Genomic DNA, 72,089 nt, shown 5'->3' on the forward strand with positions numbered 1-72,089 from the left:
GATCTTTATCCACGCTTTCCTGCCACATCCAGCTCCTTCCTATCCAGTTAGATCAGCTCAGCCCCACTCACTGCTTATCTGCCGATCATTTGCCTATAAAGGCATTAATTATATCTCATTGCTTACATACCGCTTTGTAATGATATTTTATTGATTTAAATTGTCCCTGAGAGTGTGCAGCGAATTGGGGTAGCTTTATTTAAAGGTACAACACCATTTCCATGTACGGTGCTTAATTTTCTCAGGCATTTAAAAAAACTCCAATTCACTGTTGGGGGAAAATACAAGCTTCATATTTTGTTGCCCTTATTTAATGTAGTGAATACTAAAAATCAACTGGATTCCAGCACACAGTATAGAGATACGTAAAGGGACCTGCAGCATCTCCTGGGCAATCAGTTGAATCCGGAACACCGATTCCACAAATATCGGCTAACTTTGTATTTTATGGTTTATTAGAAAGCAAAAGAAACCTTCTGAGTTGTGTTACTTTCTACTCAAAGGTAAACTGAGAGTAACTCAGTGAAGTCTGGAGAGAGGACAGGAGACATTTGGAGAGGAGGAGAAGGCTGCTAATGCAAAAACATTCCCTAGCAGCAGTCAGAGACTGGTAGAGATTTGGGAAATGGTGTGTAGGTTGTCAGCACATGGTTTGATTATGAATTGTGCCCTTTAGCCCAACAAGAACATTAGTGTGCATATGTAGCAGCAGATTACAGAGCCAGAACCTGATCATTTGACTCCTATGATGCTAATATTTCAGGGATGAGGAGAATAGTAATATCTGTAGAAGAAAGTTGCTTTTATCACATCAAAGCAAAGCAGTGGCTGTGGGGGAAGCACCACTCTTCCTCAGTCACGCTACCATACACTGACACCTTCCAAGGGGTTTGGAAGGACTCGGGCTGAGTTCAAGTCAAACAAAACCCAATTACACTTGGTTAGCTGGAAATGTGGAGGCGCCTTGTCACATTTTCAGCACAGGAGGAAACTGAGTAAGAATTGCCACAGAGTTTGGGGACAGCAGCTTTAACTCCTAATTGTTTTTGTTAATGCTCAAGAATAATGCAAAAAAGAATACACCCTTACCGCAAAATAAATGCCGCCCTAAGCCTCTGTGTCTAAAAGTAGAAGGGAAACAGGAGAACAGCCAAGGCCGTGCTCCCTTGTTCTGAATGACATGAGCTGTAGTATTGTGAGGTCATTGCCTGACATCAAATTATCCTGCAAAAGTTTCCAAAATCAGACATTTTTTTTCCACAGTACCTGTTTTAATGTAAGGGACGTTGATGATTATTTTCCTTCTAGTTTCAGAGCCCACCATGAAGAGACTCCTGGTGCTTTGTGACTGCCTCTGGGCCTGGAGCCTCCTTCTGAATGCATTGACTGAAAGAAGGTGGGGAGATATTTTTTTAATGCACCAACATATTTTAGGAACTTGTAATTTAATATAGCAGCATAAGACAAATACTGCATGGGCTGCACTACTACTAAGTGTATTGGGGGAAGTTAATCCCTGTTCAAATCCCAGCTAAATCTAACCAAGGCAAGACTGAAAGAAAACTACAATTTGTTCACATAACATCTTTTTTTCAATATTGTGAAGAAAAAAAAGCAAAAGCTTTCTGAAACAAATTGAAACTAAACTACCGCTTAAACACCTGTGCAATCCTTTCTACTTTTATATAATGACTGCTCAGAAATACAAGTTTCTTTAGAGGGGGAAAAAAAGTGTAATTAAGGGTTTTTTAATCTCATTTAAGTGCTATTTAGTAACTTTATTGTCCCTGCAAGCAGATGCAAAACTTTCAGTTCTTCGTTGGTCAGGATTGTGTCCTAACTTAGTAGCTGGTTTTGCAAATCCGAAGTAGACCTTCCTGGTGAAGGGAGACTGCTTGGATGAAGAAGAATTTGTAAGCTCAAACCCCATAACAGTTTATGTTTGAAAGATCATGCTGCACCAAGTGTTTATGGAATATGTATTGAAATCATAATCTAAAAATAACAGTAGTATTAAGCACAATTTTTAATCATACAACACCTTATCTAACAACTAGTAGGTTAACTAAGGACTATAAAAAAGCAGTTTGGAGTATACTTGAAGTACTCTCTGCAATTAAAAATTCAGTAAAGGTGTTTAAGAAGACTTATAGATATATTTCTGTATTTTAAAAATATTAATGTCCTGTCAGTAATGCTACCTAATGACCAAAAAGCAGTAGAAATTTCACATTGTCAACAGTGATCCGTAAAAGATGTATTTGTGCCTTGATCTCCATAGTGTCTCCTTATGTATTTGCAGCTGTAGATAAACTTACCTTCTGGCTACCTTGGAGATTTTAAATAGGGTAGAATGGGCAAAGGGCAAAGGTTCATCTGCACGAGCATTTTTGCTAAAAAAAAAAAAAAAAAAAAAAGAGTGGGTGGCTCATGTAACAGTTGCTGTATTGAATAAACCTGACATTTTAGAAGCAATACTTTTATTTTGATAATATATTAAGATAGGTGAGATTTGAAGTGATCATGAAGTACTTCATCTGGCCTAGCCAGAGAATTTGGTGAAAACATGTTTATTATATAGATATGTGTACATATGTATGTGTACATATATTTATTATATCTGTAATATATGCATGTGCATTCTTAAAGTGAGAATTAAAACGCGTTGGACTAGTGTTTAAAAATTATATGGTGTGTCACTATTATAATGACCTGTAGATGGAGTTAGTGCACAGTTTTTTATTATACTGTGGTTTAATATGAAAACACCATCGCATACAGTGACTTTTTCCTCAAAATGTACACACCTTACATGAAATGTATCTGTTTCTAAAGCCGTTTTGTCATAGTAACTTCCATTGCCTTTTCTTCTGGAGTGCTGGTAATCCTTTATGATAAAAAAACAATTGATGAATTAGATGAAGTGTCTGTGATACAGAAAGACACAGTCTTTCCATATCATTCTTGTCATAAAAAAACAGCATTAGGACTATTTTAATATGTGTGTTTTGAATGAAAAATCACAATACCTCTGGAGTTACAGGTTAATATATATATACACAAATGTTCAGATTTTTCCTGTTGTGACCATATGTCAGTTAAAACCAGCCCTAATGGTGCTTTTTACCTCTGATAAAATGGTGGGAAGAACAGGTAAGGGTACTGACAGATGCGACACCCAGAATGGAAGCGGTGTATTGTATTGCATCCTTTCCGACTGCGCCTCCACTAGTCCATCTTTCTGATGCCTTTTCTGCAAACATACTCATTTATTTACCACTAAAATTTCTGAAGTGTTTTTATATCCTTTTGCCACCTTAACGCTGATGACCTTCTGCTATCCTTGAGATATGTATGTACAGCAGCTTGTTTACTGACAATGAGTGTTAATATGAAATTAGTCCAGTGAAAAGTCCTGTGTTGCAATTCGCCATAAGTTGTATGAGGAATGATCCTTTGAAAGATAGTGCTCACTGGAGACAGCAAGAGAACTTGTTATTTGGTAACATATAGGAAGCATAAAGAAAAAAATATTAACGTCTGTAACTTAAAATTCAACTGTAGGTATGAAAAATAAATATAAATCAACCTATTTTTTAATTAAGTGAAATTATATGATATGGCTGGAGGAAATTCTTAGCGTTTTTTAAAACTCTTAGAGATTTTGTCTTCTTCATTAGAAAAAGTGATTTATATACAATAAAAAACCCTGAAAAAGGGATGTGCGAAGTCACATCCTATTGAAATAAAACAAAAGTTAGTAAAACTTCTACGAGTCTCAGTTCTGAAACTCATTTAAATTTGTAGTGTTATGTATTCAAATCTGTACTGCAAAATAACTTGGAAGCATTTCCAGAGTACCTATATCAGGGTATCTTTCCTCCTTCTCTCTGTATTTGATACAAGTAGAATATATGGGTGGGATACACTAAGGATGCTTGACTGATGCAGCTTACAGAAAGTCATTTCACATGTATTTTAACAGAACCAGATCATTTCACGTAACAGTATATTCCTCATAAGACGATCTTTGCGGGTTAGAGCAGGAACAACTGGCAGAGCACCGAGACCCGCTTAACGCCACAGTCGTATGGATAACAAGCTGCCCAATGGAAGAATCAGTTTTGTGGCTAGACCTGATCCTAACAGGAGGTTTTGGCGCTGCACTGTTTATCCAGTTCAGTAGCAATGTGTGCAACAAAATGATGTTTTGGAAAGCAGTGTTTTTGCTTTTAGTCATGATGACTACACGTGTGTATAATGGAAGTTTTCCCAGCAATGAATGAAAAAACGATACTGGGTTTGGCTTTAAGACAACTGTAATCTATGATTAAGGGAATCATCTATAACAGGGTATTTGGTAAAGGTTTTAGATTTAAAGAAGAAGGCTGATTCTGATGTCATCTACAGGAGAGAGAAACCACCAAGCCCACAGATTTCATTCTGATTTGTATTGATGGAAGTAAGATTTTGGTAGCTGAGTTCAAAGAGCTTAATTTTATCCTTGTTCAAGCAAAATTTCAGGACCTTTGGCTGAGTTAGGGATATACTTTAGGGATCTGTAAGCGAAGCTTTATAGACATGAGAGATTTCCATATCAACAGATGGTTTTGTTACACATCTGTAAGGAAAAGTTGGAGGTATTCCTCCAAATCTTAATTGCTAAAGGAAAATGGGAAAGAACATAAAGCAAAATTATATATTGATCTGTGAAAGTGCACTCACTTGATTTACTTCTATATTCATAAAGAAGACATCTCTGTATTTTTGTTTTATCTTTGTTTTAGCATTTATTTTCAGTACTTAAGTGTCAGTGTTCTGAATTACTGTATCTTTGTATGCAAATGCTTCATGACTATTACGAATTAAACACATTATCTTTTGCTGACAAATGAGCCTTTTCCTGAGGAACACATGTCTAAGAACTTATAACCATTAATGAATAATGAGATAAACATTAAGGAACTGACATTCTATTTGCTCACCATTTATAGAGAGGCACTGATTTTCTATGATTTTACAAAAAATGTTCAATTTAAGAAGAAAATGTTCAAGTGAAAGAACCCTATAAAGCACTACAACCTTGTTATATGGGGATTTTGTGACCATAAACTGGTATAAGCAAGATTAAACAGATTTTGGAATTACTGTTTTGTAAGGTTCTTGGTAGATTACTGTTTTTCAGTGTTAACTGTTCTGTATTTCAGCTATGGACAAACCTCATCACAAGATGAACTTAAAGACAACACCACAGTATTTACCAGAATATTGGATCGTCTGCTGGATGGTTATGATAACCGCTTGAGACCAGGACTGGGAGGTGTGTTGTATTATAATTTTCAAGGTTACATGTTAGAAAAAAAATCAGTTAAAACAATGTTATTTTTCCGTGATATACTTGTTTTAATTCTGTTTATATATACACATAAAATAATGCTGATATGTAATATGCATTTTTTAAAAAATGCCACGCCTTCTGCATCTTTCACATACTTGGTATGCTCACGCTTATACCCAAAAGAAGAAGAAAATGGTTCACAATTCAAGAAGACTTTTGAATACATATTAAAACTTTAAATGTATGAAGAATAAACAATAATAAAATAAGACCTGTGACCTGACAAATGACAAGTTTATGAATCAGGCCTAAACAGCACATCTATCTATGACTATCTTTCTAAGAGGGTTTGGTTGTAAAAGTGAAAGCGTCAATCAACCTTAGTCATAAAAGTCTCAGAGAAGTCTGTAAGATTTTTTTCTACTTAGGTATGTCAGGATTTGTTTCTGTAACTTTGTGTCTTCACAGCTTGGTAAAAATGTCTTTCTTCTTCTGCTCTTGGTGCTGAATCCATAAAAAGGTATAAAAACACATAGCAATTACATCTTTATAAAAACATTGTTACAAAGCCTGGTCTTTATCAGCATCCCTATGTTCACTCTTTAAATTGTTCTACTGTCACACAATCCCAAAATTGGATCTTAAAAGCTCTTTGTTCACGAACGTGGAAGTTCTAAACATAAAAGCACAAATCTGTTCTTTCCAGTGCATGGAAAGGTTGTTTTAGTCTTCCAGATGTCTGTCTGTTTTTTGTTGTTTTTTATTTTTTTTTTCTTTTGGACTCTTCAGGTAAAATAAAGCAAAGCAGCCCACCCCACAAAGTATAGTTCAACCTGTTTTCATATAATAGCTCTCAGAAGAACTGCATTGTAAGAAGAACAGGGTATTACATTAAGAATTCTTATACCATCTCCTACAGATGAAATGGAAGGTACTTAAGAGTAAGCTTATTCTGTGCTTTGAGGCTACCATCTTGCAACAGTTCTTGAATTGTGAGCCACCGTCTTCAATGGTTTGACTTCACTGACTTCAAGGAATGGCTAAAGATAAAATTCCGTTTATAAAGTATTAATTGACACCTTTAAAAATGGGTTGGTCTGTAAATTTTTGTGTGCAATTTCAGATAATGCATAACAAAGTAAGAATCAGTTTTCACTTTTATCTACCAGTACTTTTGCCTGCTTACTTGTAAACCCTTGGACTAGTGTAGAAATAAATGCTCCTTCATCTTTGATTAATACAACTGTACAGTTCAGTCAGCTACTACATCACAGTAAATAAACATAGCAGAGAAGGCAATAAATAAATGAAACTCTGTAAACTGTGTAGTCTGGTACATGTCTACAAGAAAAATCTGAGCATATGATGATTTCTTATATGAGTTTTCTAGCTATTATGGTTTGTTTAACAGTCACTAGAAGAGCAAACAAAGGAAGATGCAGGGAAAGGATTTTCTGTCACTCTCTGGATTGCAATTGAGAGAACTAAGCACATCAGTGTAGAGGTTTATGTATGTGTGTTTATGTGTAAGTTTCTGAAGCCAGACTTCAAGGGTGTAATGGGAGGACAAGTCTGCATACCTCATGAAAGGACCGTCCAGCGCAGTTAAAATTTACTCCTGACAGAAGGATTGTTTAATGTAACTGCTTCTATAGGAGGAAATGAGTCTCTTCACAAACGTTAATAGCCATTTGCATCACTATCAGTTAAACACAAAAATGAGTGGAGCACGGGTAATATGGGGTGGAGGGAAGGCAGGATTGGAGTAGTTTCTCTAACCAAGGGTTAGAGAAGTTTAAATAATCTTTGCATCCGTCCTTTTTTGAATTATGTTGCATGTTCCTGCCTGTAGCCAAGAACCTCAAATATCAGAAATTCCCTGTTGCTCAGTACGTTATAGTTTCACAGTGTCAGTACGGCAGAGTAAATTTAATTTATCTGTTGTGTTTGTCAGCTTTGAATACTAGAACTAAGAGTACCAGGACTTTTAAAAAATCCCAGATCTGACGAAATTGTGGGCAGTAAATTAAAGTTTAAAATAAAATATAGTAAGAAGTAGCTTTACTCTTTCGACTGTTGAATAATGCTTTATTCAAAAGACATAAATTATAGATTTCAAAAACTAGGGACAAACATCTAGGCCGATGTTTCCAATTCTGGTACCAATTTATAATAAAGGCTTTGCTCAGGAATTTTGAAATTCACCTTTGCTAAACCTTCTTGCTAAGATATCTAAATATTAGCTAAGAACCTCAAGAGTACTCAGTTTTGACACATTTGATTTAGACGCTTGGTATAATGGGGAAAAGTATTCCGAAATGTTCCATATGTAAAAATATATCAAATACAGCATGGTTTTTAGAGTTGGAAGTTCAATAGCTTTCCTTTATAGCATGGTCTGTTGCTGGAAATTCTAAAACGTATATGGAAGAGCAGTGGTTTCATTTTTCTTCCCAACATCAGTGATGGCTTCTTATTAAATATTTCAATCAGAACACAATTTTTATCTAGTCTAAAGAGAACGTTAAGAAAGCTACTAATATAACAGCATTTTTAGATATATAGAATTACGTTTAAACCTCATTCATTCCGTATTAGCTGTGATGTAGCTATCGGAGAATTTAAGAGACCAGAGACCCTCATGAATATGTTATGTGGATAAATTTTACGCTGTTAGGCACAGTGTGAATCTGTGTACCACTGATTACACTATACCACTCTTCCAGTTATCTCAAATTGCCTATCCTGTTCTTTCTATGCCTTTTGAGAAACACTAGATGAACTAAAACATTGTGTGGTACAGTTCATTTCTTCTATAGAAAGGGGCATATTGCAGAAAACTCTCTGCTTATATTTGTACAACCTCTCCTTGTGTAGTGCAGTTTTTCAAGTATATACACCAGCAGAAAACAGAATTTTGTGCAGGAACAGAAACAGAAAAGAGAACCAATTTCTCTCTTTCTCACCTATGGAAGAAAAGGTAGCTGATAGAGTTTCTTCAGTCAGTTTATTTGTTTCTCCTTCCTTGTGTTTATGTGTATGCATGAAAAATTCAGTGACAAAAAGGTGTGTTTACTGGAAAATTATAATGAATTGTGAAAGGGGTTTGATCTTGATCTACTCACTTACAGGAGTAATTTCCTCCTTTTTGAAATAAACGCCATGATATTTCTCTATCCCAAGTTTGCAAACTTCCGATTAGTGTGGTGAACAGTTTCATTGCTTGGTAGAAATATCCTGGTGAGGCAGATGAGGCACCATGAAGCAAGGAACAAGCTCCTGGAGATACATTGTTGGAGCTATACTATATATTCATTGGAAAGCCAGGTTAAAATGTGGAGCATTAAGATAATGAAAAATTCAGAGGTGCTGAATTTTGAATCACTCCTTCAGCATGCACGGAATCAGTGCTAGATTATTAAGTCCTCCCTTTCCTTTTTTTAGATCTTTTGAGATAGCACTTCAAAAGGAAAATAAAAAACACGCATACTCCATAAAGAGTACAGGAATGAAAATTATTATTTGTCAGATAAACCAGTAAGGCCATATCTGAAATTAAGTGAGCAGCTCTGAGCATTTTGCCGTTAAACAAAGAAGGAATTATTTCTCATTAACAAGAGCATAAATAAATGGAGTAGGTGACCCATGGGGAAATATTACAGTCATTGAATATGCTCGTTATTTAAAAAATGGCATTGTGGCTACAATTAATCTGATTTTTCTTTAAAAGAAACACACAGCACTATATCATGCATTGGCACATTTGCACCTTTTATCAATAATTATTGATATGAATTATGTTATTTAGATGTTTGCATCCTTCATATGTGGGCATAGTCACTTAGTCAGACATTGCTAGGAAATAGCATCTGTTGTACCCATCCATAAACACGGAGAAATACCTACATTTACAGTTATTTATGCCTGGAAAATAGAATTTTCAAAATGAATGTAAAAACGTTCTGAATCACACTAAAGGACACCTATTAACTCTATGAGAGGATAATAATTTACAAAAAGCAAGGAGGAGGAATTGCAGAGTAACATACTGAATCTGAAAGAGAGGAAATCATGTTAGACATTAAGGGAAAAAATAAACAGCGAAGTCATTTAGGTAATAGCATAATTTTCTGTGGGAACTATCTGGATCCTAGAACTAGAGCTGATCAAAAATAGGCTATATAATAAAGATACTGTTCTCTTTTCCAGTACACAATCCTGAGCAAAATAAAGGCTCAGATAGTGCTAGGAAGGAGTCAAATAAGGAGGAAAATTCACCTCAATGTTTGGTGACCTCTCCTAGTAAACCATTATAGAGCAGGAGTTTAAAAGACTTGACAAACAATGAAAAATGGTGGAAAAAAGAAGTTCCTCAGATAAATGGATACGCCATTGTCTTTTGTTCTGGGTTGTCTTCATGTGGGGAACAGAGAGCCGTGGGATGCCACCATGGCAGATTTGGAGTGCCACAGTGGAGAGAGGGCAGGCTTGCACAGTGCAGATTGGTTGTACTCGGTGCTGAGATTCGTTAACGTGAAACCAGGTGCAGCTACAGATTTTCTGAGACTATCACCTTTGCAGTGTACACATCCCTGTCTAAAACTAAACTATATCACATCATCTGTGACCTTTTAACTTAGAATAATTGTAAATGTGGTTTATCCCTTTGAGAGGGATTTTGTAGTAGAAAGGTTGTTTAATACAGAGCTAAGAAGAACAAGAGTGGGTTTGATTAGGCAGACCAGAATCTTCCTAAAGGAAATTTGCTCTTATAGTTGGGTCGAATGCCCATTAGATCATCCCAAGTAGATTGTCAACATTACTTCAGTGTCGAACAGAATTATACTTGGTTTATGCTATCAGTAAAAGCTATTTGTTGATCTCTCCCGTGTGATGTTTATCAAAATTGAGTGTGACTGTCCTTAAGTGGAACGTCGGTCCGTCTCAGGCAATTCATTACTTCCACTGAGTGCTTATATTTAAAGTGATGGAAAATAAACTTGACAGTATTATGTTAATTAGGTTTTAAAATTCAGTTTTATGAGAACATTATCTATAAATATATGATAAACTTACCTCTTGGTGCTTGAGGTCCCAATGAAAATTGTTCGATTTGAACTCGTATCTGAGCTAACTTAAAGTTTAGGGAAAATATGGTTTTGGTCTGTATGTGTAATAAAAATTTAGTTAAACCTAAATATTTCTACTCCAAATGAAAAGAGAGTCCTATACTGGACCCCTACGCATAATTCTGTAAGTAAAGAAGGACTAGATGCTATACTTTGTAAAAACTGAAAGGGCTGATTTTTGGTCTTTTTTCCACTCTGTAGACGCCACATTAATGTAAAGGCAACTGTAAAAAGCTATAGAAGACCCTAGGAAAATTGATTTAATACAACAGTAGGGAGGTATGAAGGACATGAGCAGCTCTGAGCTGTTAATTGCATGCAGAGAGCTGCCATGACACTGTACGGCCCTCAGTAAACCCTTCATAGCAGCACAGACTACAGTTGGGTAATCACAGGACAGCTCACTGTTCTCCCTTTTGGTCTCTACTTTTACAAAAGCAGCAGCACAAAATTCTTATGAGTGTATTTGTTGTGGTTCTTCAATCAAAATACTTCACAGGATGCAGCCAGGGTGATTAGTCTACATGACTTGTTTTAGTAATACTAGTGTACACTATACAGGCATCTAAATTCCTTTCATTCAAAACCATAGGAAAAGTACTCTCCGTTTTAATAATTATAGCACACACTTACACAAGACGTGCAGGAGGAACAAGTGCTTTGCCAAAAAAGATGAAATTAATTTAAACCACCAAAATATGCAATTCAAATAAGCCTTGTGCTCAAATACCAGCAGCTCAGAAAGGGAAATAGTTAATGTATAGTTTCCTATGATAAATAGGCTTATTTCCTGCTGTTTAAATAAATCTGTATTTCTTATTTTGTTCTCAATTTGTAATCCAATCACAATTCTAGCAATAGTGAGCTCCCTGGGAGTTTAAATCAAAATATTTATTGTTATTAATTTTGAGAGTTTACGTTAGTCTAGCATCATTAGCAAAACACAGTAGTTGTAAACAGTAAAATTACAGTAGTTGATGTTGACTGGTGCTTTCATAGCTATATGTGGATCAATTGCTTGAGGCTGTCTCCCAGAGTGTCTAGGTGTGGTTGCTGTTTTGCCGATTAGTAACTACTTGGACTTTATGGTTGCCTTATAGTAAAACTAGTAAGTTGTTAATAATTTCTTTGGGTTTTTTACTGGAATTGTTACCTGTTCTACAGATATCACTATATTACTTAGTCCTGGTTCCTGAGACAGATGTTATAGTGAAGAGACATGGCTAACGTGTCTTTACAACTGATGGATTTGTCCTCAGCAGTCCCATCAGCTCCTGACCTGAGCTTTTGTTCAATGACTTAGAACTTTCCCTCGTTCTTAGGGATGTTGTGAAGGTTTTGAATATAGCTCAGGATTTGAGGTTCCTGAAAAATGCATTCTGAGCATTTGAAGCACAGTTTAGGCCTTCCCATGGTAATCAAGCTGCAAACTGAACATGTTAACCTTGATTCTAAATATATATCCCAACTGTATGAGTAAACACATGTCCTGTGCAGGAGTGACTCACAACTTCTGAAGCTCTTAACAAAGCACAGTTGAATCATCTAATTAGTAAAACAGTAAACAAAAATTTCAAAACTTCCATATGGCTTTGGAGGGCCTAATCTTTTTCTGTGTGTTCATACACACTTCTTCCTTGCTCTTGGAAGTAAGGTGCATATCAAAGAAAAAAGAAATAATTTGGTGGTGTGTAGTGGTTTTATCTGGATTTGAAGAGACCTGGGATTAGATGCTCTGCAAAAGTGTCATCAGTACAAAGATAACACAATCTCTTGTGAGTTCACAATCTGAATCTTCTATTATTACTTATGACTTACATGCCACTTAAATTATCTTCAGTGCTATACAGAAATGAAAGGCATCACTCATTTTTCCACTCCCTTGGAAATCTTCCATCTTACCGCCAAAGCCTTTAGTTTCCATTTTGTGTTCTTAAAGTGATTTCCTTAAGCCTCAACCTCTCTACTATGACCATATGTCTCCCAAAACTAGAATTCAGGATACCACTACATGATATGCCACTGATTCAAAGAGCATATTCTGTGTTTGTGCAAGGTAAATCAGTTAGCTATATTATATTAAATAGAGGCTCACTCAGAGCTGGGACTATGAGTTTACACCATTAAGGGATGAATGCATTGTCCCTGAAGAGCTTCTGGCATCTTCTGTCTCCTAATGACACCAGAGGAAGTGCCTCAATGGAAAGGAGATGGAGAGAGGGGAGTCAGGATGAAAGATCTTTTAAAGAATCATTTGAGTTTCACTTTTCAATATGTAAAAGGCTAATAGGTTTAATGATGATATTAGTTTCTCAGTCTTAAGAAAAGGCGATTCAGTAGCTGGAACTTAAAGAATCCATTCAAGCCATGTTTTACTGGACCTTGTGAAATCTCCATCTTCTTTTTTTGCCAGCTGTTTCATACAAGACCACAGCCTCTTGAACTTTTGTGAAAGTGATGGGCTGAGAGAGACAATACTTTTCTTCCCAGCCAAGCGATTTCTCATCAACCGTATGCTTCTTCCAGTAACAGAAGGTTAAATTCTCACTGTGAACTTACTTTAAGTCCAGAGCCAATTAGATGTCAAGAGAATACTTAAATTTATTTAAGTCATTTGAAAAGCTTGTAAACAATGATGAGGTCACACATTAATTTCACTGGAAAGCCAAGGAGGAAATTTCACCTATCCAATGCTTTTGTCAATAGTCACTGTAGTTTGTACGCGTCTCAGTCACAGATATAAAGAACAAAAAGTACATTATTAGGCATTTCAGCCACATCATAATATTTTACTTTCTGTGATTATGTAAAATACATTGGAAATTTCATCCTTTAACTTTTTTTACGAGTCCTGAAGATTACTTCTGCTACCACCTAATTTTTGAATTAACTTGCTAAAGAATACAAATGTCATTCAATGCATTACTAGAATGACAGTAGAATCAGCTCTAATATTACATCTTGATTATTGCTGTGTCACAAAAGGAGATATTTTATTGTGTATATATTAAACATTTATATTAAACTGCTTACATTTATGTATATTTAGAAGTTGTAGGCTTTTTTGAATGAAAGTGAAAAACCTCTATGTGCATTGTAGAACACTGATTTTTGTTAGAACTTTTGCACCAGATACAGAAATGTATATTGTTACTGGCTGCTTAACCTTGATTCCTTATTTCACTTCTCTTCTGACAGAACTTTCTTGTCAGATGGAACAAATCGTATTTAAATAGTCCAAAGTCTTCTGAAATCAGAAGGTTGTATTAAATTAGTTATTTAATTTAATTCTTTTACAATATTTAAATAACATTATACAGATAGCTACATATATACATTTCTTAGGTTTACGAAGATTTTTTGCCAGCTGCATGTCTTTTGTTTACTATACATGTACTCTTCTGTCAGCCTCTTTTCTTTAGGATTACTTTTAATATTTCAAATTTCTCAATTTATTTCTTTTTTCAAAGTTATTTGAGAAATGTATCACTCTTTCCACATTTGAAATTTCTACCCCAAACCACACGCTGGCTTGTATAGCACTACAGTAAATGTATTCAGACTTACATCACTGTAAATTCTGAAAGCTGATGGGGTTAGCTCCACTCAACACTGTTTGGATTTATGCCTCCAGGGGGTGTTACTCCTTGCAGCTGTATTTAAATCAGCAGAGTTATTTTGATATATGCCATCCTGGGTGAATATTTTGTGACGTGTGGCCTAGAAAATACCAGTATGTTCAGAAGTGACTGATACTCGGTGTGTGTGTAGAGGGGGAGGAGAGGAAAGGGGGAAGTTAAGCTTGTGTGTTTCTCAAAGGGACTTTTAAGAGTAGATCTGCGGAAGCCAGATGTTTGGCTCTTTCTGGAGATCAGCACCATTTTAGGTATCTCAGACTCAGCATTTGTGACCACTAAAATCATTAGATTCCTCTGAAGTGGCCGAGGGCGTTGTGCCATGGAGCAAATTTGCACCCTTGAAATCACAAAGAAATCTAGCTTTATGGTATAGCATATACATATAATCTGTGTTATGTACATGTTATAGGTTTCTGAATTATTATTTATACTAATCTATCATTGAGGCTTATAAAACAAATCTGGTAGCTTAAGGGAAATCTAATGTTAGTGCCCATATCAATTTAAAAAGAAATCTAAACCATTTACAAACCATAACATTTATACGTATGTAAAAAATTGTATTAGAGAAGTTTAGCTGATATCTATTTGGAAAAGTTTTAACTCCTTTTTGTTTATCGCAGTTAAGGGTAACACAGCCATTTCTAACTCATGCCAATAAAACATCTTCATGTTTTTATACATGGTAATGTATTCTCTCTCTTTTTCTTCTATGTTCCTGTGTCTCAATAAAAAATACATAATTCATAAGCTCAGGGTTAATTATTAGAGACCTTCATTCAGCTTGCCCAGAAACATTGAGTACCCAATGAGACTTCTGAGTGCTGTGTAAAATATTCAGCACTGCTTATATTGTCGGACAAGAGGATTTATTAGTCAAAGAGTGAAAAGATTTACACAACAGCGGAACTATGGCTGCTGTGCTGGGGCATCACAAGCCATGTCTCAAAAAGCTCTGTAGAAACACTAATATAAAAATTGTTGCTGACAATATCGACTGTGAAATTACATCTAGAAGCAATAAATTATCAGGACTGTATTGTAGACCAATTTTAGAATGGCTAATCAAAGCCAATAATTTTTCTATTTATTGTGAGAATTGGTAGTGGTTAGATCTAATGAAGACTGTTGATAGACACTCACTGTCCTAATTTCCTGCTTCATCAGAGCGTGTAACTGAAGTGAAGACTGACATCTTCGTCACCAGTTTTGGGCCTGTTTCAGACCATGATATGGTAAGTGATGGCCTGTATTTCTACAGCATTCATTTTCTCTTGTCTTTTTAATTTGGAGGATGAAAGATCTATGCAATAACTTACTTACTTCTTTTAGGGCTGGGCTTTTTTTAAACCCTTGATTCCAAAATGCTGCCAGCTTTTATGTGCAACCATTCCTGCTAGCTGTGACTGCATTTAAGTGCCCTGAAATTAGCAGCCTCAGTGACTTTAATAATGTGTTTTAACAGACCTTATATTTGCTACATAATATGTTATGAAATGCATTAGGGTTTGGATCCATATTCTTCTGAGAATGATTGCTCAGGTCCTTGCTGGCAATCACTGATCCAATTTGCCAAGAAAGATCATCATCTTAAAATGCAGTTAACACTTATGCATACAGTGTGACATCCGTACCGTCTAACCTGTATTTTTATATTAAAAGCTACTGATCAATGGGAAGTGACTTTCCTAGATCTTGGTTGCTGAAAGAGAAGAGAAGATTAATGAGAGAATTAGTGTCACTCCTTTATGGAATGAACATTAAAATCAAATTGCTAGGTAACTGCAGGGGATGGAGAGGTTCAGAAAACTGAATGAAGATGTTGTGAGCCCTGGTCTTAAGAGATATTTAAAATTGTGTAGAACTACGGATAAGGTACTTTAAATTTTGCATATAAATGAGGTCTTCACAAGTAGGTTGCTATTGACAGGGAAAGCCTAGTCTGCAGCTACTAGTATCTGCTGGATCCCGTGTTAGGATGAATGCTGGAAACATCCTCATTAATATAAACAAAGAAAACAGTTCAACCTTGTAGCTGGCTACACTTAGCTAAATACATTCACCAAAAGAAAGTTCCATTTCTTACCACAAAATTGTCAGTTGTTTAATTTGAACTAAAACTGTAGACAGGCCTTAAACACCAGGTTATTAGAAATTTCTGATTACACAAAACAATGTTAAGGGATGGAATAACAGAGAAGGTAACTTCTACAAGATAGTTTATTTTCCTAAATGAACTTTATGCAAAGACACCATTTTCCTGATTGCTGGGAAAACAGCATTTATAAAACTACAGTCAAATTTATGTTTGCAACTGATGCCGTGATATTTAAATGAGAAAGAATAGCTTGGGCAGCACAGACTTTTTGACCAGTCATTCTGCTGAGAAGACCTGCAATAGAAGGGTAATCCAAGGAAACAGCTAGACTGGTGACTTGTCTCCTCAGCACATATCTACAATACTGAGTACTATATATACAATACTATCTGAGTAATATACGTACCATGAAGAAGAATTTTAAAAAAATCATTCAATGACTTCTGCTTTTTCGTTCTGCAGTAATTTTGTGAAATCACAATGTTTACCTGCTACTCTAAATTATACATTAAAAGAGGGGAAATTCCTTGGAATAAAGATTGGTAGAAACCACTGACATCCACCATTTGTATTCTGGTAATTGGTTCAGCAAAACACTTCATCTTGCTTTCCCGTTTCTGTCTTGAAATAGGTAACCAATCACCACTGGACAAACCGAAAACTTCAAACACAGTCATGTGACTAACATTTTTCTTTTTTTTTTTCATTTAATAGCTTTTGAATTAAAACTAGCAGCTGCAGTTTGTAAGTGATCTGAGGCTGCTTCATTTTTGCAGAGACCTGTCTTCTGGGGACAGGTCTCTTATTAGTTTCCTGAAAATTAATGTAATTTAAAGTATTGGGCTGGACATACATGCTTGTGGGAAGTGAACAAAAAAAGAGTGAGAGAGATATATATGCGGGTAAATGTGTGCTTTGTATTAATATTTATTAGAGTTGTTTTCTATAAGTCAGCTGGCTAAGCTACTGTTTGCTCTGTTGAATCAGATTTACTAGAAAACTCCAACAGTGAATGGCAGTCTACTAAGCAAATGGACATGGATGCTTTCCTACATGTAGACATAAGTTTAGAGTAACTGATAGGCCTGATGAATTATATGGGACTATATAATGTTTGGACTTCAGCATCTACTTACACTTTGTAGTTTCAGGTGATTTAATTATGAAGTAGAAGGTAAAGCTAATTTAGCATTCCTAGGACAAACTGATATTTCTGTGGAATTAGGGTTTTAAGGAAGAATAAAATAGTGAAGCCAAAAATAACCTCCTTTCAGAATTAGGAATAGTTATATTTGAAAATAAATTATTGACTTCAGCTGTAAGTCAGTATAGCTGAATTACTATAGCATAAGTGATCACTACCTAAAAAAAAAAATCTCAAAAATAATTAAAAACCCATACCACATTGGCTCCTGATTTTCACTTAGTTAAACAGGAGAAAGAATTCATCAGTCTCTTAATAAAGCTTGTGACCAAGAAACACACAGACAGGTGTTCATATGTCTTGAAAACTAAGGAATTACAGCAAAGTATTTAGTGTAAAACTCCTACTCACCTCCCCTAAAAAGTAATGTGTGTGCAGCCTACTCATGCTAACTCTTTTGCTTAAGGAAGTGTGAAATCAGAGACAGAAAGATAAAATGAAGAGCTTACCAGAATATGAAGTTTATATTCATTTCAATGTACATTTAATGCAAAGTCCTCTGTGCATACTACAGTTTGGTTGTAGACACCATTATTTGAGGGCTACCCCAAATTTGCTCCAGTGAGCAGATTTACAGTAAGCGTAGACAGGAGCGTGAGATTTGGTCACAGGGAGGCCTCGCAAGCAGCTGTACTGGCACACTGAGGGAACGATGCGCTGCTCTCTGAGCCCAGGACTGATGGCTGGGAACTGGCAACGAGCTATTCCAGCTGATGCCATATGTTACGAAACTACAGTCACAGTGAGACATCAGCATACCTAGACCATCTGTTTGCAGGAATCCAATGAGGCAGTTATATAGATAGTAGGTTGATATATCAGGGAGTACATGGTGTTCCTACCCACTCTCAATACACTCTTTTAAGAGCAGCATAGATATAACCTGTTATTCTATAAAGAGAATGTCTTGGCTTGTTCTTAAACTTGTGAATAAAATTAAACAGGAAAAAAGCACTTTTTAAAATAAAAACATCTTTTTTTGGAATAATTTTGTAGGTTTTCAGGCATGTTCTCTCAGATGGTGGATTGAACTAATCAACAGATAACTGGCTATTCTTGTATGACTATCATTTTTGTGAAATTTTTGATGTATATTATTTGGAATAAGAAGCATTTTAAAATTAACTTTTTTCATAAAGACAGAATATTTTTTTCTAGTAAACCTTCATTCCCACTGCTTCTGTACTGTAAGCTCTTCAGGAACAAATTTCTATCTCGCTACCCTCCTGTACAGCACCTTGTCTGATGTAGACCAACCACAGTGTGGTCTACCCTGTGAATAAACAGTCTCCAGGGAGAGGTATCAGATGAGCAAATTAGAGAACATTTAAGTCAAAGTGTTAATAACTATTCAATACCATACAACTTATTGCCAAAGTGCAGATAGGACTCTTCTTTCTTTCACTGCACACTAAGGACTGGAGAGCCTCCAGTGTGGAGAATTTATTCCAAATTTCATCTCACTCATACGTTTGCGCATAGACCACTGCTGTAGTACCTGGTTTGGAGAAAATCTTTCTGTTCCTTTGTTCTGTATGGCACACTCCTGTAGAAGAAGCCCTAATCAGAGTATCTGATGATTTGATCTTAAAGATCAGCTGTCTGTCAGGATTCATTTGAGGAGAATTATTGTACATGTTAAAGTGGGTAGTGAATGCTAAAGAGCTGAGACATCTCAGCCAAAATGAATTCATCTTATATGGTGCAACAGCCTGGGATAGAGAAAGATTCAGTCTGTGCCAGGCATGACCTGTCAGCTACTTTTTAATTGAATTTTATCTTATGCCGTCAGGTCCCTTATCAAATCTCTCAGAATTCTTGTTCCTTTCCAGCGTAAGAACCTTGTGTTCGCATAAAGTGAAGAACCAGACTCCCTTCTCTCAACCTGTACCACCTCCCACTCACCTCCTCCTTTGCAGTTGAAAGAGATAAAAAGGGAATGGCTTACATGCACACTGAACTGATGTCACCTTCTGGGCATGTCTTTTACCTTTCCCATGTGTGTAGGAGGAAATTTTCTTTGGAGTTAGTAAAACATGGAACAAATCCAATATTTTAATGCCATCTACTGCCTTTTAAATCTCTTTCTCTCGTGCTCTGCTGCACACCTGGGACAAGATTTTGCACACAGTTCAACCTAAGGCCCCAACCCAGCACAATTCTGAAGCAAGTACTTGGCTATAAGTGCAGAACTGCTGTCACTGGGACTGAACAAATCCACACTTCAGCAGCTCACTGAGCACATGATTAAAAAACCATGGAAATACAATTAAGTATGCACCAAAATGACTCACAGGTCTGGGATGTAAAAAACCAAACCAAACAAAAACCAAAACCAAGAAAAAAGCCCAAGCCCAAACAAACCCAAAGTAAGAACACCCCATGGAACTACAACATTTCCATGTCCACAAGAAATTTATTTAGGGATTTCATGCCCTAAAACCAGGAAAAACACACCACCAATAAGAATCACCATTCTTACTTGCTGATAGTTGCGCGAGGAATAAACAGCTCACACTTGCTTATGTTGTACGGAGTGTTGCCATTTGTTAAAAGAAGGTCTAAGGAAGTCTGCCCCAGAGAGATTTTGCACACTCGTTCCAGAATGTTTACTAACATATTCCTTGGGGCAGCTCTTTTCCTTATAGCTGTGTGTGCCTTCACACACAGGAATTCCCTTTATTTTAGGATTTGCCATCTCTATTGGCAGGAGACTTCAGCAAAGGTTCAGTTTCTCAGCCAAATGGTAATTTTGAACAGTGTTTGGATAGCTGCTTTTGATGTTTATCACAATATCATAGCCATGAATGATCGAAGGGACAGGATAATCCCATACTGAACTTTCATGCTGGAGTGGAGTTTTTCCCTGGGAAAATATTATACTATACTGCATCCACAGGAATTTTTCACACTTTCACTCCACATACATCTATATTTTACATATAATACTCAAACATATTTTTCCTAATTTCACCCTCTCCCTCTTAACTTTGTTCCTGTTGCTTTGTAACAAATAATTCTTTCATTTCGTAGTGAGTGTTGGTTATTTTGATTCTCCCCATGTACAATGAGTCAGCCACTGCATCTCTTCCCTATTGGCCCAGTCCTTGTATAACCAAGCTATAACTCATGGGTCAAAGCTGTCCTCTGCTTGTGCTCTCTGTAGGCCAATGATTTGGCCCAGTGAGCCATTCCTCGTCTTGTAAATCAGACCACGTAATTTTAGTGAACTGTGAACTTTTTGCAGGTTGGCTACATGTTTATGCTAATGAGACACTTAGAACAAAAGGCTCTAGTAAGACCCTGTCTCACTAGGCTTGTTTTATTCTGAGACATAATCTTCCCGTGCTACGCATACTGGCTACATATCCACAGCTTCAAATTACAGTTTTATGGAAGGTGAAGGAAAAGTGAGAAAAGGGTGAATTGTGTTGTTTCCACTACATTATATCTCAAATTCTTGTCTAACTTTTGATATACTATTCTCCCTAACATTTATTCTGTTGAACACAGTAACGATATTGTAACTGTTTAATAACCAGCTTCAGGTACATTGTAAGTAATATAGAGAATAAACGTTCTGATAATTACTATTTCATTAATAGTCATCTTGCTTCTAGGGAATGGTAAGAATATACTTTTCAAGTTCTCATATTGCAACATATGGCATCATAAGTGTTTCCCTTTTTTCTGAATTGATGTAGGAATACACTATAGATGTATTTTTCCGTCAAAGCTGGAAAGATGAGAGATTAAAATTCAAAGGACCTATGACTGTTCTCCGGTTAAATAATTTAATGGCCAGCAAAATTTGGACACCTGATACCTTTTTCCACAATGGAAAGAAGTCAGTGGCTCATAACATGACGATGCCAAATAAACTATTACGAATTACAGAGGATGGGACATTGCTATACACAATGAGGTGAGCCCTAAAATATTATATCCTTCATTTAGTTTGACAATTTAACTTGTTAAAGCATCATATTTTCCAAACAGAAACAGGTTCCTTTCTGAGCATAATTTGATTTCTGCTTAGTAATTATTTTCACAATAGGCCATGGAATGACGGACAAACTGAGGCATTTGCAGTGTTTATTTTTTTCCCCTCCTGCTGTGCTACCTTCACATTCCCCCTAGATGTGTCTTAATGCTTGATTTTAAAAAGGTCCCTATAGTGTTAGGAATCCATCAGTTTGCAGAGGACCTTAATTTGGAATTGCTTTCAAGGATTCCATCAGCAAAGTATAACAACGCATGAAAGTTTAATATATTCTAGACTACTAGATCGTGTACAAGGGATCTTTAATCTTTGGATCCTATAGAAAGCAGATTCTAAGAACTAGCAGATGCGCATGGAATTCATTGCCCATTCTTGATATTTCTTGACAGTCTAAAAATAGACATTTCTTATTCCATTCATAACAAGAAAAACAATTCACTAAAGCATTGGAAAGTTAGGAAAAAAAATATTTTTGTGCTGGCACCACTCTTACTGGAAATATATTATTCTCTTCATGGATAACTGAACTTTAGCTATCCAGTTGTCAGCAGAGGAGTTAAATCCTTTTGAAATAACTATGATACACAGTCATGGAAACATTCTGGATTAAAAGACTGCAAATTAAACAATGAAAAAAAATGGTATGTCATCTCTACAGAGCTACACATCTGCTGCTTATGTCTCCCATGGAATCAAACAAGGTATAAAGCGATTCTGTTGACTTAAAGTCAAGATGGATAGCTCAGTACATAGGCAAACACTGAGTTTTCTTTTAACAATTTTAAAGATGTTTTTAAAAGCAGTACAAGTATTTGGACAAAACCAAGTCTCCAGGCTTTTGGGAGCCTGTCAAATATGTTCAATTTATTCCGCAACATTTTTCAAGACTGCCTAGGCTAGGGTGGAATCTGCTTGGCTGGTAGTTACACAAGTCCAAGTCAATTTTTCTTGTCTTCCTAAATGCTTGGCTCTTAGGGATTTAATCCACAAGAACACTATCTTGGCAGCACATTGTTCACGTATGTCTTTTTTTTTGACCATAACCATTTCTATTTGCTCACCTTCGCAAGTGCCTTAATGCAATCTTCTGTCCAGTATTCAAGTATTATTGTTCATTCCTTGCTGATGTCTGGTATGTGAATGTTTCTAGTTTATTTAATCTCTTTTATTGAGAAACACGTTTGCACCCAAGCTGATAGCAATGAAATGATTTCAGCAAATGTCTGAGCATCCAGAGTGGGCCAATTTAACAATGGCACCAAGGAAGCAATTTCAGTTGCTAATAGATTTAACCCTCACTCCAAGTTAGAAGTCTGAGCATGTCTCTGCTGTACAGTGAAACACGGTCTAGGGGCAGAGCCAGTCACACTGCTGTGTCTACACAGGCCTGTCAGCACCCCCAGCCAGACAATTCAGGTCCAGTTCTAGCTGCTAATTAATCACATAACAGATATTATGCTATACTTATTCTATGTGTCTTAATAGAAGTCTATTTGCTATTTCTATGAAACTAGAATAAATGTGTCCTTTTGCTCATTAATCCATTATAGATTGACTGTGAGAGCAGAATGTCCAATGCATTTAGAAGACTTTCCTATGGATGCACATGCTTGCCCCTTGAAATTTGGAAGCTGTAAGTTTATTTTAAATTGAGGTTTCTCCCTTTTTAGGCCACTTTACAAAAGTATTTTGCAACTGAGAAAACCTCAAGGTTTTAATCTTGTGTATTTTTCACTTTTTTGGCAGGGTTGTATTTTTATTCTTATATATATTTATATTTAATATAATGAACCTCTTCGATGTGTCTTAAATACCCTCCAATGTCGTGCCTGGACATTCACAAAAGAGAAAAATGACAGTGCTCTGAACATCTAGAAAAGTAGTTTGTCACATAGAAAATGTTGTTAATCCTATAGTTGCTTTGTTTTGTTAAGACCCCAAATCAATGTTAGAGAAAAGTAATACAGACCACGGACGACTGAATTGGTTTTAGGTGAAAACAATTCCTCTACCATACTCTTGGCATGTTTAGAGCAAAATTTTGCCTAAAATTATAAAATATTCATATTACAATCATGCAACATTTCTAGAAGTGAAAAATCTCACAATGGAGTCCCACACGTTCAGCATTTGTAACCTTAGATTAGAGAACATACTGGACAAAATGTAATGTAATTGAAATCAGTGTAATAACTGACAAAGCTTTCTGTAAATTGAGACTTTCCCCCCAAAGTTTAATTTGAATAGCAACCAACCTGACACTGATATATTCAAACTTAGCTGAACGTAATATTTTAAAAAATTAAATATAGCTCCCCTTCAGCTCTTTAAGTAAAAAAAAACAGAAGAGCTATTTTACTCCAGTTGGTTCAACACAAATATGGAAGAAAAAATGCGTGGAAGATGTAATAGTGTACAAATTGTTTCCTCAATGGCTATTTTTTTCTAGTAGAAATGGGTTGTTTCACTGATAGTGGGTACTTAGTGGCTTGATCAATTTTAGAAGTCAACAAACAGAACACCCAATTCATTCTTCACATGGTAGCAGACAGAGTGATAATTTACTTTGGGCTGAATAGCTCTATGTTTACTATGAGAAGGGACTGTTGTTTTGTCTTTAAAGAGCTACTAGCCTCCTAGATAAGATTTAGAGAACACAAAGTTCATACAAACTTGGAATATAACTGACAAGAATAGTTTGCTCCTTGAATATTAAGTTTCCTTACAGGACTTCCAATAAATCTTTCCAAATCTCCTGTGAAACAGAAGGGGGTTGGGGGGAAGCCTTACTCCATCTAATAATAGGGCAAATAGCTGCAGTATATTCTTGATTAATAAAAGGAGACCTGTGCACCTGAGATCCCAGTTAGATCAGGAGTGGTCACAGGATTGAATTTCTTTTGAAATGCACATTAAAGTGTTTACACAGACTGCAGGCTGGATCTGGGAGGTAGGAAGATAGCTAATCGTGCATAAAAGCTGTTAATTCAAAGTTAAACCATCAACAGTTTCTGAACAAATGTGAACTACTACACTGAATTTTTATAGACCTGATAAGACACCTATCACCACATCTGTGCCTCACTGAGCCACAGCCTAAACACCAGATATTCCCTAGTCAAAAAATTGTTCCTATTTTTTTCCCACATTGAGTTCTCTCTGGCCCACTGTGTCCCAGATTAGTGTACTCTTCGTTCACTAAGTGCACGGCTTTCCAGATTACTCAGGATCTTGCCTCAATTAAATGATTAAGAGATGCAGAAATTATGAATGAAAAGAGATAGATAATATGGATTTGAACTCCAGAACCACACCACAAGGTAAAAACAAGACAGCAAAAAGACATGCAAGTGTATCTGCATATCTTTTGTATCTAAATTGGTTTTCTTTTTATCCTGCAAAAAAAAAAATCATAATATCCATAATTTTCTTAAATTAACAAAGAAAATAAATCAGTGATATTTCTGATTGAAACACCATTTCTTACACTAAAGTCAGAGGTGATAACTGGCATTCTAAGTTCAGAGTGCAGGCGTGGTCTGTCATCTTTTACAGGCTATTTTCATTATTTTTTTGTTTTGAACACTAACTGGCTATCATGCCAGTTGTCCTAAATGGGACCTAGCAAAACAAGTAACTCCAAATGCTGGGAAGGGCCGTGAGACAAAATCAAGGAGTTTTCAGGGAAACTTTGCATTTCCCTACCGAATTCAGATGAGCTTCTAATCTGGGATCCTCATGGGGAGGAGCTCCTTCTGTAACATGGTTTTACTGCAAACACTGCATGGGGAATATTCACTCTCCCCTCCTTCCCATCAGATTATATGTCATAATTATCAGATTATAGAATATTCATCTCAATATTTAGTTATTGATATAAATAGAAATATCTGCCGTGGGATAAATGGCTGGACCCAAGCAAGATATGAAAATGGGACTCACTGTTGTACGTAGAAAAGAAGTTATTATATTTAACTGCAACTTTTTCAGTGGGAATCACATTTAAATACATTGGGGACATTCTGTCAAACAACTAAAGCAATTCATTATAATCATCTTAATGGACTGAAAAAATTACTGAAAAAGACATTTAATTGTCATGAAAGCCATGCTTTAAGTGCAGACTACAATATTACACTTAGTAGCTCCCCAAGGTGGTGTTTGCCCAGCTCTGTTTGTTTTGGATTAAATTGGATAAGAGTTTCTCCATGTCCTCCACTGTCACTCATCACTTGTTGGAGCTGGATTCAGAAAAGCCTCATGCTGAAGGAGTTGCATGTCTCCTGTGGACTCTGCCCATCCTGTAGAGGCCAATAAATGTTTGACCCAGCTCCAAGGCTAAAGTGATTTGCCAAAATAGCAGCTTAAGCTAGAGGTTATTCCAATGCAAATTCAATGTGACAAATGCTAAAGAGATTCTGGAACAACAAAAAGCCATATGTTGGCAAAACAAAACCAGAAAGGCAGATGCTCTCCTCAACTCTTGCCACAAAAATCTGATTGTCGGTTTAAAACTAAGGCCACTCTGGAAAGCAGCAGTGATAGGAGCAAAAGGCTGTGTTGCTACTTAAGCAATATCTGAACTGGAAGCTGAGGATGGAAGCTGAACAGAGCACCGAATCTGGCAGTCAGAGGGCAGGGCAAGCTCCTTTCCAGCACTGATGAGTGTACTCCCTTCCCCCTGACCCAATCCAGTGGTTCTCAGCAGCTCAGAAAATCAGTCCTCTCTCTTCCAAACTACCCTCATGCTCCAGAACAAATTGAATGCTTGAAAATTAATATTATTATTGCCACTCTTTCTTTATGTGACTAGATTAGTAAGCCAATTCTTGTACTTACTGTGACCATTATTTTTAAGGTCAGAATTATTAAGATGTAGATTTCCATTTACCATTGATTCTCAAAAGCAATGTGTATGTTACAGTGCTTGGGGAATAAGAAGTCTGAGGGTAAAAGCACCCTTCTGCTTCAATAATGCAGGATCAAATGCCACGCGATTAATTTACCAGCATACTGCATCCGACACCACCTCTTCGATTGCTGTTACCTCTTACATTGATAAGATAAAATTACTAACTCACAAATGAGGTCAAGTGAATCACATTCCTCCTTTTCCTTTCCTGCTTGCCAGTCCTGAAAAAAGGGAAAATCTCATCCTGTAGGTAGGAGTCTAGTGCCGTTTTATATGCCCTAAGATGTCTCATCTGGCTTCCAGCTGCCTTTGGTGGGTGCAAGATTTATGTAGGTTCTGATCACACATGCAGTCCCATACATGTCTTGGATACTCAGGTGTGAAGAATGGCACTAGGTACCTCTATGTAAACAACTAATTCCCACCCTAACTTCTCAGAGCAAGAGCTGTCAGACTCCAGACTACGCAAAATGATGAAGAATTTTACTACGGGACTAAGATTAAAAATATTTATATATAGTTTGATTCCTGAAATAATATAAATAACATACTAATAACAGCACAAAACACCTGGATGACATATGTAGTATGCTACTGAATTATTTATATAACATACTAGACTACTTAGGTTTGGAGAGCCCACAGTGTTTTTCTTGCTTTGTTCAAGACTCAAATAAATGTGAATTGGAGTGTGAGCATTTCCCAGTAATAACCAAAGCAAAAAAATAGATAAGTTGTGATTTAAGCTCACTCAAGCCTAGGCAGCCTCAGAAATGTCTGCTATGCCTGTTATACAGCAAGGACAGTGTGAGGGGGGGATAACCAAATAGAGAGCTCTAGCCAGGCTGCTGCTGATAAGATCACTGAAGCCACTCTTAGGAGGACTTATTTTCTTACAGTGGCCCAGACAACACCACACTATGACAAATTGAAAGACTGCAACTCATCTTTCTTGATAGTAGTTGAAAGTTAGAAAAAGAGTTGGAGTTCTCGCATGACTATGTAATTCCACATGTCGCTCTCACTTCTGGTTACTCAGATTTTACACAGGTAGAAGCCATGTAGGGGAGAGAAAGATTTTCATGCCATTGAGGACCAACTTTAATCCAGCCCTGCAGCAGATATTTAGCTAATCATTGTGTGGATAGACCTATAAAATCAGTTGTATTTCCCATGGATAAAAAGTTCCAGTAAGCTAGTTGTGGGTTTCTACAGATAATTAAGGAGAATTTAATATTCAAACTACTGCTCAAAACATTGTTCTGATAAAGCCATATGGCAATAGAAGGTGCAAAGCTGAAATGCGGTGTGTTTCTTTTAAATTAGATGCTTACACCAGAGCAGAGGTTGTGTATGAATGGACACGGGAACCAGCAAGGTCAGTGGTTGTGGCTGAAGATGGCTCTCGATTGAACCAGTACGATCTGCTTGGACAAACTGTGGACTCGGGAATTGTTCAGTCCAGTACAGGTCCGTGAAAAAGTTTTTTTGGGAAGGGTCATATTTAACTGCCAAGACATAATTTAGAGCAGGAAAAAAATACAAAGACGAAAGAGTGACAGAGGTAAATTGCAACATATCAGGTTCAGATTAGGAAAACATGACTCTGAAAAGAGAGTCATGGGATTATTATCCTGGGATTATTTTCCTACTTCAACTGGTGGGTAAAATATTTGAACAATTAAAAACCTTCTTATAGTGACAGATCTAGCCAGAAAAAAACGTAATTTACATTATAAAAAAGCACTCGTCATATCCTTATTAGTATACCTACTTAGTATATAAGCTTAAAAAAATAGTATAAGAATATGAATCCTCAAAGATCTTATTCCTGGAGGCAGTGAAACAAGTTGCTAAAAGCAAGCATATAGTCTCTCAATGAGGTATTTAGAAAGTGAAGAAAATATGTAATCAAAATAAAAACCATCTGGAACATCCAAACAGGATTTAGGTGTCTCAATGTTAGCACCAGCTCTAACTCCAAAACTATTAATGAGATGCAGAAATATAGGTGACATTTATAGTATTATATACCTGCAACCTTGAAGCTGGCTAAAAACCTTTGCTTTTTCACTTTGCAGTGTTTGTTTCAACATGTAATTATTTTTTTTTTTAAATAATTTGGAAGGGGCATGAAGACCTAAATACAGTAAGAAACTGAGCATTGGGCATGAACAAGAGCTCAAAGTGTTGACTAGATTGACTGTTCAATGGACCAAAAGAAGCACTGCATTAGAAGAAGTAGCTGTATTGCTTTGAATGTGCTCAAAGCTGTGACTGAACTAGAGAAGTATGCTTATACCTGCATAAACCAAACGTTCTACTATGCCATCTAATATGTCATTTGTAAAGTCAATGAACATTTAAGGAAAAGTGAGTCACTTTAAGGTGAACCCTAATTCATGTCTTTAGCTTGCCAAAATATATTCATATGCTCTATTAAGCCAACAAAATTTCTCACAGAAAAAGTTTCTAGTGGACTGATATTCAGGTTACTGCTTGGAAGCTTCTGTTTAGTTGATATAATCATAAAAGAAGTGCGATGGCAGTAATAAGGACTTTGCATAAGAACAATATCAACACAACTGCTCCCATAGATTCACTGCTTTCATTATTGAGCACAGAGGCATGCATCAGACAAGTAAAAAGAAAAGGGGAGAACTCTTGGCCTGGCCACAGCTAGAAATGTTGCCATTGACTTTTGTGGAGCCAATAATTCACCCCAGCTGCCCTTGTGCTGAAGAGTCAATAGGATTTGTGAGGCACTGCAAGGATCTCGAGCTCTTTGCTCTTTCTGTTCCAAAGCTACTCACTCAGAGAGACCTTGCCAACCTGTGTGCCTGCCCTTTTGCGCTCATTGCCAATTCTCTGCTTGCTGGATGCATTATAAGGGCAGCAGGATAATCAGAAGAGACTCATAAGCTTGGGAACATATCTAACCCAAATAGATAATACCAGATATAGCTCAGGGTTATTAGATAGCAATGTGAGAAGCACCCTATGAATTGTTAAGAAAGGCAGATAATATATTTTTAAACAGAACTGAAGGCAAACATAAGCAGCATAAAAATTCTTCATGCATTTACATGAAGAAACAAAAAAATATTTTGTTTTGCCCATGATATTTCATAGGTTTGAATTCTGCCTCATTTTTCTACCTGAAGAAACACTTTACCATGCCTGTCTATAAAGTTAAATACAGTAAGTATTTGCTGAAATAAAGATGCTATTGTCTAGATACAGAAAAACATTGCAAAGATGGTTAAATACAATGGTTAGCAAGACTAAAAATAAGCCCATTAAAGAATCTTTTCAGTACCAAACTTGCAATCCTCTTTAGTTACTACCTGATAAGAATATACAGTGGTGGAAGAAACACATCTGTTTCTTGCAAATTCAATGTCTCAAGGAAAAATTCTTCTTGATTTGCTTTGGAAAGGAAAATGCTTCGCCTTCCCCAAAATAATGGTGGGGGTCAGAATTGGTTAATAATCACTTTTCTACCCATTCAGGTAGGTGGGCAGCTAGTCTCAACAGAATCCTCCAGCATATCTTTGTCCTCTGATCATCTCTATTTTAAGATATGACATATGTAATGAAAATTATGAAATCCCTCCCTACTTTCAGAGTTGTGGATGATGACTCATCTGACAAAACGACAAAAGGAATTGAAGGCAATCCTCACTTAAGAGTTCCCAGCACCTTTATTAGGGAAGAAAATGAAGCTCTTGTGCAGCTGATTCTGTGGATCATTAGAGGAATCTACATCATCTTAGGCAATTTTAAGATGATATTTTTAGTTGTCTGGAATTCCAGAGATGTATTTTCCAAGAATTAGGGTGTAACTGGGTTACTCTAAACATTCTCAAAACTATTCAATTATTTGGTGAATCCATGAAGTCCTTTTTTTTTCCCCCCTTTCTTTCTTTGCCAGTAGGCCATCTGCTATCATTATTTCTGAATCTAGAACAAGATAACTACCAATATTGATTTTTTTTGTGACAAGAGAATATTGAAAGACTAAAACTTTTTTATAGTATAGTTATTCATCTATGCTGGCAATGGAATGTGCAGGTACTACAGCCTTAAAGATAGTATTCAGTAAATGAAATAATTATTGTTGCTGCTATTTTGCTTAAGCAGAGAGTCCAGTCATCCATTTTTTTACTTGTATGTAAAATTCCTGTCCCTCTCCAACAACTGACTCATACTGACTCAGAAAGAGTTTAAAATTATCTTTTTTGTAAGCACCTTTGTCCTGGTTTTGGCTGGGATAGAGTTAATTTTCTTCCTTAACAGATGCTTAAAAGGCTCCTGCAAGTTTCTATTTACATGGACTTATTTTGCCACCTTGAAAACATTGCTTTGCACTGAGAATCATCAGGATTTACACTCACAATACTATTATTTTTTTTCTGATGTTCTGTAAATGTGCTGAGAGGACGCTGTTTTTACGTTTTTCTGTTAGGTTACGTGGCATAAGCAGTAAATGAGAAATACTTTGTTTTAAACTGATGGCAAGGAAAGCCTTACTTCCTACCTACAGTGAAAGAAAAAGTATTATTATAGCTAAAGGTTAGTCCCCACTCCTAACTTTATGTCTGATGTGATGCACATTAATTTTTGGTGCTCACCTGATACACTGGGTTTATTACAAATAGTTTACAGAACACTGAGTAATAGGTTTGATGTAACTTTACTGAATTATCGCCTATTTTTTCTAGGGACACATGTTAGTTTATACCACCTGAGCATTTGGCTCCATTATTGTAATACACTGTAGAATTAAGGACTGGTTAAAAACTGTAGCTACAGAAGTGTTGAGCACAGGCACAAACTCTTCCAGAGCACTGGAAGTATTCAAATGTGGACAGTCATTTGAAACATTAATATCGATGAAGGAGTTGTGTGACCACTTTTAAATGCTTCATATTGTGTAATACATACAAACTAATTTAAAATTCATGGAATAAATAAAATTAAAAACAAATTTATCTGCTCAACACAGTTATTCATAGAAAACTTTAGGAACTCCAAGGAAGCTAAAAAGAAAGACCTTTCTTTCTAACTTCTTTGGATAAGAGAATAAAAGAATGTAAGATGCATGAGCTACAACTTGTGCCACAATTTGTGAAAGCCTAGCAATCAGACACTAAATACAGGAAATACTTTGCTCAAGAGCTATGTGAAAATTTAGCTTGTAGGGAATTTTATGGCTGAATTACAAACCTTCGAAAACAGAATTACAGAGGAATTGCTGGGAAGTTAGTGGTCAGCAGCTGTCATGAATGTGGCTATGCTTTTCTATTAAAGCAAGCCATAAAATGTGGGAAGCTAAAGATTCAGTAAATAACTGGAGTACTTTCATGTCTTGCAGTTATTTAAATAAATCTTGTCAAAGATGTGCTATCTTCTAATAAATAACTGCAGTCCGTTGGTACTTTGGAGACTTACAGACATGGTTTTGCCTTGTAACTGAACTGTAGGCCTTTTTTCTAGGCCTATGCTTTGCCCAATTCACTCCTCATGGCATTACCTTTAGCTGACTTCTAGCTCAGACCTGCTGCAATGCTTAACAGATGAGAGTAATCCCTGTCTTTTTAATTGCCTTTATGCTTTGAATCTTGTTCTCATTTTCCAGAGGTTAAAAATACTTTGATAATTTAAGCAGCTAAATAAAGCTTCAGAGTACAGTGGTGTGTTCACTCTGTATTCTTAGCTTGCCATCTACAATCACTGAATTAATTCTGACATACCGTTGTAAGTATTCTGTATCTGATTGCATTAAAATAGCTTCCCACATCATATTTTAGTAGATAAAATTAAATTATTGGCTTTTCTAGCCAAGGCTGACACCCTTCATAAGATCATAATCCCTGGTACAGAGGAAAAGAAGTTTGTTTCAGTGAAAGTTAAAGAAAGGTGGGCAAAATTTAAGTAATAATGCCCACTCTAATCCTTCTGCCAGTCCTATTTTCAAAAAAAACTTTCCTTGTGTATCCTTTACTTCACCTCTCAATTTAGAATTGATTCTCTTTTCCCCCTTTGCTACTGTCTTTTATATTGAAACATACCAGGAGTATTGTCACATCTTATTTATAAGCTTTCCTCAGGGTTATACATTGAGCAAGATTGTTCAAATGAATGTTCTTCTAGACTCTGAATTAAAGAAAAGGGCATTTGACGTGCTCGGTGCATAAGCAGTCAATGTCTAGACATAGTTTTTCAATCCAATTTAAGCTTTTCCTGTACAAGAGCAACTTTCTCTTTCTAGCTGCCTACATTTTAAAATAGAACAACAGTAATTTCGTGTCATCTCTAATCTAGACAGAGGTTTCCATTCAGTTACATGTCCACTTGTTTCTTTTCTAAGATAAAGTTTATTGCATAACAAGAAGAATCAATCTAATCCAAAAAAAAGTCACAACAATAGGTTTTCCAATCTTTTGAGAATCTACTGTTTTTCAAAATCCATTTTCAACGATGTAAGTAATGATCTGAAAACAAGGCATTATTTGCTGTGCTCTGGAAGGAAGGGTTTATAGAGTTATATAAATACATAAGATTCCTTTCAAGTGCAATTAGAATACCCAGCTCACATGTTTCTATAGCACCCAAAAAGTTAGTGCTAATGTAAGTGTTCTGTGTTATTCTTGCACTGTCCATTTACTTCAGGAGAGAATAATCATTTAGTAAAGTACTGAGTTAGTAGAACAGGAACACTTAATCTTCAGAGTACGTAAAGCACAGACAGTGGTAATGCAGACACAATCACATCAACAATTACATCTTGAGCCTGGCCCGACTGAAACAGTTCTGAGTGCCTGTCTTGATTTAGTCTTTGTATGATGTTTACGTGTGTATATTGTGGTGGTTTTCCATCTTCTAATGGAATAAGACCTTTCACAAGAGGCCTAAACAGCCACCAGTAAACATAGACATTCATTCACTACTCAGCAGAGATGAAAAGATATAAATTTAATTAGCATTTCCCAGAACTGTCTAGTTGTGTATTATTAGTGGAACTTCAGAACCTGCTTTATTAAATGTTTTCTTCAGAGCTGACCCAATTTGATCTGAGGACTCTTTTTTATAGTAGGGGTGAATATAATGAAAAAATACTTTCTATAAAGCTCTCTAATTTGTATATTGATAAAAGCTTTAATGTTCCTTTTCTTCTTGTTTTTAGGGGAATATGTTGTTATGACTACACATTTTCATTTGAAGAGAAAGATTGGTTACTTTGTCATCCAGACTTACCTGCCATGCATCATGACAGTGATACTGTCACAGGTGTCCTTCTGGCTTAACAGAGAATCTGTTCCAGCAAGAACTGTATTTGGTAAGCAAGACCTACAAACCACTTGGCAATCATAAGGCAAACAAGTTTAAGAAATTTTATGGTAAAACTAGTTATGCGTTAACACGATATTGGAGAACAACACGAGCTTGGACACAGTGCAGTACACAATAGTTAACACATTTCGTTGCAAAGATGTGGCAGAAACTGATTTAAGGTCCAAAGCTTCTAAACTGACTGTAAAAAGAGACCTGAACATTTCTTAAGCAATCTATTATGGTTCAACTTTTCCAAAACAATAAGTATATGAATAAAACATTTCTGACCACGGCAATGACATTCATGGTGGGGATTGTCAAAAAGGCTTTAATCAATGGGTGTTGGTCATTTGACATCCTTAGGCCCTTTGAAAATTCTTATCTTAAAAATCTCTTTCATCAGTCCCTTGGTAAGGCTGCTGCTAAAGGTCTCCTGTTCAAATCAGTGACAATTTATTGTGCTTACAGTGGTGAATGGATGCACTCAACGAATGTAGTAAGAAGGCAATCTAAAGGACTCTAAGTTTATACAGTTGGTCCCTAGTGTTTTAACCACAGCTTGCAAATGCTTATCTTAAAATTAGAAACAAACAACTAGCATATTCTTTGGAGATATTAATCCAAGTCAAGTACATAATTTAAAAAAAAAAAAAAGTAACAACTCTTCAGTTAAGGAAAATAGAACCTGAGATTTCTACTATGTGACCTAGTCTTTTTTGTGATGTTCCAATGAGACACCTGAACACCTTTGGCAGGAGGAGGTGGAAGAACACACAGCCAAGTTGGCTTTTACACTCATTTCCCTGCCTCAGGGCACAGCTGGGGCAGGACGCCATGGACCCTCCTGCTTTGCTGAAGAGAATTTAGCCATTTACACTGGACATAGCAAAGCCAGAGAGTCACAAGGCCTGATGCTGAGAAATGCAGACTCTGAAACTCTTGTTGAACAAGAGCTATTTTTATTGACCTTTTCTGGCACTCTTCACAGCTGTGCTTTAGTTTCCCAGTGCCTCTGGAAATGAATCACAACTTGCATAGCCTTAGACCTCACGAACCAAGTAGAGGCTTTCTGTTGCTGTACAGATGTGCATTTACAGAAGAATGGTTTAGACCACAGTATAATTAAATTTGATTTACATAATATTGTTTAGATTAACATCTAAAATTAGATCTGAATTTTTATCATCAACTTCACTGAGAATTAACCTGGGACTTTTATGAGCCTCTGTAGTCAAAGCTATTGAAATCGTAACTATTTTACCTCTTTTTACACATGCCATTTAAAAAGAAATGTCAGATCATCAGTTTGAAATGCTGTACTTCATTGTCCCTAGATGGAGAACAAAATTTCCTAGTCTCACAATGACTAATATATAATACCACACAATGTTCAAGCTGCTATCTTCACAGGCTTGAGAACCCACACATTTCTGAAAGTTTTCCTTTCAGAAGACACTTCTTTAGTAAATAGTCTTCTGTTGACTCCATCATTATGTATCAAGATAGCTTTTTCATTTCTTAATGGCAGTGAAACAACGTTTCAGAAAATTTTGCATGATGTAGGTGCATACAAAAGCACAACTTAAATCTTTTAGTCCACTTAGTGCCACAGATAATAAAAACTATAAATCCTGTTTTGCTACTGTGTAAGAGAAACATAAGCTCGCTCGTAATGAGTCAAAGACAAGATTAGGCTGTCTTAGGGAAGAGAAATTCCTTCCTCATTAGGCACTAATAATTCAAGCTCTTTACACCAGCACATAAATACATTGTTCGTTACTTGGCCTATTTTAGACCACTGCACATTTTCACTAACACTCAGTGCAGCGAAGATGAACTCGCAAGACACATTCAATACGTGACATTGCAGTTGTCAAGGTAACTTGTGGACGTGTGATTTGACGTAAATGTCTAAGCCTGCACTTGTAGATTTTTTTTCAAGCAGCTGCAAGCAGAGTGAGTTCAATACAGTCCTGCTTTCTCTCGATGGCCAGTTAAGGGACAAGGTTGATCAGCAGTGAGAAGCTCTGATATCAGAAATGCAAATTACATTATAGTGGTTCTTGCATAAATTCTTTGCTATTTTCAGGGCATTAGTGAATAAAGGGACAGAGATCTGTAAAATTATCAATTCAAATAAATGTAATATCACCTAAAGCTTAGTACATTTGAGTATACATTTGAAGGAGCAAATATTGATACAAATCAGCTGAATGAAAACAAGTTTTTTAGTTTTCCAGCTAAATATCTTAGAACTGTTGCAAGAAAGAACTAAAAATGTTAAGTTGTTACATCTGTAGGACAACTTGTAGGGCATGAATAAGGAACCGCAACAATGATTCTCCAAATACCAGGAAGCATAAAGTAGTATCCACAACTCAAAATATTATTACCATTCCAACTTTATTCGATTACAACAACGTCAAAGAATAAAGGTATAAAAGGTGTTTTGAAGATCCTGCAATTTCCACAGAACCTGAAAACTGATATCCTCAATTAGCAACTGAAGTGGAGAAGCTTATAGGAATTAAGGGTGAAGACAAGGCTTTCCCATCTATTGTAACAGTTAAGAAATGAAGTACAAAATACAGCCTCTGCTCTAAAGACACTAAATTTGTTTGCTTTGCAGGGGTGACAACTGTCCTGACAATGACTACTCTGAGCATCAGCGCAAGGAATTCGCTCCCCAAGGTGGCCTATGCCACTGCTATGGATTGGTTTATAGCAGTGTGCTATGCCTTTGTGTTTTCTGCACTCATCGAATTTGCAACAGTGAATTACTTCACAAAGAGAGGCTATGCATGGGATGGCAAAAGCGTCGTTCCTGAAAAGGTAATACCACTTAATATCCATCCCAACAGGTCATACTGTGTCGACCTTGGTCACTATATGGGTTTTTTTTAGCCTGTTAGAAATTCTTATTATTTAGAATAGTAAGTAATGATTCCAAAAGAGTTTCCTCATGTGCTCGCACACCAGCATTTCTACACATAAACAGTAATTACTTAGACATTGAGTACCTAAATACTACTTCTGACATGCTGGATGATATTTAATGCTATTAGTAATTAAAAACTTTACTGAAATTTTGACTTGTGCAACTAAGCAGAAAGAAGATATGTATTTTTTTTTAAGGGAAGGCAATTAATTTTCTAGTGTTTGAGCAAGAGAAAATGTGGATGCCTCAGTATAAATGTAGGAAAAAAAATCTTGTGGCTACTGTATCTGACACTTTCCAAAGTATATTGCTCCTCAACTTCAGGAGGACTGCTCTGTGATCATCACCAAATAAATCACTACAGGACTTTTTCTTTCCTTTCTTTTGCCTCCTATCATTTCCCTATTTTTTATAAATAGAAACATTATTTTTACTTCTTAGTCAATGGAAAAAATTGATTTGTTTTGGGGGAAGGATTGACAGTTGTGTTAGGAGTGTGCAATCCTGATCCGTGCCTCCCTGAATGCAATAGAGAGACATCACCCTGACTCCCCTTGGTCTGGGATCACACCTGGTCTGTAAATCACATGTGCATCAAGAAATTGTGGAGGACATTTAGAGGAAGAAAGTTTTCCGTTTCCTATGAGTTATCATGTCAGCTGCTTCTGTGAGGAAGCACATTTGGTTGGTTGGGGGTTTTTTGAGAGAGATCTTGAAAGAGACTTTTAAACTTGGCTAATTGTTTATTATGAACATTCACAGACTAGAGATTCAGCAGAATAAATATTGGAGGAGCAGATGTTACTCATTGGTACACGAATATATGTGTTTAATTCAGGAGTGTATGCTTATATAGAATATTTTAATTTTTTTTTGCTATTTTAGTTGCATAAATCAGTGAGAAAACAGATTAGGACATTTACACAACTAATACAAAAGTATTGTAGAACAAGTGACTGAAGTAACAAAACAAATGAGCTGCATGACTCCTGTTGGAATATTGAATTTTCAGTTACTGATGATACTTTCATTGAAAATAATTTGTCTGATTCTTTGTTGTGCTCCTATCTTCATGATATCTATTGTAAAAAAATGGGCTGTATTAATAGAACAAAATCCTTAAATGTTAAATATTGCCTTGTTAATATAACCTACCTTGTAACATAGTTACTATAATCAGCCATTTCATTTGTTTCAAAGAAAATTACATTTTCAGAAAAAAAACCACCCGTATAAACACAATATTCAAACACTGTTTAAAACACTGGAAGATTTATGGCTTTGCATTCCTCAGCAGGTAAGGATCTTTATGTGTCTTTTGATATAAATCAGCAAAGACATACTGGTACCTGGCAGAATGCGTTATCTGCAGACGTAAGGAAAGACAAGCAAGGCAAACTAACAGCAAACAGAGCATCACAGCTTAATAAAATCTAGAGCTCTAATTAGCTGTCATATTACTTTTTCATAAAGTTGAATTTGACATGAAATATTAAGACCCTGAGTGGCGTCAGGGCTTTCTGTGGATCAGATTCCTCATGACATTTAAATCTATAGAAAGGGTCTCCTCTGAGACTTCTGTGAAGCGGTTCCTTGCCTGCTGGATTTATTGCTGCTCACTAGAGTATCTGGCTGAGAAGGAGACCGGACTGGCTTCATACTCAGCAAGCGTGTTAGCAGCCTTCCTGCTCAGGAGGAAAAGAACGGACAGACAACTAAAAAAATCTTTCTGATGTTGCCTTTTTATTTTTCTGAGTATTTTTTTTCAACCTGTTTGTTTCTGCTATTCAGCAGAAATAGTCTAAGACAATTTGAAGCTTTTTCTTAGCCTCAAGCTAAACTGAATATTATTGTCATGAAATAAAGAGCATCTACATCAGAGTCATTATCCGAATCCTTTTTCTTACTAAGTAGCAGGAGTTTAACATTTCAGCCTTCATTTCCTTCCTGCGTGGGGCTCCAAGGCATGCTTCGACAAGCCTCTCCCCACTTGCCCTGATGCTTTTGCAGCTTCCCTTCACGTTCTCGGGTGTCCTGCAGCAGCCTATCTGCTCCCTGAAACGTTCACCTCTCGAACAAGAGCTTCTTACCAAAGCGCCCCTACTGGGTGGTCTATATAGCTATTAATCTATAGTTGATCTGTCATAAAAAGTACTGTGACTACTTCAAAAAATACTGCCTCTGTGGGACAGCTGCTTCTCGAAAACAGAATTATATTTGCCATCTTGTGAAATGACATAATAGATCACATTCTGCTGATATTTTCTCTTTAGCATATCTTTTTTCTTTTCCTTCTAAGAGGATAAAAGGGATAACATTTGCCTATTCTTTTTTGTGGGAAGTAGTGCCTAAAGATTTTCTAAGCTCTTGGGATTTTTTTGTTATCTGGTTTTTTTCTCATAATCAGAGGAACTTGGAGCAAAGTGATGCTTTTCTTTACACCTCCTTAATGACCCACTACATCTCTCTTCTATGTTTATCCTTGTGCAGTGGCTGGAGGAAGGGTTTGGACTGTCTGCAACAGGGACAGTTGAATTCCAACTGGTATCCCCAGATGTCAAAATTTAAATTTTTTCCTACAGGTAGATCCCAGAAGTAGAATTCTAGAAAACATAAGGACCCAGGGGAAAAATCTAGATATTCTTTCTGATCAATAAGTTCTTCTCCACTAAAAGATTTTCAATACATTCTTGCTTTAGCAATATAGGTAGGTGGATGAAAAAAATCATACAGCTATTTAAGTCCTTGTAAATGGAATGACATTTCAGCCATTATGATCCAATTGTAACATTCAAAAAAGAACATTAAGTTTCTATTCCATAATGCATATGCTTTTGGTGTAAACTGTTAGTGAACAGAATACTGGCAGCTTTGCATTGTATTAAATAATCCGCTCTTCTAGTGCATGGTCACATGGTATTTTTATGTATAAACTGTGTTAGAACGCATCATGTAACATTATTTGTCTTAATATTGGAAAGCTACATTAAGAAATTCAGTGTCTTTTAAAGTTTTTGTCTTGGTCAAGAAGCACAGTTGATTAAGGCAATATTGAATTATGAGTGGTTTGTCACTGTTGATTACCATTAAAGGTAATTTTGTCAGTCAGTAAGCCTAGCTATCAGTATAAGTCCTCATTATAGTTTATCCATCATCTAATTTGGTTTAATTAATACAAGTAACGCAGATGGATGATTTTGTCTTTGTCTTCACATAAATATTTTGCATGAGTCACATATCCAGACACTAACTTCTTTCTTACAGCTTATTACAATTTGTGGTATAAATTTAATTAATTGCAAAATTTTACGGTGCTTTTTCATAATCTTATCTGTTAAGAAAGTAGTAAGAATAAAACATTTTCTTCTTTCTTCAGCCAAAGAAAGTGAAGGATCCTCTCATTAAGAAAAACAACACATACACAGCTGCAGCTACGAGCTACACCCCTAATATTGCAAGGGACCCTGGGCTGGCAACCATTGCTAAAAGTGCAACGATTGAGCCCAAAGAAGTTAAGCCAGAAACAAAACCTGCAGAACCCAAGAAAACTTTTAACAGCGTCAGTAAAATTGATCGACTATCAAGAATAGCCTTCCCATTGCTTTTTGGAATCTTTAACTTAGTCTATTGGGCTACCTATTTAAACCGGGAGCCCCAGTTAAAAGCTCCAACTCCACATCAATAACCTCATTTATTCGTATAGTTCTGTTTTGTCTTTTGCTCTGGGAATTGCTTCCCGTTTTCACATACAGTAATTCCCATTTGCTTCATTGCCTCTGTCTTAAAGAAAATAAAGGTTTCTTTATTTAACAAAAGGTAAAATATATCTGTATATTTAAAAAAAACCTGTGTGTGTGAGGGAGAGAACAATGTAAGCGATGTACTTGGAAAAGTGATTCTGAAAATGGGAAAGAAAGAATTGTAGAGTAATGAAAAAAAAAAAAAAAAGGAAACCATTTGTAGATAGCTTAGTACTGAATGTCCCCAAAAGGTATTGTATACGTACATGAAAAAGATATTTTTATTCAAAGGATTGTTGGGAGTGGGAAAATATTCTTTATGATGTTCCTGATGCACATACTATACCGTACCATTTATTCAACCACTGTTTATAATCTTTTCAAGGATGTAAAGCTTTCCATTTGCTGAATCCCATAAGATATGTTATTTTCCTAATCCCTTTTCTCTTCTATATTCCAAACCACCTGACTTATAATATTAAATGGTTTTAAAGAAGAAGGAAGTCTACTCACTCTAGGTACAGTTTGTCACTGTATAGCACATAAGATCTAATGGTAACAAATGCTTTAATCTGCTGTCTTACTGCAGTCTTGTTCTAAGCATTAAGTTGTCACTAGACTAGATTTAAAACCAATTGCACAATCAAGTGCAGATCCCAAGTTCCCTCTATCACCTCTGTAATCCAAACAATTCCTGGATGCTTTTACAGATAGCTTTTACTCATCACTATGTTTTAGAGAGTTAAAAACAAACAAACCAACCAACAATTTTTGCAAGCTCTAGATATGTTGAATGTATTCTTTTATAAAACAATACATTAAAAAGAAGCTTTAGACTGAGATTTATGGATAGCAGAAAGACAAAATATAGTATTTAAATAATATATGTAAATATGCAGCATGAGATTGTACATTTTTTTACTTTTTTAAAGTTGTGTTCTTAAAACATTGTGTAGGATTCACCTCTTAGCTCTTAATATGTTGTAAAATGCTCAATAAAACATATTTAGAGCCTGAATTAAAAAAAAAAAATAAATCAGTGGTACTGGAAAGCCTAAAAAATTAAATATGCAGAAAGTGCTTGGAATTAATTCCATTTGTAAAGTGGTTAAGTGTACAGTAGCTTGCAATTTGACAATGTCATCCAATGTATACTATTAGATTAATGACTGGTCTGCTCAGGTCATGCATAAATACTAAAGTATGGGATTATATTTGGTAGGTAAAAATGGTGAAATATTTGTTAAGACAGAAGTTCATCTGTATATTACTGCTATATTTGCTGATACATAACTGTTACAATAAGTGATGTAATATATGTAGCATTAAATACAAAAAAGTCATACATAAAAGAATGTACAGGAAAATAGATTTTATTGAGTAAACTTACTACATTTCATTTTTACTGTAGCAATATATTTGTAGGAACAATATGTAAGGGCTTTAAAAACAAGATGTCCATTTTGCAGGTATTGTGCTCCCTTTAAAAAAATTCTAGTCAGTATCATTACTGTTGATTCTTAGAAATAAAATTTCAGATAAAGATTTTTCAAAGAGATGGGAAGGATGGTGGATATTTGCAAACATCAATTAAAAAAACGTAATATATGGTATTGAATGAATTTTAAAACAGCGCTACATGAGCCTCCAGGGAAACAGCTACTGAGACTCAAATTTCATAGGTAATGTTTTCTAAACTCTTTCTCAATAAATCAAAAAGTTGACGTTCTCTATCTACAAAAGGAAATAGTTAATGTTTTATTTAGAGAAGATTTTTTAAAATAATGCTTCATTGTCTAACATTTGGTCCTGTCTAAACTTGATAAGTTATCTGATTGGAGCTTATTAAAAGGGGATGTTTCATCTTCTGGTATCATGTGTAGATATATGTATAGAAAAAAATAAACTATGGCTCTTTAACTTCTGTGTACTTGTTTATCTTGTTATTTTTGGCGTTAAACTAGTGTGTTCATTTAGGGCATTTTATCTTTCTAGCAATTCATAGCTACCTTTTGGTCTGCATTTTGCACATTAGATGTGAATATTACTTAACTAGTCTGCTTTTTGCTATGCAATGATTGCATTATATCACCTCTTAGTTAGTCTATGCCAATAGTATTATACTGTATAAACTTGATTGCACAGTTTATCAAAGACAAGGTATTCTCTATGTAGCTTTTTTACAATGCTTTGCTAAACCATGTAATAATAGTAAGTCTTCCTTGAAAATAATGATACACTCTTATAGAGGACAGTTTCTGTTTACTCCTGGGATAATTTTAAAAAGATGACATTGAATGTTTATTGCACCTCAGTGCAGTGATGTGGCAATAAAACCTAAATCTAATAGAGGTTGTTTATGGCAGAAGCATGTATTGCTTTACAGAGTTTAGCAAAAGCTCTTTATTTTATGTCAGACTGTAATTCTATTATAATAATAAAGCTAAAAATGTTCAATAATGAAAGTGAATGTTTTACTTTCGTTTTCTTTAGTTACTGCCTTTTATGACACATTGCTTGATAAACTGCTATTCATTCAGAAACTTAGTTTCTTTGGATTTGGTAATGAATGCAGTTTTAATAGATGTAATCTTCTGTCCAGTGTTTTCCAGGGACAAATATAACAACAGGAATGTTTCCAAAATCCAATTTGACATTCAAAAAAAGATAGTTCAGTCCATACAATGTATATCCAGTAAAGCAATTAATTGAATCAGATGAACAATTGTTAAGGTTTAGTACCACAACAATGAATATGATATAGGGGAGGAAGAGAATAAAATGCAGTCTCCCAGATAACATGGCAGATAAACAGAGTGAGAGTACAAATGTGGGTATATATGTTGCAGATTTCACTGTTTAAATAAATGCACAGATCTAAGGAAGACTGTTAGAAGAGAACCTCAGGCTGTATAAAATATTATTTCACTTATTTAATAAATTGTGGGGATAGCATTCAAACAAGCATATGTATACCCTGAAAATTTTAATTCTCAAGTCTGCATTCTTTCCCACATAGAAAAACAGAGAGAGAGGAAAAGTCATTCCAGTCCATTCAGCCCTCAAATTTTCTTGGAAAAGTTCCTGGAAAGCAAGGCTCATGCTCTTATGTAGGGGGAGGCAGTCAATTGCAGACACACAGTTTTAGAGGATCCAAAGCAGGAAGGGCAGATGTAAGTGTACATATATATACAACAATATTCATAGTGTTCTTAAGCATGAATCCTACAGAAGGATTCTTCAAAATGGACAGAAAGATTGTGTTAATATGGACCCAGATTCTGTTAACTTATTATACTTTCCTCTGTTTTGAATGAGAATAATGCAGTCTGAATCCCTGTTCCTTGCTTCTTATTACTAACTCCACGGAGATAAATCCCTATGGAAACCCACAGAGGATTTTTCTGGAGGAGTATGGTAAAGAAAGTGGCAAGTGACACTGAACACCCACCTCCTATGTTCACATGCCAGATGCAGAGCATACATGGGGATTCTCACATCTCCTTTGTCACTGCTCAGACATTTTTAGGCAGAATTTTACTTGAGTAAAATGAGTGAAAATGTCTAGATGCAACAGGATTTGACTCAGAAAAATATATAGCACTATTCAGCTTCACAGAGTGGAAGAACAGCCTTGTCAAGTGACAGATTCACAGTCACCAGTCAGTCCAGCATGACACCCTGATGTGGCATTGCTGTGTTTGCTCTGATACTACATCAGTAGGGGAAACTCCTCCAGTTTTTCTTGGACCATCCCTAGAAGCTACTGCAGGACTTTCTTAATGACCAAAACCATTTTCTACAACACCAATGACTTTCTTAATGATATTCTTTCTCTTGGACTGACTATGTGAGACCTGAAAAAACTGATCTCCTTTTCTCTCTATCTCCTTCTATTTTTCACCAACATGGTAAATAATAAAAGGGTGTTATGAAACACCCTAATGGCTAGAAAAAGGGGCACACATGCTTCAGGGAGCAAATAATAAAAGAACCTCTTTCAGCCTGTGCTTTGTATCTGAATGAATGTCCAGATAAATTAGTGTGACTGGGGAAAGTCAAACTTTTCCTTAGAGGCTGTCAAAAAGTCAGTCATACTTTAAAAGACAAAAACTCAAGATCTCCTCAGACTTTCTATAGCAGATCCACAAAAGAAAAAAATAATCCTCCTGCTATGCATAAACATGACATAGCTTAAATAAAAATGTGTTTGTAGTCTTAGCACATGAATTTTGCAAGGGAAGTGTGTTATCAGCTTGTCAAGCTGTTGCTGTCATGTTACATCTGATTACAAACTACGTCAAATACAACAAGAGAGGTAAAAGCCTTGAAACGACAAGTTTCTGTAGGCTCATTCACTCTGGCTATAGGCCCATCCAAACAGGCAGGATGATTCACAGCTGCTGATAAACTTATTTGATTAAACTGCTTCAGGGCATTTGAAGATGCTCTGAGTAGATTTTGCACTTGCAGCACAGCTGTAACATGCATTTCACCCGAAGACTACAGACATTTTCCCTCAAAAACCTGCAGACAGATCGACCAACAAAGGGGACTGCTTTTCTGAAAGTGCTGTCAAGGGAGGAAAGATGTATTTGCTGAACTCTTACTCCAATCAAGCACATTTGAATGCAAACAGATACGATGAATTTCTTTCTGAGCGTCCTCATATATGAGGTATTTAATTAACCTCAAGCTGTACAAGCCTAAGGATCTGAACCAGGCCTAAGATGCTAAATTGGTTTAGAACTGGTTTGCTAATGGCTGCACGTAATGCCCTATCTTTGCTACATGATCGTTTTACATGTGTGCATCATCTGCTTAATACTAGGTGACTAAAGCACCTCATAGGAAAAAAATAATTTAGCTGCTATGAGATTAATGCAAATTTCTTTAAAAACCCCCCCACACTTAGAGATTGTATGCTATTACTGCCCATAGCCGCAGAACCGCACTTCTAAATAAGTGGTTTGTAAGCTTCTAGGATTGCTCTCCATTGTAGTGATACTTATCAGTGCAACAAATTTACTGCAAGAATATGAAAAATTCAGGAAAAAATTAAACAGAAGAATCTTTTCTGTATCTTTTCTCATCATCTAAAACAAAAAATAAAACCTAGTGAAGCTACAATAGAAAGATCTTTCTCTTAAATTACTTTTTTTATGAAATACCTTACAAAAACAGAAAAGTGGTTTTCAGCCAAGAATCTTTTAAATGAATGCACCTTTTGAATAAGAGAAAAAGCTGACAGAGGCCACAGCAAAAATCTCTGCCAATTGTTAGGACCTGCTGTAGGGACATAAATTTAAGAAAGAAAAATAACATTTTTTAATTAAACATAATCATCTAAATTAAGAGGTCATCTACTTTTTGGATGAAATTCTTAATTTCAATAGCTTCAAGAGGTGTTTTAGACAGGGTTTTTGCTTTGATTTTGTTTTTCTACAAAAAAACATGAAATTCAACTTCAGTGTTCATCTTTTTCCTGCCTGAGGGGCTATGGCAGGCATGAAGAGGTGAGGGATGCAGTTCTCAAAGCTAATGGTGCATATCTCAGGAAATAACAGCGTGGGAGTCTTAGGTCAAACATTAGGTTTAGTATGGCATTGTGAAAATTTTTGTAACTACACATAATGCTCAGCTAAGCCTCATGGACACGACAAAATAATATGCAGATGAATGTAAAACCTTGTGGGCTTGATAGGATTTTGTTTCTTCATTTATGTGAGACAGCTAAATCAAACTTTAAAGAAAACTGCTACATACAGCTATTCAGAAGACAATACCTACTGTCAATCAGCCTGCTGATTCCTGCACATTTCTATCATCTCCTCCCTAGCTTGCCTCACCAGTGCTTGATTTGTAAGGAACTGGGCTAATTTAGACCGAGCAAAATGGGGCCTTAGGTCCTTAGGGCCTTTACCAGCTTGTTTGTGACTATCCTCTTTCCTGCCTTGTCTGTGGGAAGGCAAAGAAAGCATAAATGAAGTAACTAGAGCAATGCATCCTGTTTCAACAGTTTAAAAGGACATAGTATTATGAGAGTAGTATATGTACTGATAAAATGTTCAGCTGGCTGCACTTCTCTTACATCCATATGTAATCTCCTCCCCCAAAAGACAGCCAGATTCCCAAAAGAGGTGAATCTTTTTGCAGTTCCATGTGATACTTCCAGAGGATCCCAGCCATGATTTCCCTAGCAGCTTCCTGAGAATGCGTAGGAGTTGTGTTCCGGTCATTGAGTTAGTCAATCTCAATGGTTATGTTCATTTGTAATGACTATAACCTAGGCCTTCTTTTCCAACAAAGGTGGCAGGGCTGAAAACATCCACCTCCATTTAACAGTTTTTTGAATGGAAAGATTTTTTGCTTGCAACTCCCCAAAAGTATAAAAATTGAGAAAATTAATTTTAAGAACACTGAGACACAAGAGAAAGATCATTACGGATAATACGGAAAACTGGTAAACCAGAAGGTTCACTTTCAGATGTTTATCATAGCTTTAGTCCTCATGATTAACCATCCATCATCCACCCCCCACCCCCAGACAGCATTGGCCTTCTCCTAGCAAATGAGCTAATAAAACAACAAAAACCCTTTCAAGTGGATACAAGCAGAATTAAATGAGTGCTTGATGCTTTTGAAAACCTCACCCCATATTTCTAGCCATGCATAGAATAACTTTTAAAAGCATTCTGGTGATGTTAAAAAATAATTATAACAGAAAGCAAGAAAAAGATCATTAGATTTTTGCAGCAAGTTCTGCTAACAAAATTTTCTGAGTCTGGATTTTGCCAGAGCATAAGGCTAAAAATCTTATCCTTGCAGACACATGAACAGTGCCATAAAAACTTAAGTGGTAATCCACACAAACATGGGTTTCAAGTCTTTAAAAGAGAAAAAGAATTCATGGTTATATTCGCACTGCTGCAAAAGATTTTCTTAATTATATAACAGAGGTTGAAATTTATATTGAGGGTTGTCATAGATCTGCATGGAGCCATTGATCAGACAAATTCGAAACACAAATTAATTATTATCTTCCTGTATCAGGCCTTAGTAATAGCAGTAGAAATAACAGAAGTTCAAGTAACTCAATTTTGTGAAGAATTTCTGTCACATTACTCTAGAACTGACATCATTTATCTTTCAATGCAACTTTTTTCCTAAATATCATCCTCGGTTAATTGCAAAGTAAAAGATCTAAAAAGCAAGAATACTATTTTTGTTACAGCCTTAAGTTCTAAGGGAATAAGCAAGCTTCAAGAAATATGACCATATACCTAAAGAAAAGCAGCTTTATCTGGCTACTGCAAGAAGTAAATAGAAAGAAGTCTATAAATAAACATGATTCATTTATTTATAAATGTCTAGAGATAAGAAATAATAATAATTCTCTGGTGTAGCACAAGCTGACGTATTTATTACTAAACATAGTGTACTTAACAACAAGAGTTGTAAGACAACAGGCTGTTTTACTACTGCCTCTTAATGGGAATTACATGAATAATGAGTCTCAGGAGGCACTTACCAGTGATAAAGGTAAATATTGGCTCTAAAAAATGTCAGACAAGCTATTATACCGCCGTATTGCAAGAAAGCTATACAGATTATTAGCTATTACTTTGTTGTATTATATCTAGTATTTAATAGCTGGGAATGCATGCTTAAAAGATAAAAAGACTGATGATATCTGAAGGTATGGTCAGTGCAAATGGCAAATGATCATCCATTTCTCTTCACATCATAACTGTGGCTGGATGGTGTGCATCACTAAAGAAAACTTGCTTCAAGGTCACTGCAGTGAAGGATCTTGAACAGAAACCAGCACAGCAGAAACTGAATTGTAATGCATCATGTCTCCAGTCCCAGGTCAAAAATATATCTTGTTGCTACTATTAGTAGTTTCTGTGTAGTAACAAAGAAGAACTTGCCTGAGATTTCAGCTCTGCTCCTTGAGACGTTACGCAAAGAGTGCCAGCACTTTGCACAGTTAGAATGGACACACTGTTCTCCTCCGCATACATGGAGAAAAATAAGGACACAAAGAAACCTTGCCTATACAACACCAGAAGGAATTGAAGGCAAGAAGGCTGTAAAGTCAGAGGTGAAGCAGGTTAGCACAGGCTAGGGGAAGTTGTCAAGCAGTGAGCGTGTGCATCTGTATGATGGGAGAGGAGGCGATGCCACAGCTGCCACTTCATGACTCCTGGTCATCCCAGGGCCTTGGCAGGAGCCAGTGCCTGCGTGCCCAAGCAGCCTGGGCAACGTTCCCCTGCCTGCTGCACTGCCCGTCTTCCCCTGACCGGTCCTTGTCGTGGCCCAAACCCAACTGGTCCTCACAGAAATCATCATTCCCTATGACTGTGTCCTGGTTTTGGCTGGGATAGAGTCAATCTTCTTCTTAGTAGCTGGTACGGTGCTGTGTTTTGGATGTAGTGTGAGAATGATGTTGATGACACACTGATGTTTTAGTTGTTGCGAAGTAGTGCTTATCCGAAGTTAAGGACTTTTCAGTTTGCCATGCTCTGCCAGCAAGCAGGTGTACAAGAAGCTGGGAGGAGGCAGAGCCAGGACAGCTAGCCAAAGGGATATTCCATACCATAGAGACATCATGCTCAGTAAACTGGGGGGAGTTGGGCAGGAGGGGTGGACCACTGCTCAGGGACTGGCTGGACATCAGTCAGCAGGCAGTGAGCAATCGCATTGTGCGTTACTTGTCTTTTCTCAGATTTTATTTCTCTCTCTTTTTTTCTTTGTTATCTTCCTTTTCATTACAATTATTATATTTTATTAGTACTGTTATTATTATATTATATTTTATTTTTTGTTAGTTATTAAACTGTTCTTACCTCAACCCATGACTTTTTTTCACTTCTCCTCCCCATCCCACTGGGAGGGGGGAGGAGCGAGCAAGCGGCTGTGTGATTCTTGGTTGTTGGCTGGGGTTAAACCACGACAGACTGTAAAATTCTTATTAAATGTGCACTGTATTAATTTTATAATTTTCACAGTTAAACTAATGTCCTAATGTCCTTCAGAAAGGCCAAGAAACCATTAACATTGGATGTATGCTAAGATCACTTCTCCATCCAAGAAACTCAACAAACTTCCACAGGTGAAAAAAAGGCAGACCAGACCACAACCTGTTGGGAACAGTAACTGCTAACTCATGATGTCTGGGATTTAGGAAACTGCTCATCTAAATGTAACTTTCTGTCCACTTCCGCACAATCAAAAGAAAAATATTCACCATGGTCATACCACCGTAACTCAGGTGATATAATCTAATGGCTTAGGTATAGTTTAACTCTCCAAGGACCAAAAACTACTGAGTCTTTTTCTGGGTGAATGTGGATAAGTCGCTTTCTCTACAATTGCATTGCTTCATTAGTGAAATGGTGATAATGATGTTGATCTGCTTACAAATGCTTTGAATTCACATTTCCCCCTTTAAACAATGAAGTTCAAGAGGAAGAATTACCTTGCAGTTCACTAGGTTTGAAGAAATCAGGCAGGGATCCACTCGCTCTGCTCTCCCAGACTTCTTGTACGACCTTTAGGTTCTGCTGAGAAAAAATGTCATGTATCAGCTAGGTATTATTGCTATTAGTTATAACAGCAACTAAAATCTGCAGTGAGTGATTGGGACTTCTCAGCAGTGACTATTGTACAAAAAAGTAAGAGGCAGATAATTAGAAAAAAGGAAGAAAGGATGGAAATCTCACCACAGTAATGGTTATGTTTATGTATATTGGAAGTCTCAGCAGCAGAATGTGCTATTCATAGCCAAAAGTCTAGCCATACCAGAATCTAGTGTACAAGAATATTGTGGCTAAGGCAGTTAAAAGAGAATTTTAAATAAAACAAGAATACATTTTATGGAGACTTTTTTCATCCCAGAATGTTTCTAATAAAAAAAAAAAAAAATCTAAGATTTTTTAGATAAATGGTTCTCACACAGATTATGAAATTCTTAGCAGAAGTCTAAAATATGTTTGAAACAACTTCCAGTTGGGTACTTACAGGGTAGACACATTCCCTGTCTTGCAGGGGATTTCTGCATAAAGAAGAAAGTTTCCTAAGTTTGAATAGCCTCTGTGGTGACTGATTCCCAGCTGTAATATATTTCAAAAGAACTGTCTCAACTCTCTGTACTCATGAAGCTGTCACTTCTGATGTCCCAGAAATCACCAGTCTGACTTACATTTCTCCTGCCACTTATACCACTGCTGGCCAGTGCAGTGCAATAGGTCAAGGGGCATAGTTGTAAAGATATGCCAAGATGAGGAAAATCAATTGTGGAGCCCAAAAGGCAAAGCTACTGATGCAGAAGATTACTAAATACAACCAGTTGCCTTATGGCACTTGAGTCTTCCAAGGAGGACACTGTGAGGCTGCTGTTCAGTAAATATGAAATAAGGTCTTATGGCAAGTCAGAAAGAATAAGATTATTTTTTTTTCATTGCTCCTAATTACTATTTGCTTGGGGGGAAAATGGTAGAGTTTATATATGTATAAAATACATTAAAAGTATTTCTATGGCTAACATCACAGAAAGAGTGCAAAACCTGCTGACCCTTAGACAAATTTGCATCAGCTCTGGAACTCTACCAAAGGCAGAATGTCCTTGGGGAAAAATAACTATGTCTTAAATACATATATTTAGAGATAAATTGTGGGATAATGAGCGGGATCTCTCGATCCTAATGAAACAGCCCTAAACCTCTAATCAAATTATTAGAATGCTGTTAATGTATACTTTTTTTTAGTGCAGATATATTTATACACACATATATATGAATTTTCTCCCCAACTTCAAGTGCTGCTTCTTTCTGCCATAGCTTCAGTGTTAATTTGCACTTAAACTTTGTTGTCTAGTCACCTACTAACGCAACAGGATTCACAAAGAGGATGCCATATTACATAATTTCCTGAGAAGTGTGAACAGTGCCACAATTCCTCCTAAACTTTGTGGAAATCAATGGAAAGTTTGGGGTTTAGCACCCACTTAAAACTTATTTTCCTTTTTTCTCAAAGCAATCAAGTGTTTTGGAAGGTCAGGTACAACATCTCACTACTCAATGGCTGCACCTTCTACTAAGATGGTGAGTTTTCATTTATTAAATTTAGTTTAAGTCTATTTATTAAGTTCTTTTCATAGACTTCAATGGTGAACCAGATCACATAATCTGAAAAATTGCCTTATTTGTCTCACTGTAATTATTAGCATTTGGTAACAAAGTACAAGATCATCTAAAAGTAATTTTTCTGATACAGGGTTTATTCTTGCCTGGTACATTTAAATATCTTCAGTACCTGAAAACAGCGTGCTTGAGTATGACTGCTCAGTCTCACTGAGACATAGGCATGACAACGGCTGTCACCAGTGTATCTTCCAACCTTATTTCATCTACCCAGCTGGAGTACACCTCTGATTTGCTGTGAATGCATTTGGCTGAGAGTAAGCTGTGAGCTTCAGCACAGCTGGGGTGAATCAATCTCTACATTTGGGGCCTGAGCTGTAACCACAATTATAAATGAGCCAGAATGAGCACCCCATGAGCGACGCACATGTCCATAACCCCCAAAACTTTGTTCCAATTGCCCACGGAGATAAATTGTGAGCTATTCAAATGTGTGAATGGCGATTAGGTACCTAACCTGGAAGCCTGATTCTAAGTGGATATTTCAACTTGATACACGTGGAGCTCTTCATTCTGCTTCGCTACACTCATTTGCCATCTTTTCTTCCTCCTTTCTCAACAAAGTAACTGTCATCTTATATGGGTGTACTTCTTTGACCATCTTGGGTTTTTCTATGAACTGTTTTTTCAAGCTGTGTTTACTTAGACAGAACTGTCACTTGAACTAGAAAAATTAAGGTGCCCAAATATGATGACTGGACACATGATAGCCAGATAGCTCTTCCTTAACTATGGCTAACCACTGAAATGTGGGTGCCTAAACAATTTCAGGTCTTAGACCACATAAGCTGAAATTTATTGATTTTTTTTTTTCATTCTTGACATACCTTATTAAAATAATAAATCATGGAAATACATTTCTGTGTCATATTAACAGGACATTTGAGCTAGAATTTCCTTGCGGATTCCCTCTATTTTGCTAAACCTTCAATTACCTGCTTTTGTTTCAGTCTTGCTTTTACCAAGACTTGTTAGGGCTCGATACAGGGAATAGACTAAGGACAAAAATGAGATGACAGATTGTTTCATGCCACAAGGGACCGTGGGATTAAAAAACACAAAGAGCTTGTGGAAAAATTTGGTGGCTGCAGGCAACCTATGTCAGGTTTAGAGAGCAATAGTCCTGGGACAGCAGTGCCCCAGAGCTGTGACTTGTAACAACTGTATATAGCCTAAATGCCCAAACCCCCTCCACTTAGTCATCTCTGATCCCGTCAAAGGAGACAGTAAAACATAGAAAGGAATAACCAAGTAGCTGCTGCCCTCCTGCCTATTCTGAGCACCTTATCCTGAACTAACACTCCTTTGGATCTGACAAAAAATTAGCTTTTAGAGAAAAAGTGTTTTGTTACTCTCTGTAAGATGTTGTGACACATCACCAAACTGGATCTTTGGCAGGAGTACCATGAGTGCTCCCCACACACTTTTTTTTTTTTTTTAATATAGTTTTCCTCCATATGATAAATTATACTTGGACTCAAGAAATGGAATAGAAGGGAGAGGAAGACCATAGCTTTTGCTTTGATTATACTGGGAAATTACCGCAGGTTTAACAGTTGATAGTCACCCCTGTAAATATTTCTTCTACAAGCATCCAGCAAGGGAAGCAGTAATTTGCAAAGATTAGGAGTGGGGATGGAGATAAGGGTGCTTTCAGTTTCACTAAGTGAAATCTCAGAAACACAATGTTTATTCATGTCTCATTTGAGATCTAGCAATGCTAACATCCCTCACTGTAAAGAAAGCAGTAATTGCATACCTCTCATTGATCATGATTTGCAATTGTTAGTGCTGTTTAAGGTCTTGAAGTGGTAAGCTATTTAGTATTATAACAAAGGATAACAGATATTTCTGACTAGATCTTTTAGACTGCTTTTTTCTTAGTGCATGAAATAAACTTGCCCCTAACGAGCATTGAACAAATATTGGAATTTATTTTTATTAGATCATACTTAATGAACAGGTACTTTGAACATCAAGCTTCTTGGAGTCCAAGTCTTTATGAGTCAATAATGTACAGTTTGAGAAACCTGAATTAGTAAAATCCATGTACCATTGCTCTAGTCTAAACCAAGTACAATTGCACCATATGATATGTAAGACTGAGCTATCAGTATAAAAACAGCCTGTTAAATACTGAAATATAAAATTTCACTGGCTGTGCTCATGAGTTTTTTTCTGCAGATTTTAAAAGATACAGATGCACTTTATTTTGAGCAATATATTCTTGCTCTAAAAGAATTGTGATAAGAAATTGTAGGAATTTTATTTCAAAGTGAATAGAAGAGATAAGATGCTATGAAAACAAGTGTGGAAGTATAATACAATGACTAAAATGCAAGGTTGATAATGCAGTAATATTATTAATGTGGTATCAAGTGATTCACAGGAAATAAATAGCTGACTGAAAAAAAAAAATCCTGCTCACCTTCCATGAATTAATAAAATTTATTATAAATGTTAGGTATATTCTGCTATATAAAACAAATTCTTACATCTGCCGTCTGTGTTTTATACTGAATAGTACAAAAAGTGTATTATGTACAAAAGACAAAAAGCTGAGCAGCGACGCCTGCAAGGGGGTGGTGGGGGGGGAAAGCCGCCCAGTATTGGATTTCAGTGATTTGGCTGGAAAGTACAGTACTAAGGAGGGAAAAAAGCCCTATATGCAAGAAAAGGAAGACTCAAAGAGGCTGCAGCAGAAAGAAAGAGGGAATGAACTCCCATCCCCCAACAAAGACATTTGAGGACATTCATGTACATTCCAGGACTTTACTATTTAGCTGTATCTGTACATCTTCATTTTTGATTCATGTTGAGAAACCAAGATCTAAGTAGTGATTTCACTGAGAAGTAAGGCTCCTCTCCAGCTACATAACAAAACTTTTGTTATTATAGTAAGTGAACCAACATACATTAAATTCAAATTGGATTTAATTCCTGATTTATTTGGAGGAAAGACATCTGGAAAAAAGAAAAACATTCCTGCACCTTAATCAAGGTAATTGCCACTATCATCTCCCACCTGGCCAAAAGATCTGATGAGAAACTGCAGCCCTAATTAGGAAAATCAGTTTGAACCATCCAACTTTAGACCTGCATTAAGAGTTGGAAGTTATGTGGGCTCTTTGCAGCTCAGCAATGAACAGAGATTTGGATAATTTGATACAGATTGCAGGTATGAGTGTGATGCTGAGTCACATGTGAAAAAAGTGCATGCTGAAATCAGGTTGAGATACAAGTGAAAGGTTTTTAGTGAAGTAACATTTTCAACTGTAGAGAAATACAGGATTTCGAGGAGATTCAGTGGCCCTATTCATAACTTGGGCAGCAATTTTTAGGCAAAAAAATCTATCTTCGTAACCTTATGAGGTGATTAAAGACAAAGCTTCAGTTAATGAGGATTGTTATAATATGAGTTGAAGTGGATTATAGTATCATTTTACTTCCTGGGCTTAGATGATGGAAATAGCAGATGAGTGCAGATACAAGTAGGATCCTTTTATTTAGCAATAAAAGGAAAACCTACAAGCCCAAACTGGGAACATAAAACAGAACAGCAAGCAAGAAAATTACTGACATGAGGTCTAGGCTTATGCTGCTGCATACTGACCAGGGCAGGGATTTGGGAGCTACTGCTGAAAATTTACAAACTTCACTCCAATGCACTGCTGTCATGAAAGAGGAAAATGAAAAACAGAATCAAAGCTCCAAAGAGACAAAAGTGGAATATAAATAAGAAAAAGAATTGGTGGTGGTGTCTATTTTATTCTCACCTACAGCACTAGGTTGTAAATACAGAAATCCTGTTCATCTCTGAATGAGAAAATTGAGACAAGGAATGAGAAGAGGTGACCCAGCAGTGACTGAGTAGCATAACTAAATGTACATCACATTATGTAATAATAATCAGAATTAATTTTAAAAATTAAGTAAGTTAAAAAATGAAAAAGCGTCTCCAATAGAAAAGGAAAGATTAAAATATGTGGCAAGAACAAAGAAATCTGTGCAGTAGTTCAGACAACTAAACATAAAAATGATGTTACCTGTTTCACTATGAAGAAGTAATCAAGCAAGTTAACTAGACCAATTAATATTATGCAGGAAATTCAAATTAATTGGCCTACTGGGATATTTTCTGTAAAGGTAGAACTATTGTTTATCAGAGAAGTCACATTCCTAATCCAAAATGAAGGAAATTAATCTGCTTCATCACCAAATCTTGCTGACATACAAAGTGTAAACCTCTAAGGGCTAATTCTTGTTCATTTCGCAGCCTGCTGAGAAGCATACAAGCAAACTGATCTGGGAGTCCTCATTGTACATCATCTTGATTGATGACCAGTTAATTCCAGTTAAAAGAGATATTTGTAAATGCTTATTTAGATATAAATGCTTATTTGGTCTGCCTTGGGCGAAACATGAGTTTCAGTTGGCACAATATAGTCCAGAGCCCCAGACAATACTGTGGCTTAGTCGAAACAGACACTGTACAAACAAGAGGTGTTCAGGAAACTACCAGTAGCAAAGCAAGAGAAAGAAAGGTTGAAAAGAGAATCAGACACGCAGATGGGAGAGCAGAACAATATCAGAAAGAGAAGCAGATCATCTATACGATGATGTATCTCTGTTGTACTCAGAATATAAAATTTAAATCTTAGGTTCTCCTTTTTCTCTTTTCTCACTGTTCCTCTCATTGCTTTTTTCCTTGTCCTTTCAGACACTGGAAGATGGCTAGACAACAGACTGGAAGCTCACTTTCCAGCTTTGCTGGAACAATCGTCCAAATATTTGAAAGGGATGCATATAACCTCTCTATAAAATTAGTCTACCTTCCCCCAACAGACCCTTGTCACTCTGAAATACAAAATAAGTCTCTCCTGAATCCCCATAATAATGAAAATGCTATAGCCCTTGTTATAAATAGATTTACGTGATCTCTCCTCACTTGTTGCACCACTCTACCAGATAATCTCGCTATCACAAAGGGATTACCATAAATAGCCTGGAAAGTTATGTTAACCCACAACAGCTCCAGCATTGTTACAGAGCAAGACACTTTAAAGCAGTTATTCCTATTCTTAACACTTATTCATAAAAGGAAAATCTGTACCCAGGGGAGTGCCTTTTTCTGCTTTTCTTTCTCCAGATCTTCTTTATCTTACAGAACAGGGACATTCCTAAAAAACAACAGATACTGTCCAAAAAAAAATTAAAAAAAAAAATCATTAAACACTTCTTTCCTAATTTTGACTTTAAGATACCAGAAGTCAAGGTTAGTTTTAAGGCATTTTCTTCAACATGTAACAGACTCCAAGTTCTTTGCACAGTCACACTCCAATTAGCTTGTGATTGACAGCTGTCAGACTGGTTCATAATCAGGATTCTATATAACAGATATTTAAAGAGACTAAAGAAGAAAAAAGCCATAGAAAACTGAATTTTGGTAAGTAATCAGGCTACTGTTAGTTCATTGAGAATTTTTTGCTGTTACATATGCTTCTTGATTGATTTCTAAGACAGGCATGCAAAGTAGTCAGCTTTTCCACACCAGAGACATCTAGTGAAGTCTATAGATAAATGAAATCATCCAGGAATGAAAAATTAAATGAGTTCACCTAACAGAATTACATACTTTGGAAGGAATCTGTGGAATAGCTTAAAATATCGAACACAGCATATGCAAAGAAAGCAAATATACACACAAATATGTAAAAGACATGTTATAATTTTACAAAAAATAGAAAGGGATCTTAATACCGGAAATGAACATTTCTAAAATTAAGAGTGCCTTGCTCTGCCAGACTTCTGACAATATAGTATTTTATTTGTTTATTCAGACAAAGGGGAGTTAGCAGGAACTGCCACCTGTTCTTCCCGAATGCCTCATAATTAATTCCTGAGATTTTTTGTTCTTCCTCCTTTTATTATTATTCATATCATAACGAAAGGCCATAGTACATTGTGCCAGGCACTGCATAAACATAGGCTGAAGAAAGGAGTGTGGTCTTACTGAGTTTTCAAGCCAAAGTTCAAAACTAGTGCCAGCTGTTTTGACACAAAAAAAGCACTATACATTTAAGGATCAGCGTAGCTGGAAATCACCAAATACATTTTCACACCTTCTCTAATTCCTTGCCTGCAACAACTGGTTCACTAGAACACATGGTAGTATTTAAATTGCTACATTTTAGAAATTCTGTGCTCTGAATTTGGCTACCACCATCTAGTCTACAAGAACCAGCTCAGTCCTCATAGGAAACAGAAAAGCTCTTGAGGAGTAACAGTTACAGTTAAGATCATCTCATTCTGGACTGAGAACAATGCCCCTAACTATCACTTTCTTTGCTTAAAAATTATGTCTGTTAGCCTCCTCTTCCATGTGTTCTCATGTGGAGAGAAAGAAAAAACTAAGTATTCTGGAAGGTGACAACTAGACAGTTCGGGAATGGCTTTGTCTTACTGTGCTGATTTCACTGTGCTCCTAATTGTAGCATCAATAGTCATAATTAAAATGTCACCAAGAAATTAAAAATGTTCCTACTCAGCAACACCAATAAGGCTCTGTTTATTCAACCAGGAGAAGGATTTTTGACACAAAATACCCTTCTCACACATATTTAATGAGCTCATTTTCTAGGGAGGATTAACCGATAAGAAGGTTGGATGGAACTTAATTATTCTTAGTGAGATAAAGTAACAAATTAGGGTAGACTGTGTGGATTAGTAAATAAGTAATTTATTTTTCTATAATTAAGACCTAACTTGGAGCACCAAGTAAGATGGGTTGTGTTATCAAGAGACTGTAACCTACATTTTTCCCAGCATTCCTGATTTCCAGCATGTTAGTTTATAATCCAGAGTTTAAGGGCATTTAAAAAAGAGAAGGAGATACAGTTAGAAAATGAGTGGGTAAAAAATGCTATAAGTTTTCATGATAAATATTTGCATATGAAGAAGGTTCTGTATTCAGATTTCAGAAGCCTTTGAGCTGAAGAGGCCTATTTTCAGAATCGCAAGAAGACAAAATGATAGTCTTTTATGTCTGTTCCAGTGTTTATGTTAGTTTTTTCTAAAAGATAAAGAGTAAGTATAAATTAGCTATATCTACATAATCACAGAATGATAGTTAATACAGATTGCGTAATTGTTCAAAAACACTAGTAATAGCCCAATATCATTGTGCGTGATCATTCACAGTATCCCATCACAAGGCTAGAAGCCATAGGCATAAATTCTGAGATTTTCTATGGTTTTCTTGCTGAGATTTTTAAGTCTGAAGCTTCATAAAACGTTTCAGATCAATGAAAGCTCATTTTATCTAGATCACCTACATTCAGCTTGTTTTTAATCTGCATATCTATGGATGGAATACATAAAGCCTAGCACTATGGGATGAAACCAAACCATTTAAATGAAAATTAGGAATTTTTCAGTTCAGTTTCATTTGAACTGTAACAGGCCCATAGTTTAAAGCCTACTCCATAACATCGTTAGTAGTTATACACTTGGAACTATTGAGCAATTCTCCAGCCATACCTTGGTTCATTCAGGACTTAAAGCAAACAGGAAAGGCATCAGCATCCAGCTACCTTTTTGCTCCTGCCAGGGAGCCAGAGGGACTGTGCAGAGCAGGCATGCCTATAGCCAGTCAATAACATGCATTCATATCCTCCTAAAACTCACTTTCTGCTACTGCGTTAGCATTTACATTTGTAATCAAGCTGGCAGTTGTCATTTCTGAAAACACTTACATAAATAATGATTGATCATGTAAATTAGAACATCTCAAAATTTGCACACACTAATTACATCATAGGTTTAAGTCTACCCATGGCAGGAAGGCAGGGAAGGTTATACTGTTCCCAGTGCCTTGTACCATTAGAATTTGAGGAGCTGCAATACTGCCCACCCCACTCCCAACCCCTTTAATACCAACAATAACCACTGCAGAAAGGACATACCTACCACCTTTTGACATCAGGAAGACTGCAATTTTACTCCAAGTGTTTTCATTAATTCTCAGTTTTTTAACTTCAGATTCTTTCCCTTCTAGTATTTTTCTCAATAAACTCTATGTTGCTGACAACTACTCAACCAACTGGGTGCAATGATTAATCTACTGTGACACACAAATGGTCAAAAAACTTTAGCCATAAATGGTACAAAGACAGAAGATGTATTTGACTTTCACCTTTTCCACTGAAACCTTAATACCTAAATGACCACAATACCTAGATGCTTCTTCTCTCTCATTTTCATATCTTGTCTGTAATGCTTCTCTGGGTTTAATAATCCATATTTGTTTTGGTCCCTACAAGTGGATGGAATGTCCTGAAAACAATTACTCAAGTTGCCAGTCTGTTAGATTCTTTCCGGAGATGGCACAAAACTGGATGTCAGATATGTCATGTCTGTATTAGACAAACCACTGGGCAATCAGTCAACAGCACAGTGGCAGAGGAGGCGGCAAATGATTGACTCCAGCCTGGTTTCACATTGCTACTTTCCTTTCCACAGGCAAACATAAGTCAACCTTACATGTCATTAGTTATTTAGCTTAAATCAATTAGCATAGTCTAGTCACATTTCTCTGTATCCAATTGCAGCAATATTTTTTCTATGAATTTATTATTCCTTTTCTTCAAGAAAAAACCCATTTATCTTATGGTGAGCTACAGCTCCCCTACCACAAAATTTCATTTCAACAACCATTATTTTACAGTTGTCTACTGCTTCTTTGCCCTAAAGCTTCAGTACTCTTTTCTCAGTCAACTGCAGCTGCTCAAAAAAGCCTGATGTTTATACCCATACACCTTGTTATGTTACTAAGGCTTCATGCTTGCCAAAACCAATGACAAACAGAGAGGTAGAGTACAATCTAGTCACCATAGGGAAGATAAAGGGACCGTATTGGTTTTTGGCTACCATGTTACCCTATTCAGTTTATAATCTACCACAACCCTTAAGTCACCACTTCTCAGAGTACCCCATTACTCTAGAATGTGACATGTGTTATATTACTAGGTATCTAAAATAACTATAATAAAATGCTTATTGCTCTTTCGTAACCTTCATCTAAAGAATTCAGATAATTCTGTATTGGTGAACTTTCCTGTCTTGTCTTTACTACCTTCTTTCTTTGCCTCATATGCAAACCCTGCTAGATAACTACTTTATATTCCTTTCTTGGATCACAGAAATGCATAAGTCTGTAAGGAATTGCTGTGGGAACTCATCCTTTCCACGATCAATATTTTATTTCCTACTTTTGCTTTGGAATTATTAATTTGTAATTTTTCAAAATAACTTTCAAGTGTCCCATCTTGATTTTCTATTGTAACAACTTGCAATTAAAAATACAGTATGCTACCAAGCTAAATACCTTATACAAGCCAAGTAAGACATTGGAGTTCTGTGCAAATTTATTTACACTTTCTGTAGTTCTTTAGAAAATTGTATTAAATTCTTTATCTATTTGAAAGTCTTATTTTTGTTCTGAAGACAATCTCCCTAAACTGGAATATATTCTGGAAATTCTTTCCTTTGAAGTGTGCTCTGTGCTTTTGACAGGTATATCTTTCTGGACATCACAGACTATTTTGCTCTTTTGGTGGGGAAAACAGACAAAAAATCCAACTGATTTTAATTAGGATTTCCCCCAAACAGTTATAATATGCTACCTCATTTCAGAGAGAATATTTGTCTGCAAGACCTAGACTGCAGGTCTAGGTTTCTCCCATGGTACAGTTTATCTTGCATATACTGTGTATTCTTATTCTTTCATTAAGCTAAAGAAATTTTTCATAAAAAGCAAAGCTGGATATTACTGGGTGCATAATGATGACCTGCTCACATTATAGAATTGCTTAGCAGGTAACTATATGATGTCTTACCCTCCAGCGAAGTGAACCAGCAGAGGTAAGTTGCAATGCAGTTATTTAGATTGTACATGCCTATGAAACCCTCTGTGATTGTTTATATTAACTCCTTACTATAGGTATAAAATACCATCTCAAGCATAGAAAAGAAAATAAGCAAATATCAAACACAAAGGGAGTAACGACCATTGATTAACTGTGATCTTTTTGTTAAAACAAAATACTCTAATTGAATATTGGGCAGAGTTACAGAATCAAACAGATGTGTCATTATATAGCTATTGACCTAAAAATGATTAATCTAATTTCTCTGACATTTTCACTGTATATATGGGGGCATCTATTGACTTAGTATAGAAATTGTAATTTAGCAATTATTCCTTAGGCTGATCACGTGCAAATCTTTTTTTTGAGATTCATGACCAGGGTTGCTGTAAAATACACTAAATTCCTAAATTGCATTTTCTCCCTATATAATATGAATACACCTTTTTCTCTTACTGGAACTAGGCGATGCAGGTTCTAGGGTAAGATAAAATACATTAACCCTATGATATGAAAAGAGGTTGCTCATCTGACAGATTTGCAAGTGTATCAACTAATTTTCAATTTCCTTGGATGTTTGATTGCAAGCATGTCATTCAGAATCCCACTTGACTTGTCTTTTCCCCGTCACTATTATAATATAGAAATAAATATAATCAACAAATTAAACAAAAGCAGTTTATATTCTCCTCATACACAAACTTTTCAACTGTTTTCATTCCTGCCTACCTTTTGCATTTTAACTTGGGTGCTATCATTTTGAAAAAAAACCCGCTCCTTTGGTTTACAAGAAAACACAATACGCAAAAGTTTCTGGTCAAAATACTTTAATTCAAATGATTTAAACAGGACTGGGAAAAATAAAAAAAACCTGCTCAGACTACTGTAATAGTTGGTGAGGAAAAGGCTTCCAGCATGTTGCATAGCCAGAAAGACAAGAAATTGGAGAGTTAGTAATGCATTAAAGTGACTATTTTTTGTAGACATTGAGTCTGATTTATAGTTCAATTTCACTCTGGACTATTGCTGTTCACACCAATACAAGTTGAATGCAAAGTTATTGTAAAAGACTATGAAATCAAAGTTGACAACACTTTATGTTTACTTGCACTGGTAAAAAGATTACAGAAAATAATGGACAACAATGAACCAGAGCCTGTGCCTTCTGTGCAGTCAACTTCTGAACAGTGTAACTCATTTAAACTATAATTTTCCCTATAGCAAAAAATTGGAGGTTTTAGCTCTTGTCTCTTACTGAGAGATTCACACAAGATAGATGCTCAGGTAGTTCAATCAGTGAGGCTAAAGAGGTCTTTACACAAATAGGTCAGGAACTTTACAAAACAAAATTATTACAGAAAGATTATCCTGAATCTGGCAATATCATTAATAAAATACGATTTGGAATAAACCTGTTATTAACCCGATAGATAATGTGTGCAATTTTCATTACAACATAAAAAAAAAGATTCTAAACTTTTTTCTTTTTTCCCCTCTTCAGTCATGGTTTTGTTTAATTTGAGACGGCGAGATCTGCACAGGAAGTGGCTTTAATTCCTCCTGGTATTACCATAATTCAAAGGGATAAAGAAGGCCTAGTCACCTGTCCTGCCAAACAAACAACGGAGGTGAAAATCATTAGAAAGGCTCCAGGTTGGAAACCTGCTATCATGAGGCTCAATAACATCAGCAGAAGGAACCTCTCTCTGAGGTCAAGAGCAGCCGCCTTGCAGGAGCACAGAAGGCTGCTGGCAAAACCTGCCGCAGCAGCTGGGCACGGACCTGGGGAGAGCCCGGGGGGACAGGGGGCCAAAGAGCTTCAATTCCTGCTGCCCGTGTGCAGGTCCAAACTACCTGCTCCTGCTTATTCCCAGCAATTCCATACACTCCTGCATTTTTAACTTGAATTTCCCATGTTTATTTAAAACAAAATCCGGGTAAAATACTAGGCAATTTGATGTGGCTGAAACAGAAGGAAAAGAATAAAATAAAAGAGACTGAAAGAAGAAATTTTCCCTGGGGAAAAGATTAACTGCTCTAATAAGAAATGCTCCAGGGAAAGGCCAGTATAGAAGAACTGTCCTGGTTTCACCTGGGATAGAGTTAATTTTCTTCCTAGTAGCTGGCATGGTGCTGCGTTTTGGATTTAGTATGAGAATGGTGTCGATAACACTGATGTTTTAGAATAAGTGCTACTTAGCAACAACTAAGTCAAGGACTTTTCAGTTTCCTTCCCATGCTCTGCCAGTGAGGAGGTGCCCAAGAAGCTGGGAGGGGGCAGAGCCAGGACCGCTGACCTGAACTAGGCAAAGGGATATTCCATGCCATAGGATGTCATGCCCAGTATATAAACTGGGGGGAGTTGGCAGGGCAGGGGGGGTGGATCACTGCTCGGGAACTAACTGGGCATTGGTCAGCAGGTGGTGAGCAACTGTATTGTGTGTCACTTGTCTTTTCTTGGGTTTTATTTCTCACTCTTTTTATCTCCCTTCTTACTATAATAATTATTATTTAATTTCAATTATTAAACTGTTCTTACCTCAACCCACGAGTTTTACTTTTTTCCGGTTCTCCTCCCCATCCCACTGCTGAGGGGAAAGGAGTGAGCGAGCAGTAGCATGCTGCTTAGTTGCCAGCTGGGGTTAAACCATGACAAGAACTCATGTAAAGTTGGGGAAGGTAATATAAGAATGTTGGCATGTAGCAGGGTTTTTTTAAAGTTTTGGTGAAATTGAGTTTCTTTGTATCTGTATAAACTTGAATATGAGGGTCTTTTCATGGATTGTAGCTCAGATATCATGAAGAATGGGTTTAGCAAAAAAAAAAAAAAATTCATAATGATACAGCCCTACCTCATATTAGTCAGAGGTAACAGTACTAGGCTCTCACAATACGTTTATGATTCCATTAAAAACCAAACAGAACTTAAACTAGGGTAATTAGTGGTATAACACTGTCAGTGCAATAACATACTACTTAAAAAATTATACAGCTTCCCTCAGATAAAACTGAATGGAGAGATTTGAAAATCTAGGAATCATTGAACACACACTTGTTTTCCTTCCCAAAACAACAATTGTAGGATGCCAAGCTATGAGTATTTTCCGAATTTCTCCTCTTTTCAAAATTCATTGCATTAACTTTTAAAGAACACGATCTTTTCAGAACAAGTTGCATCATAGTAGTGGTCATAAGAACTACTTAGAAAAATCTATCTCTTGCTCCATTGGAAAAGGGGATACAGATGAGGGAAAGGAGATGTTTCAATCCAATTCATAAATAATCTGTCATCATCAATTCTGCTCAAGCCTAAACAGTGTCACCATGCCCCTCTTTTTATTTTGAACTTGTCACTTAGGGCAACCAGGCAGATTATTGATCTCTTCATCAAGCATCTCGGTCTCAACTTTGATTAATTGCTTATGTTTCTTTCTGGGAGTGAGGACACCCCTGAACTGCAGTGACGGAAGAGAGGAAGCTGTGAGAGGCTGTTCCCAAAGTCACAATTGTTCACCCGACTGCCTGGGCAGGCCCTCTGAGGGTCCAAACACCATGCTTTGGCACACTTGCACTTGTACCTCATTTGAAACATGAGCAACTGTTAAAGCATTCAGCTCAACGTTGACTCAATGTCATAAAAAAGTTAAGCTCTGAGAATCCTTACAAATTTAAGAAAAGAACTACAACTCTACAACTGAGGTAGAACTTCCCATATCTCATTAATTACTCACTGAATTAAAACTAGGGTGATCAAAAAGCTTCCACCAAACCAAGGTTTTGTGCAGAAAAAAAAATTCAGAAAGCATGCATAGAATTTTGTTGTTGCTGCTGCTGGTTTTAGAAAAGTTCTAGCTAATACACACAGGAATTTTCAGTGATACTTTTGTCCAACAAAAGTCATTATCCCTTTGGATGACTTACAAGACCAGGACCCATAAGGAAAAATGAGAACTCAACCTGATAGAAGAGGACACAAAGAACCAGCCTCCTCTTGGGAACCACTGGATCTTTGTGAAAAGGTGAGGATTTGGAAGCATCATCAAGGAATATCATCAGTTTCCCTTTTCCTATAATAGAAAGGCCTCCTCTTCTCTGGGAGATGCTATTAGATATTGTTTCTGGTCTTTCTCCTTTTTTGCCTGTTTTTGTTTTATTCTAGCCAATTTATTTTGTCTAGGGAAGGAATTGCTTTCCTTCCACTTTTACTTAGCTGCATGTCATGAAACAAAGTTATCACTGGTAAGTGAATCAAAAGTAATGCAGTGCTTCAGTTTGCACTTCACTAAGGCTTTTGTGCCCAGGAGCCAACACTGTACCCACTGAACATTAAGTGGCTCAAAAGGTTCACAAAACCATGGCAGGCTCAGAAATGGAAGACTAAAAGGTCTGAGGCTGAGTGGGTGGAGGTCACAGTGACCAAAAGTATCAAATAGCTGCACAAGAAACAAATTGAAGAAAAATAAAGAACTGTAATACCTCTATTAGCTTGGCCATATTTTTTATGAGGACAGCACTGTATATACACAGGCCTAAATATATCTGTCTTTTTTACTGCTTGGATTCCAAAGACATATTATATATTATTTCAGTACTTCTGTCTTTGGTGAGGAGGGGAAATCAGAATTCAGAAAAATTAATTCAGTGTATTCAGAAAAGGTTGAGACATGTTCAAGGCTCTCTCTTGTGATCTTTCCCTGTCCAAAAGCCAAATATGTAGTTGATGCTCATAGTTCCATGAGTTTAATGTGTAATTTTTCTACTTATAGTCTGAAGTAGAATACATTAGACAAAGCTGACCAATCAGTGACCCTTTTCAAACTGCTGTCATTCTCTGCTGATACTGGGTCTGCTCCCTGCAATCCCAATGCAGGGGAAATTCCATTGACTTGACAACCTTTCTCAACCTTATCTCCTGAATTAATATAGCTGAACTCTGATTTTTCAACGAAAGGGACTTTTTGGAACCATGATTTACTGTCAGCTCTATTCATGATGGACGGACCTACTTGTGTCTCATTTCCAGCTTGCTTAAGCACACCAGCTTGCAAAGGTCATGTCAGACTTCACAATTACTATCCCCACACTCTCCTCTGATGAGGAAAAGAGGGGGAGAGAAGAGAATTAACACATAGTGGGGAAGATGAACTAGAAAACACAATGGGAAATGGTCTGTGAGAAGCTTATATAAGGAACTTTCAAAAGGGAGTACAGTACATCTTATAAATGGGAAGTTTATTTGTGCAGATCTACTTGAGGACAACTTACCTAACATTTTGATGTACAACTGTTTTACATTTGCCAACTACTTCCTTTGCAAAGAATTTTCTGAATTAAAAACAATCTTTCCAAATACCAGTGATCTTTTAAAGACAGAACTCACTGGTTTCATTATTTTAGCTGTTAACAGTGTTTGTCTGCTGTCCATTCCCCTCCACATTGTGAAAAGGTCATTTTGGGGTATGAAAGAAGGAAGGAAAAAATTATTTTACAAATGTGCTTGCCAATGGTCAGTAAGTCACTTGAGTGGGTGACCCTGTTAAATTTGAGCTCCCTCTCAGAAGTAGAGAAAAATTCTCTAGGATATGTCTGTGGATTTTGCTACTTTCACCACTCTCCAACCCGATATGGCCTTTTCCAAAATAGATCTTTTTTTCTTTTTAGCACTGATTTTATCTTGTGATACTGCAGATACAGAGCAGAAAGCAGGTCATTGTTCATTAATCCTAGCTCACTCTGCCACATCCCTTAAACAGCTATATACTAGAGAAGAGATCCACCACTTCAGGATGGCAATCCTAGGAAATTCAGCAGCTTATGAAAATCACCAGCAAAATGCCTTTTCAGTTTTAGTAATTTTGAAGAAATATAGCTAGTTCGTCATTTAACAACTCGACACTACAAAGAAACCAGAGCAACCAAGACCCCAAACCATGCTGGTCTTGTTTCTAATATTTAAATCATTACTAATTCAGTTTCTTTAGGAAAAAATATTACTTTTACTCCCACACACGTAATTGAGGTGGACTTTCCCTTACTCTCCCCATTTCACAGACTCTTTTCAAGTAGAAAATTCAGGAATAACACAACACATATATGCGTGTAATCATCTTGGAAGCTCGCAATCCTCTCAAAGTCAATGATAATTTGTAGCTGACTTCAGTAGAATCATAATTTTCTCCACTTCTTGAATTCCTCTGTTTATACTTCCTTCCTATTCCTATAGATAGGAATTCAAGAAGTGGAGAAAATTATGATTCTACTGAAGTCAGCTACAAATTATCATTGACTTTGAGAGGATTGCGAGCTTCCAAGATGATTACACGCATATATGTGTTGTGTTATTCCTGAACCCATTTCACAGACTCTTTTCAAGTAGAAAATTCAGGAATAACACAACACATATATGCGTGTAATCATCTTGGAAGCTCGCAATCCTCTCAAAGTCAATGATAATTTGTAGCTGACTTCAGTAGAATCATAATTTTCTCCACTTCTTGAATTCCTATCTATAGGAATAGGAAGGAAGTATAAACAGGTAGACTGATCTTCACATTTCTCAGATGGTCCTTCTTCAAAGATTCTTCTATCTTTGAATTTTTAACTTTGAAGTGGTTAGATTCAAGGGAGAAAATATGATTATTCTCTGGGAGACTTCAACCATCTTAAGGTTTTTTTTTTTTCGCAAGTGTTCTACTTATAGCAGTAAACTAATTATATGCAATTAGAGCACAGCAGAAGACACAGAAAAAGAGAAGCTGATAGAAAGCTAAAAAATCATAATAGAAAGAAAGCTTAACTATTTTTTAAATAGAGTTCCATCTTTCAGTCTTGATTTAAGCCCTGCATTGTATAAAACAATTAGATAATTTAACATTGCCAAATGAATATACATGTATGTTTTAAATTAACTTACAACTTTGTGTTTGCTTTTCATGAATATTCTAGCAAATAGCCTAATAGGAGAAAAATTGCAGAAGCTGCAATGCCAATATGAACATTACAGAATATCAATAAAAATGTGGTCATGAAAGCAAAGTCATATATATGAACATTTACTTAAAAAATTATTTGTATTTTCCCTGTCCAAAGAGAAGCACATCTATATCTAAGTATTTGGGGTTAGATCAGTTAGATTAGAAAGTAAGTAGAGCTCAAGTGACTTCAGCATGTTTAATATTATTTTTTAGAAACCCACTATTCCTTTTTTTTTTTTCTTTTAAAATAAATTCTACCACGGTTTTATCCGAGTCCAAGTGAGGTACTAGCAATGGGATACACACTGTGTGAGAGACCCAAACTACCAAGTTAAGTGGCCAATAGCAAGATCCTGAAAATCACATAAGTGTATTAATCCACAAGCCAAATTCCAGTCATTCACTTAAGCTCCAAAGCTTCATGATGTTTGCTGTGCAAACACACATATTATCTGCTTCTCTCAAAAAAATTATAAAATACTTTAACAACATTCACATAAGAGAAAAAATTCCCATTTGCGTAGTTTCACTGATTTCAAAGAAGCTAAACTCATTTACCCACTCAAGTCTCTACTGCACCACTGCATATCAAACAATGACAGGACTGGTACAAGAAAGGAAAAAATGGCATGGTAACATTCATTAGTTAGGCTGAACAGAACTGTTTTCAACATTGCATTTACAACTAATACTGTCCTTTAAAATTCCTACAATATATATAATTATAGAAACACATTTTTTTTCTTTTACCATTAAGGAAGAACCTTGGGAAACAAAACAAAGACCCTGCTGTCAGCAGAGAATGTCTCTGCCTCTCTTCACTCCTTGATGCAAAGGCTTGTATTGAAAAATAAAAACAGTAGCCTGGGGGCTGGGAACGTCATCTGTCTTCATTAACCACCATCTCCAGTGCTATGGACTCAGAGATAGCCTGAGGGGAAACAAAGTGCCACAGAAAAATCTCTTCCAAATAAATCACATTTTTAAAGAAACAAGTCAAGCACTCTAACAAATGGCAGCCAGCTGCTAGTGTTAAAAAAAGAAATCCAGCCTTTACTTTATATGTGTACTTTTCAAAGCTTTTCAGCTTGTAATGGGAAATTATTGCCATCTGGAAGGAAAAAGCAACCAACAATAACAACCCTATTTGGCACCATCACACATTATGTCACAAATCAGAGTTTCTGGGGACAGGTATATAGTTTACTATTCTCATCTTGGACCAGTCAAAAAGCTGTAGACATAGGTGTGTGTGATAAAAGGACTTTAGTACTGCACAGTTCAGTGGCTGCTTTCTGTTGATCTATGTTCCTAGTGAATTTAAACGATGATGCTTGGTTAGCAAATGATTCCTCTTAAAAATTCTTCATATTTTAATTGTAGGAAAGCTAAATGAATGAACACTTCTAGATGATTTCACGGAGTGCAATGGGACTACCATAACCCTCAAGTTTGACTATGTAAAATGTAAGCGAGAGGGCCTTACTGAGGTATTTTTGCCTCAAGCATATAATTTGGTTAGAAACACTGATTTCTCTTCAGAATCTTCAGGTATTGATTTCCAATTTTAAAAAAGCCAAGAAACTAACATGTGGAGAATCACCTTGTCTTCTCAGGTTAGGTTCTCTAGAGGTTAACTATCTAACCTATTAAAATGTTATCCCCGATTTGTATCCCAGGTTTATGCCGTTACATTTTCCACCCATTATAGTTCCAGTGGATTAGTGCCCTAGTATTCAGATTTCTTATACATATGCTTAATGTTTCTACCATGACTATTTCCATCTACCTTTTATTTTCAGAAGTGACTCATAGCTTTCCTAATTCCTTTTAATTCTCTCAAAAAAAATGAGATCGATTGAGCTATTTAGTGATAAAAAAAGAAAACCGTCAACAATTCTAATAAAGTGTGTTGAACAAGATTTAACAGAAGAATAAATACTGAAAAAATGTTTCAGGAAGCACTTTGTTGTGCACCTGTTTCCATAAAAAACACATAACTCCGTAGTTTCTCTTAAATTCTCCCCACCCCCACTCCTCACCTCCCATTCTTTTTGGTAAAAACCCTCTTCTAGCCAATATGAATCTTGGTACAGTGACTGTATTTTTGCCAGCTCAACATTAGCTGTCTAACCCCATTTAGCTACCAAATCAAATGCCAAAAGCTTCTGCCTACTCATGACACTGAGTATATCTTTAGGAATCCTTTAGATCAGCTCACTGGTCTTTCAGTTTCCAGCTTCAAGTGACTGTGCTTTTTCCTCACTTTGAGGAAGTCACAGTAAAGACCAGAAAGGTATCTGAGCTGGAGCTCCTCTATTTAGAGAGAGGTGTTAGCATGTTGCTCGTGATGAAAAATCGTTATTCTTAGAACATGTTCTTCTCTGGCATCCACCAGAAACATGACTTGTCTCTAATAACAAACAGCTGTCATCTCAAGGACTGAGAAAAGAGTGAGCTGTGCTGGGGAAAAAAAAAAAAAAAAAAAAAAAAGACTAGTCCTCATTTTGTGGGGTTTAGCTGATATGATAGTCACCTCCGTATGACTGTGCTTCAGTGCTCTGCAGACACACCACCTGCTCCTGCGCCCAGAGCGTGGCTGTGGAAATGGTTGCCTACTAGCTTAAACACTGCTTGTTGCAGAGTTGTCCCTCAATGCTTTCTAGTCTTCCAAAGTACTCCACTGTGCTGCAATTGGGCTAGTAACTGTCACCATCTTCAGACGTTCAGTAAAGACATACCACCCTTGCTGTACTCCTAATTTCTCAGCTTAAAGTATTCGAAACACCAAAACCCAGCAATTTGTTTTGTTGAATGCAGTCTTGAACTTAATTTTTAAAATAAGACTGGCCAATCTTCCTTAGCTTAATGAAATGGAAGCAGGATCTAACAAAAATACAGAATTCAGCAGGAAAAAAGTTTTTACTTTATAAAAAAATTTATATTTTCTAACATTACGACAAACTGCCACCAAAGAACAGATGATCTTCTAAAACACCAGTCTTTTTGGATCATATTCCCCAAACCCCCCAGATTAAACCAGGAATCTTACAGTGTGGGACTCCAGAAGTAGCTATTGCTATAGTTTGCCAAAGGCTTTTCTGAGACAGTTCTCTGTGTGTATGCTTGGTTCTTTTGTAAACCTGTTGTTAATTTGACCATAGCTGCATTTATTTTACAAAAAGAAGTTATCTGCTAAATCATGTGTGAGCTGCTAACTGGCATCAACATCAGAAACAGGTTTGCAGTGGCCAGTGGCACTGCACAGAGCTGTTGGGAATGCCCAAGAATGGGGTCAAGACGCAAATGAGTATGACTTATTTCAAAGTGACAACATTTCATATTTTAATCTAAGTTTCAGTCATACTTAATGTAAAATGTTGCTTCGCAATTTCTAGGTTTTCTTCCTAACTAGATATTTTTAAAAAATTCTTCCCAACATCTAAACAAACAATAAAACAGAATTTTTTATGAACTAGCCCCAAGCTTTGTGCATGGTGCTGAGGAGCCTACGTCTTGTGTTGCTTTGGCTGTATTTCAATCACAAATTCCTGCTGCATTTATGAAAAACTGGCAGCATCATAATTTCTGCTCCCAGCCAAGTTGTAGGATGGGTGCAGGACTGGCTTTATGTCAGCTAACTC

At 36.4% G+C, this 72,089-nt stretch overlaps 1 protein-coding gene across 1 annotated transcript; it reads left to right on the top strand.

Moving 5' to 3' along the window:
- Positions 1-1,289: 1,289 nt before the first annotated feature.
- GABRA1 (gamma-aminobutyric acid (GABA) A receptor, alpha 1) lies at positions 1,290-42,803 on the top strand. The gene is made up of 9 exons (XM_010579121.1): positions 1,290-1,396; positions 5,208-5,320; positions 15,273-15,340; positions 21,112-21,332; positions 22,961-23,043; positions 27,649-27,792; positions 33,512-33,664; positions 36,290-36,492; positions 39,975-42,803. The coding sequence occupies exons 1-9, from the start codon at positions 1,290-1,292 to the stop codon at positions 40,281-40,283; spliced, it is 1,401 nt and encodes a 466-aa protein (XP_010577423.1). The 3' UTR covers positions 40,284-42,803.
- Positions 42,804-72,089: the final 29,286 nt, after the last annotated feature.

Source organism: Haliaeetus leucocephalus, unplaced genomic scaffold, assembly GCF_000737465.1.
Source record: "Haliaeetus leucocephalus isolate CR32 unplaced genomic scaffold, Haliaeetus_leucocephalus-4.0 Scaffold656, whole genome shotgun sequence".
Classification (NCBI taxonomy): Eukaryota; Metazoa; Chordata; class Aves; order Accipitriformes; family Accipitridae; genus Haliaeetus; species Haliaeetus leucocephalus.

Bases quoted from the DNA above. Each gene is read 5' to 3' on its own strand.
- GABRA1 (XM_010579121.1), top strand. From the start codon at position 1,290: ATGATTATTTTCCTTCTAGTTTCAGAGCCCACCATGAAGAGACTCCTG. The intron at 1,397-5,207 runs GTGGGGAGATAT...TCTGTATTTCAG, and splicing joins AATGCATTGACTGAAAGAAG to CTATGGACAAACCTCATCAC. The intron at 5,321-15,272 runs GTGTGTTGTATT...CTGCTTCATCAG, and splicing joins CTTGAGACCAGGACTGGGAG to AGCGTGTAACTGAAGTGAAG.